The sequence below is a fragment of the Pinus tabuliformis genome, chromosome 4_2, assembly GCF_031772625.1.
Source record: "Pinus tabuliformis cultivar Carrire ecotype Pingquan chromosome 4_2, CPIR1, whole genome shotgun sequence".
Classification (NCBI taxonomy): domain Eukaryota; kingdom Viridiplantae; phylum Streptophyta; class Pinopsida; order Pinales; family Pinaceae; genus Pinus; species Pinus tabuliformis.
This window is the reverse complement of record NC_142304.1, coordinates 251,364,192-251,436,280: the sequence shown is the minus strand read 5'-3', so window position 1 is coordinate 251,436,280 and position 72,089 is coordinate 251,364,192. Positions and strand designations below refer to the sequence as shown.

Here is a 72,089-nt window from a genome sequence, read left to right as displayed (position 1 = left end):
TTTGTTATATTTGCATGTTTAGCTTAAATCTGATCCTAAGCTATTTATGAATGTAAATCTATGTCTTTGTGTAGTTTCTCTCTTCTGTGATCTTGTAGGAACTTGGTGAAGCTGGGCCAGTAAGGAAGCAGGTAGTTGGAAGCTGACAAAGAGGAGAGCGATTGGATCAACAAAATAGCGCAAGACACAAGTTAGTTTATCCTTCCTCTTCGTTTGCATTTCATAAAGAAGAATACAAAAGTAGTTTTCTTTGTTTGTTGCTAAGGCACTGTCACACCTTAGAGTGGGATAGGGGCGTTCTGAATAGATACTTTTCCCAACAACAAAATGGCGACTCCGCTGGGGATCGTGTCTAGTTAGTTTATTTGTGTTTCTCTTGTTGTTTGCTTCATAAACACAGAAGTAGCAATCGAACTGCATTTTCCATTATCAAATGCAAAGTAGCTGCTACTTCAATCCACCCACTGGATTTGTTTATGATTTGAACAGCTGATCCACAAATGCTCTAATTGCCCTTTGTGATAGCTCTTAGTCCTCCTTTAAATCATCCCTCTAATTGTACCTTACTGATTGCTTTTACTCGTCCAAAATCCATAGATTAAACTGCAAACCGTGACCCAAAACCCGGATAGAAGTCTCGTTTCTGCCCCAGCGCAGGCTCTGTGAAGAGGTTCTGCATTTCAACGCAGGTCCCGAGAGGGCTACCTGCGCTGCAATTCAGTTTCTCTGTGCAACAGGTGCGCTGATCAGCCTTTGCCCTGTGCAGCTGAGGTTCTTTGCTTCATTTTGTTCAGTTTTATCTTTGATTTTTGCAGCCTGTTATCAGTGTGGGTACCTGTCTCAAAACCCCTTTTCTTTGCCTTAATTCCGCCTCCTTTGTACACAAAGACTGTAGATGTTCTTTGTGTGTTTGTTACATCATTTACAGTTTTCCATTGAAAAGTAAAATAGTCATACTGTCGTCCTTAGATTTAGATCTGTCGTAAGTGTCGATTTTGATCTTAGGAGAAAGTTTGTTTGCTGTTGACAGTTGATTATACTGTTTACTTTTGCTTTGGTTTGAATTTGTTTCTTTCTAGTGTCGAAACGAGTGTTTATTTCAAAATCATAAAGTGTCGTAATCTTCTCTACCCTTTTGATTTCGAAAAAGATGCTTGTTTGTGTTTTTCACTTGAAAGCAAATTCAAATTTGTACATCAACTTTCTTTTTAGGCATCAATATTAAGAAAGTGAAAACAAATACATGCATTTGTGCATTTGCATATTGATAGTTTGTATGGTTTGATTTAGGAAAAGTTCATCTACAGTGTGCTCTTTGCTCTTTGAGAAAAGATTGTGTCTTTCTTTTCCCCTTGTAGCTAGGATTTTCATTGTTGAAAAGAGATAAAAGCTTGCTTATCATCTTTAGATTGCATTTAGGAATTACATCTACATCTCATGGTGATCCAAAAAGGCAAACTTCTAAAAAAGATCAACTTAAAATAAATTGAATGAATCTAACAATGCTTTGGAACTTAACGCACAACATAGAGGTCTAGGCTAGAGACGTGTTCCGGCGTCGTAAATCCTGGTAACTGTTGTCCTCACTGATGGTTGGGTGATTCCTCCACTGTGAGACGATAAGTGCCAATACGGATTGTGCTCCCATGTACCGTCGAGTATATATTGGGAGACCCCTATAGGCTTAAAACCTTTTATCCATAGGAAGTCGTGTCGGCCGCCCTACTGATCGAAATGCACCGAACACAGCATTCGGGAAGATTGACTGTCGTACCGTAAAACATATTCTGCAGTTTTGTGATTGGTTTGGCACACCCTCTACCTAGATCTCCAGAGCAGTCCCTTTCGTTCCTTTTCAGACTCTTTAACAGAAAAGGTCCATCTGAGCACTTGTCACTTCAGGCTCATTAAAAATCGAAGGAGACTAGACTCATCTTTTGTTTTTTCTCAACTCTTTAAAATTGAAAAAACAAGTTGTGTCCAAGCGTCGTAAAATTTATTTTAAACGGAATATTCATCCCCTTTTCCTACGTTGATCTTAAGTTGAGAAAATGGAGTCTACCAACCAAGGAATTCCCCTTGGTGGAAATCCTAGTCCCTTCTCCTCTTGGGGAGATGTTGGTGCACCCCATATGGCCACATTGTCGCTTCCAGGACTGACAATTGGCTTGCCGGTCTGGCTCTTCTCAACCAATGTCATTCAGAACACCACTATTCCTGAACAATCGAATCAGCAGTTAGACCAATCCAGAGTTACCCACCAACCTTCTACTTCCTCTAATTCTTCCTCTTCTCCTTCCTCTTCACTTGATGGGGCTGGCAAAGCCAAGAGTCAAGTTCCTAAGGAGAAGAAGGAAAAGAAGAAGAAAGAGAAAAAGAAGAAGGAACCAAAAGCGAATGGGGGCAAACGAGTGTCGTCTAACGGAAATCCACACACTCCACTGACCAGGCCTAAATCGCCATGTGTCATTTGCAAGGGAGACCACTTTCACAGAGATTGTCCCTGCATCCCTCGGATACTAAGGGACTGGTCTCCCCGTTTGCACAATCCGGTGTCGTCAACCTCTGATTGCCATGTTGAAAGCACACCGTCAACTAGCGAAAGTGAAGTCCCAGGACAAAAAGGGAGAGCTAGATCTCCCTGTAAATTGTGCGAAGGCAATCATGCCATCCACCGTTGTCCCTTCTTAGACAAAGCTAAAAGAGTTTTGGATGATCGTCCGGTTTCACCGTCACAACTTCCTCCTGGATATAAAAAACTCTTGCCAAGTCCTTCGTTAGTTGAGAATCCAGCTGGCCCACTCGAGTGGTCGGCTGAAGCGCCTGTCATTGAAAATAAACCAGCTGAATCCATACCCGACAAAAGTCAAAAGGTCGAGGCGGCAGTTGACCCGGTCTTGCCTTCAGAGGTTTTATCTTCGAATGACACAGTCACTGGAGAGAACAAGGATGACACCATCCAAATTCTCTTCATCAACACAGACTCCGACGAACACGGGGGCAACCTACCCATTCCTTTACCGCAGGGAGGAAGTTCGTCAGAGCCATACCCGTCCATCTACTCGGTCCCACCTCCAAGCAACCTAGTTGTCTCCTTCGACTGGAATCAACTAGGCAGACCCCGTTTACCAGCAAGCATACCATTCAGAATTATCGTCCAAATATATAGAATGGTCATGGCTGGTACCATCATAGATGAGGAGGCTTCTGTGAGTATCCTTTCCTCTACTGCTTGGAAAGTGCTTGGTTCGCCATCGCTTTTGCCTGAAATGAGAAATCTGACAAGCTTTGATAAAGGAACCAGTCGACCTTTAGGGATCCTCCCCAATGTGCCCATAACATTGAAAGGGAAGACAGTTCAAATGAACGTAATGGTCGTTCAAGGACCCTTGGATTATAACCTACTCCTTGGACGAGACTATATTTATTGCATGGGAGCCATCGTCTCCTCACTCTTTAGAGTAATGTGTTTTCCGCACGAATGAAGAGTGTTCAAGCTCGTGGAACAGCTTTCATTTCCCAGATCACGCATCACAAATAGTCATATACCATCCCTAAATGGTCTCTTCACGCAAGAAATGTCTCAACCCACGGTCCATCCCCCCGATAAGCGCGAGTAATTCGGAGGGATATGACTGGAACCCAGGGGGCATGCGTCCCGGTCTGCTTCGGCAAGAAAACTTCGGGTATAGGGTAGGTTTCCGAGGGAGAATAGGACTAGTCTGTACCCCGTCCGTCAGTGGAAGAGGGGTTATTCTAGAAAAATATTCTCTTGTCAAATTTATGTGAGTGGCGCTCGTCTCTGCTCACCTTTGCTTATTTCGGTAGACATCGCCGAGGAAATGTTTCATTTGTAACGCGAATGAAACAATCTTTGGGTGACCTGAAAGAGGTAGGCCTTTCCTGATAGAACAAATGTTTTGTCTGCAAATTGAGGGGTAACCTTGAAATCGTATTTTATACCTGGGGGCATGCAAACCTTTTGGAGTGTAAGCAAGGGGCGGCTATTTATTTTTTAAATTTTTAGGTCCTCCCTTTAAACCTGTAGGCTAACCCTTTAAACTCGTAGGATTAGTCGTTTCCGAACTTGCATAATGAAATGATGCGGGGCAAAGCTTTGTAAGGTGCAAGCTCCATAAAAATGGCATCTTATATGAGACATTCTTATCATATGACTGGATTATCGAGCAGTTTTAGCACATATTTCATGCTCGTTAAAAAATAAACATAAGACCGAGCAAGTGTTTCAATCCGCGTTTAAGCTCGTTAAAAAATGAACTATCCTCCGGTAAATAACCACCGTGAATGAAGATTTCAGCCATTAAAGCCTTGGTCGTGTTTGCACCGTCACCTCCACTTTTCCATTGGCCGATCATTCACCTCCATTTGATTGTTTACCCATTTTGAGGAACAGCTGCGAAGAGTGATTTCACTAGCCATCCTTGTGACACTGCCGTGCTTGGAAAATTCCAACCCTTACCTAGAATGAGCTACTACCCATTCTATCACTCGTTCCTCAAAAGACGAGTCTTCTTTAAGCTCTTTTCATCTGACTCGTAAAATATGAAAATATTGCCGAGTTTTGGCCTTCCAGCTCGTTAAAGCGACCGTAAGTGCTATCCCTCCTCTAGATTTTAATCTTTTTGGACCTGAGGGATTATTGCACAAAAAGATCGAGCGCTTGTTTTGTTCGGCTCGTTAAAACTATCGAAAATTCATCCCTTCTGTATTATTTTATACTTTTTCAGACTTAAGGGATTAGATGACGAAAAATGAATTTCGGAGTTAACTTTACGTACCTTTTCAGACTCTCTAAAAATGAAAAGGACCGAGTTATCTTTGTCGTTAGACTCGTTAAAAAGATTAATAGCGACAAACTTGTCTTTAGACGAGAACGAGTTTCACTATCGCTAGGCTCGTTAAAACATAGCGATGGGTTTGCCCGAAGGGCAAATTATAGAACAAGCATATGTTATCCTCCTCAAGCTTGACAAAAATAAAGAGGTACTGGTCAGCAATGACTGGGGAAAAATTGGGAAGAAACTCAAAGAATCTTTATTGGTAGCAAGTCGCTCTTGAACATGACACTTCCACTCCGTGCCTGAGTCGGGTTGGGTTGTTTCATTCACGGGTCACATCACCATGGTCTCGCCATACCATCCACATTTGGGGTAAATGCTACCGATCCATCACATAAGTGTCGCCGACATGTTCAAGAGAAGTCATCCAGAAAAGTCACCCGTGTCCCATCCACTACCATACATTATACTTCATTCCTTCATGACCGCCATCCTGAACCATATATCATCAGATTGTTTTCACCTCCATCAAAATCATTTTCTCCGTTCCGTGTCACTGATGTGGGATTCATCAAGGCCCTCCTTTAACGGATCGCTTCTTGTCGACATCAACTCATTATCCAAGAAGTTGATCTAGGAACACCCCATTCAGTACTTTGAAGCTTGCATGCCTCAATGGCAAGTTTCTCACTTCCGGCGACAGGTATACATCAATGACCTTCGACCGAAAGATTTTGCGTGGTGTTCGATGCCAAGTCCTTTATTCACACCACGTGAATTGTACTGCAGTACCTTGAGGGTCATCATCCTTATCGGTGATTCCTCTCGCACTTGTTAACAGTTTACATCATTGACTGGTAATCAAGCGATGTCTTTCCATGTTCGACTTCAAAACATTTTTCACATGGATCGACTTGTACTTCGAGTAAAGATCGGACGAGATTGAAGACCCCGGATCTAGTTTCATCCATCCGGGCTGCGATATATATTCAAGAAAAATAAAGACATTGACATGTACAGCATTGCAGCACAGATAATCATCCTACCAAAAGGATGATGACTTCATCAAAATCATCAGTCTACCATTAGACGATTGTCTGTCCTGTGTACATAAAAATGAATTTATAAAGCTGAGCATGGGAATGCCCGCCTCAGCTAGATCATGAAAACAGTATGAAAATAATGTATTGTATTGTATCTTATTACAGGTCTCCTCCCAGCATGGAAAGAACTTCGGATCCTCCTAATAAAGCATTTCACCCGATAAACGGCCTCATACTTTAGGGGGCAACTGTTATAGACATTTTTGTGCCTTACAGCTCTAAGCATGAAATGTCCATAATCCAAGGGATCCAAAGTCCCTAAAAGTGTTGTTCCTACCCCTAGAGGAACAAGGTCAACCAATGACAGCTTCTCCCAGAAGTTCTCCACCAAAAACTACTCAGAACTAGTCAAATCAGGATCAATTGAGATGCTCCACTAGCTGGCTGCGTTGCAAAGCACCCAAATACACTGGCTAGGTGCATTGCAACGCACTTGAATGCACTACCCAGGTGCGTTGAGTGGGAAATGACAAGTGGCAGAGTCATTCAACGAGGTGGAGAGACAATGGAAGCTTCCAGAATCTTCTCCAATGACACTTGCCTCACTGAATTCGACCAGTGATGAGTAAGAGGCTCTCAGTCTCCAAGTGGAAGCAAGAACTGACAGAGAGAAGCCACAAGTCAAAACATAAGCTGACTCATCCTCTCTGCTTACATCTATATATGGATCCCTCATCCCAGAGATCCGGAGGCTGGAATTTTGTACTTTGCAGAGAATTGTTGTTGGTTTTGAGATTGAGATTAGTGCATTGGGTGATTTATGCTTTGTTGGAGGTGAGGAAGGGATTCCTTTGCTGGGAGGTAGATGCTGGATTGGGACTCACTTGGTTGTATCTCCTCCTGGATCTTCTTATTTTATCAATAAAACTATTTGAGTTTCTCCTACATGCTTGTGTATGAGTGATGTTTTGTTATATTTGCATGTTTAGCTTAAATCTGATCCTAAGCTATTTATGAATGTAAATCTATGTCTTTGTGTAGTTTCTCTCTTCTATGATCTTGCAGGAACTTGGTGAAGTTGGGCCAGTAAGGAAGCAGGTAGCTGGAAGCTGACAAAGAGGAGAGCGATTGGATCAACAAACTAGCGCAAGACACAGGTTAGTTTATCCTTCCTCTTCATTTACATTTCATAAAGAAGAATACAAAAGTAGTTTTCTTTGTTTGTTGCTAAGGCACTGTCACACCTTAGAGTGGGATAGGGGTGTTTTGAATAGATACTTTTCCCAACAACAAGGGGGCACTCCGTCAAGAAAATTGATTTGATTCCGTGATGTATGTAGGTATCCATTGTGAAACCAACATAGATAATAGAGACAACTGCAAAGAGTTATCACAACATCCTTGGTTGTCCAAAACTGCGGCCCAATTCCAGATCCTTATCGATTTGCCAACACCCTCTTGCATGAGTTCTTTAAATGGAAGCATTGAGGGCCTGTCGATTTACCTTCCCGGCCAAAAGCTTTACCTCTTGCCAGTTGAGAGTGGCAGGATCATGGCAGGCCCAAAATATATCCAACAAGTTTAGATAGGGCTATTATGTGCTATTATACATGCTATAGGACTGTCCAAAAACCCATTCTGCTCTACCCAAAAATGCCAAAACTTCCTCTTACATCGGCCAGCAATGACTCATCCACTAGCAGTGTAGGGAGTCAAGTAAAACCTGCATACATACCAGTAGAGAGGTTTGCTTATTTGTTATTTTTCTTTGAATCTATCTTTGTGCTTTGTAGCTCTTCTTTGGTCAGTGAAACTCATCAGATCCTGAAGCAAAGCCGTGAAAGACTAGGAGCTGAGCTAGTTGAAAATTTCGTTTTACAAAACCGTGACAACTTCCAGTTCCATAGAAAATGACAAATCATTAACGATATGGTTGGAAATTTCATTTTAGGATACCTTGGCAAGTGACAGTGTCGTAGAGAATGACACCTCTGAATGACGTTTCTCATGCCTATTCTTTCACAATCTTGGATGTTTAAATGAACATCAAAAAAAAAAAAATTGTTTTGTTTTATTTTATAGAGTGATTTATCCCATTGGAATCCATTGTACCCATTGTCAATACCATCAACTGAGGAATATAGAGGTCCATGCTCACCGGTTAATTTAATCCAATTTGAGTTGGAGAATCTCACACGTTGAGGAGCCTGAATGTCTGTTGATACTTGTCTGTTCCAGGGCAGGGACGACACCATTTTTTTGATTTGGAACTCAAAAATTAATGAATTGATTTTTTATTAATAATAAAATTATTTCTCATTAATTCATTTTGGAGAGAAGAATATTAAATTAAAACAAATCTAAATGTTCCAAGTTTTAACCCTTTTCTAAAGATTTTTTAAATTTATTAACTTTAATCTTATATATTTTTTTTTTATTTTTAAATTTTACATTTAAAAACTTATTTAAATAACCAAAATTTATAATATTACCCTGAAATTCCAAGAAAAAAACTATACCAATTCTTCACAGGGTTATTATTGAGGTATTGTCATGGCATGCATCACATCATATGCACATGAGAGCCAATAATGATTAAAAGTAATAACCCAACATCATCGGCACTTGACTTTATAACGTTTCCCATTTCCATAAATGAAGGGCACCACAGATAACATTTTTTTTTCACTTCAGAGCGCAGTGGTATATAGTATTTGTTCTACATTATATACTTATTTCTGTGTCTTTCAGCATGTCTGTGTGGAGATTGAGGGAGGAGGTGGCCAATTCTATGGCACGCCGAGCACCTGGAGAAAAAAGTTGGTGAAGCATTTGCAAGTGATCATCTGGGACAGACTCTCAACGTTGACCCTTTCTGGGGAACATTTAATCCTAAATCTCTGCTCCCTCCAAGAAAACATAAATCCAATGATAGATCTTCAAGTTTTTTGCATTCTCATTCGCTTTCTGCTGGACCACATGGGTGGGTTAATGCACCCGATGAATGCCACCCTCGATCTGCTTTTACTCCCAAGCATTCTCTTCAACCATACAATGACCCGCCTTCTCCTCAACTGGGTTTCCCTCTTCCTCCCCCTCCTCCCAAACCATCCCCGGATGTAGCCATTACCCTCCCCCAGCTGATCGACAAACCATCCTCGGCCGGCCCATCCCACTCCATTCTATATATATCATCGTCTCCTCAATCCCCTATCATTAAACCCTCTCTCCCCACTGGGATTCCTTCTCCTCTTGAGACCCATAGAGTAGATTCCAAAGGGAAGGTTGTATGTGAGTCATTCACTCCATACAACTCTCCACAATCCTCTGATATTAATTCCTTTGACTGTGATATAGATCTGCTGCTACAAAAGGCTTCATTAAATCTGAAACCCCTCGCTATCCATAAACCTGATCGCTCCCCTTCCCCTGTGATTAGCCCAAACTCGGCCGGGAACATTACGGTCCATCGCAAAGAAAAGCGGGGAAGTAGACACTTCCGCGGGAGAAAGGGTAGGAAGGACATGTCTTCCAGGGATCTACAATTGATTGATATCCCTATATCAGAAATTGCTGAGGACGATTTCTTTGCAAGAGGGCCTCTTAGAGCAAGCCAGCCATCTGATGTTTGCAATGTATAACATCTTGTCCATGAACATACGGGGCTTAGGAGCAGGCCCAAAACATATGGCTCTGAAGGACCTCTTTCGCTCCACAAAGTCCAGAATGCTTTTGATTCAGGAAACAATGCATAATTGTTCACAAACCATCTCTTATTTCAGAAGGATGTTTCCTTCTTCGCACATGGTGGCTACTGATGCTGTAGGAATGTCTGGAGGTTTAGCTGTAATATGGGACCCTAAATGGATTAAAGTTGCCGCCTTTCAATGTTTTGCTGGCATTCTCATTTTAGCCTATTTTCGTGATTGTCATGAACCGGTGCATATTTTAAATATATACGCCCCATATAGACATCGCTTTCCATTTTGGGAAAAGTTTCTATCTTCTGAATTCCTTGATATCGATTCCTTAATGATAGGGGGCAATTTTAATTGCACATTATGTAATGATGAGACTTGGGGCAATGGCAGGAAAATTGATCCGATCGGCCGCATGATCCGGAATGCAATCATCCAAAATAATTTCATTGATATACAGCCAGATTGCCGTGCACCTACTTGGGATAATGGGCGGTCAAATGACTCATTCTTGGCCAAAATATTAGACAGATATATCCTCCACGGAAAGCTGATTGATAGATTTGGTCCCCCTTTCATGAAAATTATCCCTGCGCATATATCTAATCACCACCCAATTTATATTCAATGGAATGATATTGGATGCAAATTCCGTTACCCATTCAAATTCAACCGAACGTGGTTCTCTGATGAACAATTCAATTAGTTCATAAAGGAGACGTGGTAGCAACACATAGTTCTGGTTCAACATCAGACACAAGATTTTATTAACCGTATGGCACACCCCGCAGCAATGTAAAAAATGGCAGTGGGAAAAAGCAGAATCAAATAGAATAGAACTGAAAGAAATATACAAAGAATTGCAATTCTTATCCACACGTTTTAAAAGTGATTCCTTATCTTCATATATTCGGAAACAAATATGGGACCTTGGGAAAAAGAAACAAAAAATATTAGTGTTGAGCCTCAACCTTGCACTCATTTACCTATCCTCCCAACAGCTTTTCCCTATTCACTTCTCTCTTTTGACATCATTCCCTCCATCAACTTGTTCAATTCATTGCATTATATGTCCTTTTAACATGATTTATTGACTGCGCTAATGATTGACTGTTGGTTTAGAATTTTGGTACATATACAGCAATTCCGCAGCTGTTCTGCAATTCCGCAGCTATTCAGCAATTCCGCAGCTGTTCAGAGATTCCGCAGCCTTTTTGTTGTTTGCTATACTCCACGTGTCTTCTCAAGGAACGGGCCACATGGGCACGTTGGTATGGATGTATACATGGTTCGTATGCTATTAGTTGGGCCAAATCGGTCACATATACCCCCGGTCAACGCAGGTGCACCCACGGTCAAACAACAAAGTTCCAGACGGTGGCACGGCTCTGCGTGAGCAACTGAGACACGGAACCACAGCTGGCACTTCCTCCACGCCACGAAGACAGCAAGGGATAAGATCTAACCATAGATTTACTCCCCATGATGACCGTTTCCTCCAAACGTGCACGGTTGCCTGCGTGTTGCTGCGTAGTTAATTAGTCAAGACTGTAGTTGCTTAGTTTACGCAGAGGACAGTTTGTCCCTGTGCCTATAAATAAAGCGTTTGCCAACGCTTAGAGATTAGCTTTTTGATATTGTAATTGCTGTAATTACTTTGGTTATCAAACTCTATTTTAAAGATTGTTTTTACAGCACTTTTTCACTGTATTTTGACATGCTGATTTAATATAAGAAGACTGTTCCTGTTCATCTCTACGTAGCTGATCTTTAGCTGGTTGAGTGGATGGAGGGCCCCCATCTACCGCAACCTATGTACAGTAGCATTTAACTTTATTTTCCTGCCTTTCTTTGTTTTCATTTTCACATGTACAATAATGTATAGTTTGATTTCTGCAGTTTTTCATTTCTTTGAACATGTATAATAATGTACAGTTTGATTTCATGCCTTTACATTTCCAGCACTTTTCAGAACTAATCAGTTTGTTTATGCAGGTGTGTTAAGAGCCCGGGATAGTGTGTTTTTATTTCTTTTTATCACTGATGGTATTTGAAGTTGTCTTGTCTTAGCTGCTGATTTTTACCTTGCTTACTTAGTTTCATTGCTAGTTTACTTTATCAAGTTTTTGACAAGTTGCTTACTAACCTTTTGATGGTCTTCTCATCATAATTGACTAACCTTTATTGGACCAAAATATCATTGAGTGGCAGCTTGGTTTGATTAGCTTTTGGACTCATATTATTGATTCCTTCTTAACTATTTTTCACATGAACAATTTCAGCTAGAGGCAGAGTGTTAAGAAAGAATGAAGTGTTATGATTTGTCATTTAAGTTTTGCAGTTAAAGTAGTGTTTTTCACTTTCCATTGAGTTAACATAGATGCTATTTTTGTTCTTATCAGCAGCATAGATAGTGGACTAGTGCCATTAGTCACTTTATTTAATTCTTTGCTTTCATTTGAAGTTTCAATTCCATTGCAAGTCACTTTTCAAGCTTTCTCTTTAAAAAGTTCTAGAAGCATTTAGAAACCACCATATGCACACACACGCACTCATTTTTTTATAAATCAATCACTCCATCTTAAGAAGTTAAATCAACCACAAACATCATCCAAAAACGACAAAAAGAACTAGGAAAGGTTGCTTAAGTACATACTGTACACTTCACTTCATCAGCTTACGAGCCCCGGGTTGACAATTAATGATAGCAATTTAGACAACACTAAATTGACCAAACATTTTGGCGCCGTTGCCGGGGAAGTGAAATTAGGTAACCAATTCTAAAAAAAAATTAAGAAAATTTCAAGAAAGGGAAATTGATAACCTCTCAAAGTATGCTCTCCTCTTGCACCTAGAGTGATCTGGAAGATCAGAAAAGAGAAAGTTATTGGTTTAATAGTTTCTTAAGTATGCTCTCTTCTTGCACCTAGAGTGACCTGGAAGATCAGAAAGAGAATTATTAGCCTGACTTGAAGAAAAAATAAAAAATGACATGCATAGAGCTAGAGATTCTAGGGGAAGGTTTTTAGCTAGAGCCAAGAGTTCGATTTTTACAAGTCCATCTACTTCAAGGGATAGACAAGAGACACCTCCCTTATCTCCAACTGACACTCCTAGCCCTAGGATTCCCAGAATTCAAGAAGCAGGAGTCGACTCTCCCATACCTTCCATCGAGTCTGAATTAGAAAGAGATCCTTTCCTTCTTTCTCCAGAAAGGCAAATTATAATTGAAGAAGTAGAAACACCTGAAGAAGAAGGAGGGAATCCTTCTCATACACCCTTAGTAGAAGAACCAGAAGACTCTGAAGTCTCTGGGGAAACTACCATGGCAGAGGAAGGAGCACCTGGATTTGGTAGAGGTAGAGGTAGAGGAGGAGGAGGAAACAATGGAGGAGGTAGAGGTAATATTGGAGGAAATAGGGATGGGGATAACTCATTCGGGTTCCCTATAGTCGATGAGGATTCCCGAGCCACCATGAAGAACATCTCACCATCTGTCCTCCCGAACTTTCATGGATCAAGGAATGAGGACCCTGAAACATTTTTATTTGAGTTTGAAGTCGTATGTAGAACTTATGACTATTTGGATGACACTCAAAAACTCAAATTGTTCCCTTCCACATTGAAAGGACAAGCTTTGAAATGGTTCATGGGGTTAGTCACTCAGTCCATTAGGTCTTGGAATGATATGAAACAGACATTTTTGGATAGGTACCTGGACTATTGTATGCCCACCAATCACAAGGATGAGGTATTTAAAATGGTACAAGGAGAAGATGAGAACTTGGAGGAATTGATTGAAAGATTTCAATATAATTTGAAAAGAGCAAAAATGAGTAACTTGGATGAAGAGACCTTGAAAGCCCTATTACTAAAAGCCATTAGAGATGAATGGATAGATCTTTTGAATATGATGGGGAAGGGAGATATATCTCAGCTTCCACTTTCTGATATAGCAGAATTATGTGTCCATCTCTCAAGGGGCAAATCAAAAACTCAAAAAGGGCCTAGAGATCCTTCTCTCCTCAGGGCAAATAAATCTGCAACTGGATCAGTAAGTAGGGCTGAGATCGGCAATATGCTTGATGAATTCAAAACTGACATCTTAGGGAGTCTTAGTGAACAATTAGACACCCTTAAGATCCATAATAAACAGAAAGTAGTAGCCGAGGCCTTGGCCATCTTTTGCCCGAAATGTAGGAAGAAACATGCTTTAAGGGAATGTCCCTTGGAAGCACAAGTTGTGGAAACATGTGTAATTTGCTCAGAAAACCATGAGACCAAGGATTTTCCTTCAATCCCTGGGCTCAAAGCAGTCTTTCAAGAAGATCCAAATACACTTGAATCTCTCTGTTTTGTTGCAAGGAGACCTTGGCAGGGACAACAAAATCAAGGGTTTAACAACTCTATGAATTTTCAACCCCAACCAAATTGGAATCCTTGGCAACAACCTTGGCCTCAACCTCAAAATCCTTTTCAATCATGGATGCAAAGCATGCAAAATCCTTATGGGAGATTTGCTCAATTCTATCAATATCCTCCATCTTTTCAGAACCAGCAAGCTCCACAACTTCCAAATCAAAGTCAACAACTATCATTGCCATTCCCTCAACAACAACAACCTTCTCCACAAAATCAAAATTCTCAACTCTTGCTCCAATCCCAACAGAAGTCAAATCAACTTCCTTCTCAGCCATTGCCAAACCCCAATAATAGGAACCCTCAAAATGCTTACATGATGGAAGGTCAACCATTCCCTACCTATATGATTGTTCCTCTCAATGAAGTACAACTCAGATCAGGTAGAATCCTAGATCAACCTTCTATAAATGTTCAACAACCAAGCATTTCTGAGGAAGAATCTCTTAGAGCTAATAAGGGTTCTGAAGCATCCCTTCAAAACCCAAACACTCAAAAAGAAAAAGAAAAAGAAATGACCCCCACAACTCCCATAGTTGAGCAACCTACATCTTCATCCACACCTCCTTTTCCTGAAAGGTTACAAATCGACAAAGGAGTGGAAAAGCAAATTTGGTTGCCTGACTATAATTTTCTAGATGAATTGAAGAATGTCTGTATCAAGATTCCCTTGTTACAAGCCATTAAAGAGATTCCCATTCTAGCAAAAACAATAAAGGAGTTGAGCCTTAAAAGACCAGGAAGGAAACCAAGAGATACCAGAAGGATCCACCTGGTAGGAAAAATTGCAGACATTATGATGGGAAAGATTACCATGCAGAAATATGTAGATCCCGGTAGTCCAATTGTCAAAACACATATCAATGGGGTAGAAATACCAAATACTTTGATTGATTTAGGGGCTGCTATCAACATTATGAGTAGACAGACCATGGACCAGTTAAAACTTCCTAACCTTCTCTTTACACCTACTTTACTGCAACTTGCAGATAGATCAATCATTAAACCTGATGGTGTATTGGAAGACATTCCAGTCTCCCTAGACTCTTGGGAATATCCAGTTGATTTTATGATTTTAACTCCCAAGAACAATCTAGGAGGACATCCTCTTATTTTAGGAAGACCTTGGCTGGCCACAGCTGATGCTTTCATAAGTTGTAGGTCTGGGGATATGTATATTTCTGATGGCAATTCAACAAAGAAGTTCAATCTGTATCCTCCAGCGAAAGCAATTACAGAAATAGGAGATAATGAGTGGGTTGATGATGAAGATACTATACAACCTGTCTTTACCATTTCTGAGATCAGTGAAGATAGTCAAATTCTGAATACATTAGAAAATTTTGAACCATCTTCAGAATATGACTCTACACAATTTCAGTTGGATTCTGATATAGAGTGTCTATCATCTAGACAAATGTCTCTTTTCTCTATGGAAGAATTTGGTAGTTCTGCCATTGAGATCTTTCCAGGAAAAACATTAAACATTAACAAAAACTTGGAAAAATCCCAACAGGAAGATCTAACCAAAGTCTTGCAAAGACATTCTACTGCTTTTGCATGGGAGTATACCAACATGAAAGGTATTGAACCTAAGACTTGCATTCATCACATCTATATTGAGGAAAACAGTAGACCAATCAGACAACCTCAAAGAAGGATGAATCCAAATCTTAGGGAGATAGTGAAAGAAGAGCTCCAGAAGTTACTCAATGTAAACTTCATTTACCCTATTTCAGATAGCCAATGGGTTTCTCCCTTGGTTATAGTACCTAAAAAGAATGGTAAATGGAGGGTTTGCATTGATTACAGAGAATTGAACAAAGCAACCTTGAAGGATCACTTTCCTTTGCCCTTTATTGATCAAGTATTAGATACTTTAGCAGGTAAAAAGTTTTTCTCATTTTTGGATGGTTTTAGTGGTTACAATCAAATTCAGGTAGCACCTGAAGATCAAGACAAAACCAAATTTACTTGTCCTTGGGGAACTTTTGCTTACCGAGTACTTCCTTTTGGATTATGCAATGCACCCGCTACATTTCAAAGGGCTGTACTAGGAATCTTTTCAGATCTAATTCATGATTGTGTAGAGGTCTACATGGATGATTTCACAGTTTATGGTAACACATTTGAAGAAGCATTAGAAAATTTGGAAAAAGTCCTAATTAGATGTAAAGAAACAAATATTTCATTAAGTCATGAAAAATGTTTTATGATGTTTACTGAAGGGATTGTTTTAGGACATCATATTTCAGGAGATGGAATTAAAGTTGATAGATCCAAAGTGGAAGTCATCTCCAAGTTACCTGTTCCAAATTGCCAAAAAGATGTTAGAAGTTTTCTTGGGTTTACCGGGTATTATAGAAGATTTATTGAAAACTTCACCAAGATAGCATCTCCTCTTTTCAAATTACTTACCAAAGACTGTGAATTCAAATGGGATCCTGAATGTCAGTCTGCATTTGAAACTTTAAAGACTAGAATATCTGAAGCACCCATTTTGAGAGGGCCAAATTGGAAACTCCCTTTCCACATTTCTATTGATGCTTCAGATACAGCTCTAGGAGCTGTCTTGGGACAAAAGGATTTGGTCCCTTATGCCATTTATTACACCAGTAAAAATTTGACTCCTACTGAGTTAAATTACACTGTGACTGAAAAAGAATTCTTAGCCGTTGTTCATGCAATCAACAAGTTTAGACATTATATAATCGGCTATGAAACTTTTGTCCATACTGATCACTCTGCAATTAGATATCTTATGAACAAACCTGTTACTAATGGCAGAGTTACAAGATGGCTTTTACTTTTACAAGAATTCAACATTACTGTGTTAGATAGACCAGGGAAACAAAACACAGTAGCTGATTTCTTGTCTAGAATCCAAAACACTAACGAAGCTTCTCCTGTAGAGGATAAGTTTCCGGATGAATACTTGTTTGCAGTAACTACCAAGACTCCTTGGTATGCAGATATTGCTAATTATCTAGTTACAGGGAAGCTACCTCCACACTTATTTCCTAATGAGAAAAGGAAAATCATTCAGGAGAGTTTACATTATTCTTGGATTTCTAATGAATTGTTCAAAACAGGGCCAGATTGTATGATTAGAAAATGTGTTCGGGAAGATGAAATGCCTGACATCCTTAAGGCATGTCATGATGAGCCGTGCGGCGGACACTTTGCTGACAAGAGGACAGCCTATAAAATCCTTTCTTTAGGATATTATTGGCCTTCTCTCTTTAAAGATGCAAAGCAGTATGTTAGAAGGTGTGACAGCTGCCAAAGAGTTGGGAGACCAACTCCTTCAAATGAAATGCCACTACAGCCACAGGTATGCATCGAACCCTTTGAGAAATGGGCTCTAGATTTCGTTGGACCTATTAATCCACCATCTAAGCAAAATAAGTATATATTGGTTTGCACTGATTATGTTACTAAGTGGGTAGAAGCCAAGGCATTTCCTTCTGCCACTGAAAATTCAGTTGTTCAATTTCTTTTTGAGGATATTTTTACTCGTTTTGGTGTCCCAAGAGAAATTGTGACAGATCAGGGAAGTCAATTTACATCTAAATTGATGGAGAAGCTAATGGAGGAATACAAAATCAAGCACAGAACATCTACTCCATATCATCCACAAGCAAATGGTCAAGTGGAATCTACAAATAAAGTTCTTGGAAGCATCATCACCAAGACTGTTCATCTTCATAGAAGAGATTGGGCAGAAAGGCTTCCTGAAGCCTTATGGGCCTATAAAACTACATGGAGGAACACAACAGGACATTCTCCCTATGAACTTGTTTATGGGAAAGAAGTCCTGCTCCCCATTGAGTTCCAAATCAAGACCTTCAAGATGGCAGTTCAATTGGGGATGAGCCTATCAGAAGCCCAAAAGCATAGAATGGACCAGCTAAATGAGCTAGATGAAATAAGACAAGATGCAATTCTAAGGACCGATCTAGTTCAGCACCAAAGAACTAAGTGGCATGATCGACACATCAAAGAAAGAAAGTTTCAGAAGGGAGATTGGGCACTAATGTTTGATTCCAAGTTTAAGGACTTCAAAGGAAAATTTCAAACTCATTGGCTTGGGCCATATGAGATTGATGAAGTCTTTAACAATGGAGCAGTTCGAGTGAAGACCATTGACGAGCTTCAGACTCCTCTCATTGTGAATGGCCATAGATTGAAAGTCTACCACAAGCCACTCTCAAGGGAGGAATTTGTTAAAATGTTCCAAGAAGATTCTGCAATGAGGCTAGTGGAGAAGAATTCTTCTCCTCCATCAGCCTAACCTTTGTTTCTTTCAGTTGAAAAAAAAAATAATAAGAAAAAAAATCTCTTGTATAAGCCTGAAAACCAATCTTGGATTGGCGGTCTTATGCAGAAAATATGAAGTGAAAATCAGGGTCACCTGACACTTTATATTTTCCAAAAAAAAAAAAAAATCTCTCTCTTTCTCTGTCCATCTCATCCATCTCATCATTTTCATTCCACTTCATTTTCTTCCAGTCCATTCATTCCATCTCATTTTCACCAAATAAAGTCCCTCTCAGGACTATTCCATTCAGTAAAGTTGTTTTAATCCTCTTTGTGCAGGCAGAAAAGTGTTGCTGCAATTTCCACAGCTAGGAGCCAATTCCGCAGCTGATATCAAGATTCCGCAACTAATACACTCTGTTCCTGCAACAAAAACAAACTCTGTTTTAAAAAGAAAAATCTGCAGTCAAAAGCACCAGCATCATTAAAGAGCAAGGACACATAGCATATACAAAGGCAGCAATAAATCAAAGGTTAGCATCATAATTAGCAAAGGGATCAAAATGCAAATACATGAAGGTATGTTCTAAATTTCTAACTAACAGTTATATCATTTATGTATGGTTTTCAGATTATGGTATGAGGCACTTAATGTAATGATTGACAAGATCCCCGTCCACTCCTCATCCATTATTCTGCGTAATCCACCTCACCACTTTCCTAACGGTCCCTAATTGCTGATGATTCAAACTTAATACGAGCTGCTCTCTCTCATTAATTCTTCGTACCAGAGTGACGTGTACTGTTGTACCACGGCTCTCCAATTGATCATTCCGCAGCCAGGTGTACACAGCCACCCGACGTCCATGGGATTCGGCCGTTTCATCCTCTACTCATAACACCCTTCTACGCATGCATAACTCCATTTCTATTGTTGTTCACGCCCTCATTCCACCGTTTTTCACTCTCGGTTTCATTCACTACTCTGTTTCACCATAAACATACGCTGCTCTATTTTCCTCACCTCTCCACTCAAAACCCTGACCACCAGTCTCGTAATTGCATCACGGCCATTCTGCTGTAGCCGTAATACCCACTGCTGAGCACTGTTTTCCCGTATAGCTCTCTATCCAGTATTCAAACAGCGTTGTCAGAGCAGCAAGAGAGCTGGTAACCGAAATGGGCAATTTATTAAGAGCAGAGCCAGAAGGTTCTAAGTTTCTAGACGGTTACCCACAAACGAAGAATGCCCTGCAGAAGGCCAAGTGGTTAAAATTTATTCAGAAGTTCAAAGGATATCACAAAGAAGTTACCAAGACCTTTGCTCGGTCGTTTGATGGAAAAACAAATACTGTGGAGATTGGAAAACTACAATTCACTGTCACAGAGAGCAGCTTGGCTCAAGCAACTGCTTTGCCTCGTACTGGGGAACGTTGGTTCAAAAATCGAACTGTTGAAGGCCAAGAATGGAAGAACATGTTGAAAAATCCAGGTATGGATACCACTATCTTCACCAAAGGAATACCTGTAAGTGTCATTAAAAAGGAATGGACTGCCTTACTTTTGCTAGTTCAAAATTTTTTTACATGTGAAGGCAGATTTGGTGTAATGTCTGTTTATCATACAAAGATAATGATGCATTTTATGGGTGAACATACCATCAATCTCCCTTATTTCTTGCTAGCTAGTCTAAGGAAAATGAGTGCCACTGTTCAGAAACACGTGGGAAACATTGAGCCCCACTTATATCACCATGGACTCATTAAAATCTTGATTGAGGAGCAGTTAAAAATTAGAAAGGATACATGGGAGAAATTCCTTGTTAGAAACCATTTTCAAGAGGCAGTTGAAGCCTCTAGTAGCTCTCCTAGGGTACCAAAAAGAAGTAGAAGAAAAGGGAAATAAATGGTTACCCAAGAAGAGACTGCTGCCCAAGACACTGCTGTAGAAGTTGAAGAAACTGCCCAAGAAATTGTTGCAAAAACTCTTCAAGAAATTGCCCAAGAAACTGTTCAAGAAACTATTCAAAAGGAAAAGAAAAAGGGAAGCAGAACAAAAAGACAAAAGGGGGATAAAGGGAAAGCCATTTTGCAAGAGTCATACCCTTCACCTGAACCCTCAAGTGAAGAAGATACCCAAACAATAGCTCATAGGCTTGCTCAGCTTCATGAAACTACCATCTTCAAAAAGAAACAAAAGCAAAAATAGCAAAAGCCAAAGAGTACTAGCCTGCAAGTAAGAAGAAGCAGTAGACTTATAAGGAAGAAGAATGTGACTAAAGAGAAACAATCCCATTTCATTGATTTGGGCACACCTGAGAAGACCCCAATTCAGCTAGATATTGAGCTAAGTCCTCCAAGAGAGGAAAGTCCTTTCCAGCAAGAGAGAGAAAGCAGTTTTCAAGGATTTGAATTTAAGCCAAGACAAATACCTGACATTGACCCTGTCCAGCAGGAGGCATATGATTATTTAGAAACATTAGAGCAATTTGTTGCTGGTCCTAGTACTGTCTTGCCCCTTGAACATCAGGTTCAATGTCTGAAGCAAGAAGTATTTGAGCTAGAGGTCCTGAATCGCCACATCAAACAGGAAAACGAAGCATTGAAACAACAGAGCAACGTGGACAAAATGGTCCACAACAACACAATGCTTCATTTGGGTCTTTGGCAAAAAAAGAACAGGAAATTGAGGAGGAAATGCAAGAAATTAAGCAGGGCCTTGGTTAACTTGAAATTCAGGTGCTTGGTTAGGAAACCAAGAACAAATTTGACAACAGGGAGAAAAAGGAGAAGGTTGGATGTCTTGGTAGAGGCATCTGAACATGTGGACTGAAATATTATGACAAAGTTTTGGTTGCATGAGGACATGCAACACCCTCGCAGTGGGGGTATGTTGAGCCTCAACCTTGCACTCATTTACCTATCCTCCCAACAGATTTTCCCTATTCACTTCTCTCTTCTGACATCATTCCCTCCATCAACTTGTTCAATTCATTGCATTATATGTCTTTTTAACATGATTTGTTGACTGTGCTAATGATTGACTGTTGGTTTAGAATTTTGGTACATGTACAGCAATTCCGCAGCTGTTCTGCAATTCCGCAGCTATTCAGCAATTCCGCAGTTGTTCAGAGATTCCGCAACCTTTTTGTTGTTTGCTATACTCCACGTGTCTTCTCAAGGAACGGGCCACATGGGCACGTTGGTATGGATGTATACATGGTTCGTATGCTATTAGTTGGGCCAAATCGGTCACATATACCCCCGGTCAACGCAGGTGCACCCACGGTCAAACAGCAAAGTTCCAGACGGTGGCATGGCTCTGCGTGAGCAACTGAGACAAGGAACCACAACTGGCACTTCCTCCACGCCACGAAGACAGCAAGGGACAGGATCTAACCATAGATTTACTCCCCATGATGATCGTTTCCTCCAAACGTGCACGGAGTTGCCTGCGTGTTGTTGCGTAGTTAATTAGTCAAGACTGTAGTTGCTTAGTTTACGCAGAGGACAGTTTGTCCCTGTGCCTATAAATAAAGTGTTTGCCAACGCTTAGAGATTAGCTTTTTGATATTGTAATTGCTGTAATTACTTTGGTTATCAAACTCTGTTTTAAAGACTGTTTTTACAGCACTTTTTCACTGTATTTTGACATGCTGATTTAATATAAGAAGACTGTTCCTGTTCATCTCTACGTAGCTGATCTTTAGCTGGTTGAGTGGATGGAGGGCCCCCATCTACCACAACCTATGTACAGTAGCATTTAACTTTATTTTCCTGCCTTTCTTTGTTTTCATTTTCACATGTACAATAATGTATAGTTTGATTTCTGCAGTTTTTCATTTCTTTGAACATGTATAATAATGTACAGTTTGATTTCATGCCTTTACATTTCCAGCACTTTTCAGAACTGATCAGTTTGTTTATGCAGGTGTGTTAAGAGCCCGGGATAGTGTGTTTTTATTTCTTTTTATCACTGATGGTATTTGAAGTTGTCTTGTCTTAGCTGCCGATTCTTTTACCTTGCTTACTTAGTTTCATTGCTAGTTTACTTTATCAAGTTTTTGACAAGTTTCTTACTAACCTTTTGATGGTCTTCTCATCATAATTGACTAACCTTTATTGGACCAAAATATCATTGAGTGGCAGCTTGGTTTGATTAGCTTTTGGACTCATATTACTGATTCCTTCTTAACTATTTTTCACATGAACAATTTCAGCTAGAGGCAGAGTGTTAAGAAAGAATGAAGTGTTATGATTTGTCATTTAAGTTTTGCAGTTAAAGTAGTGTTTTTCACTTTCCATTGAGTTAACATAGATGCTATTTTTGTTCTTATCAGCAGCATAGATAGTGGACTAGTGCCATTAGTCACTTTATTTAATGCTTTGCTTTCATTTGAAGTTTCAATTCCATTGCAAGTCACTTTTCAAGCTTTCTCTTTAAAAAGTTCTAGAAGCATTTAGAAGAAGGCAGGTAAACAGGATTTGGGAAATAAAGGATGAAGCTAGTAAATCCTTTTTTACCCAGGAGGATATAACTCGTGAAGCTGTAAAATACTTCAAAAAGGCATATAGCAGAGATATTGGCAGTCGCATTGAAGATATCCTTTGGGGCATTGATCTATACCCCACTATGTTTGACAAAAATCAAAATGCTGCCCTTTTCTCTGAAGTCATGGAGGATGAAATATTGGCCACGATGAAATCATTCCAGAAAGATAAATGCCCAGGCCCGGACGGTTGGTCTATCGACTTCTTCATCCATTTCTTTGACTTGTTTAAGGATGACATTCTAAATATGGTTGAGAAATCAAGATTAAATGGCTATATCAATCATCGAATAACCTCCACATATATTGCTCTGATTCCTAAAAAGACACTTTCTTCATCGTTTTCAGATTATCAACCAATTTCTTTATGCAATGTACTATACAAGACAATTTCAAAAATCATTGCATTTCGAGTGAGAAATGTGTTATCAATGCATCTATCTCTAGAGCAGCACGGCTTTCTCAAGGACAGAAATATTATGGACGCAGTGGCACTCACACAAGAATCACTTCATTCAATTCATTCTAGGAAACTGGATGCTGCTTTATTAAAGATAGATCTAAAAAAGGCGTATGACAGTGTGGACTGGGGCTTTATTCGATGTCTTCTAGCCAGGATTGGTCTTAATTACAGGTGCTCCAGGTGGATCATGGCGTGCGTGGAGGAGGTAAATTATGCAGTATTGATCAACGGACATCCCTCTCCATTTTTTAAAGCTGCCAGGGGGCTTAGGCAAGGATGCTCCTTGTCTCCACTCTTATTCATTTTAGTGATGGACTCTCTCAGCCTCCATATCAAGAAGGCGATCCAGCAAAATATATGTCCTCCCCTTCCTATTTGTAGAGGGATATATACATCCCACAGCTTTTTTGTCGATGACATTCTCATTACTGCAATTTTGTGCAGAGCATCTTAGATTTGTCTACACGAAATATTGGGAAGATTCCAATGCGCTACAGGCATGACTATTAATGAAGGGAATTCTTCCTTTCATGTTGAAGGCACTAATGGGAATCTAATCCAATTCCTTACTCAGCTCTTTAACATCCAAGCTATTCCACTATGGGAAAGGCTCAAGTACTTGGGATTTAAACTGAAAACAACAGGTTATCGGGTGGTGGATTGGTCTTGGATTGTAGATAGATTTTACAAGAAGATTGCAGCATGGGAGTATTTGTGCTTATCCAAAGGAGGACGAATGATCTTGACACAAGCTGTTCTTGTTCAAACAATGGTCTATTGGGCGCACCTGTACTATATCCCATCCGCTATTATTAAAAATTTGAACAGGATGATTGCCAATTTTATTTGGGGATGCAATAAAGATCAATTTAAATTTCATTTAACCAAACTATCTGTGCTAGCGCACCCAAAACATATGGGAGGATGGGGCATATTAGATTTGGCACATTTCAGAAAAGCTCTTTTGTGCAAATCTATGTGGAAGGCTATTATGGGCGACTCATTGTGGAGTTCGGCAGTTCGCGCAAAATACATGTATAACAGGGACATGTCATACTGGATCAGGGAAAACCATATTGGGTCCCCATTTGGATCGGCTATCTAGAGAGGATTCAGGAAATTGGAACCCTATTTCAGACAGAATCTTATTTGGAAATTTTAGACAGGTACTCAGATTTTGATTGGAAGGGACGAATTTGCTGGAGGGGCTGGGAAAATACAAGTATCCCCTCGGCTGTTGAGAGCGCTCCATAACAGGGGGATTTTCTTTTGGGCCAGTGCCATTCGGAATTGGGAAGGAGCAATTCCCACATGGAAAAATTCAAATGAATTGCAACTCAGCGAAGAAATGAAGGTTCAATGGGAAACAATTTTATCCTCGTTGCGGCCATGGGATTTATCGATCTGCAGACAGAGACCTTCTCATATGGAAAGGTATGGATGGTTCCTCGACTGTGAAGGTAAAACATATTTATATGCAGCTTCTAATTCTGAGGCCGACATCTCCGGAGATATATTTCCTCCTTCATTTTGGAAAACGGGTTGCCCCACCAAGATCATCATCTTTGCTTGGCTGGTATTTCACAATAGGAACCTCACGTGGGAAAATTTACAAAAACGCAATTGGCACGGGCCTGCCATTTGTCCACTTTGCAGAGAAAGCTCTGAATATAATTTTCATCTATTCCTCAATTGCCAAAAGGTGCGGCCCATCTGGTAGAATCTTGCTGCTCTCTATGGTTTCACCCTCTGTTCCTTCCCATCCATTTCTGAAGCATTCAAAAGATGGAGCACCATGAAGAAAGAATGGAGGGCCATCCCCTTATTGGCCATTTGGGGTATATGGAAATGGAGAAATGGCAGGATCTTCAGCTCAAAAGTGGAAACAAGCTCTTCTGTAGCTGCATCCATAATATCCCTATACAGCGCCCTCGAAATATCTGGGAAGAACAGCATCAGTTATGGAAGGATCCATATGACAACAATCAACAGGAACGGGAATGGAAGAAGAACCTCGGAAATGACTTCCACTGCATCACCATGTGCATATTTCGACAGAGTTGCACAACACGGAATATGTGCATGTGGTGTATACATCAGAACAACAAATGAACAGGCTATTGAAATCTATTGGAATGCTGGTCTGGGGTCAAACAACAGAGCTGAAGCGGTGGCTTTAGCGGGTCTTCTCTCTTTTTGCATTTTTCTTGATATTCCGAATTTGAAAATCTATGGAGACTCGAAGGTAATAACTGATCATGTTTTGTCAAAGCACTACATAAAAAACATTCATCTTGCTGGATGGTTGGACAGGATTGCAGCGTTATGGAACAACAGGAGGGACTATTCTATTTCTCATATTGACAGGAACAAAAACAAAAAGGTTGATGCATTATCTAAAATGGGTCTAACTTTGCCCCAAGGTATATGGAGAATGCAGATCAAAGCGGACAGCACCATCTTCCAGATCCAGGATTTTTGTTTTAAGGGTATATAGCTTTAAGAATGGTAAATAATTCTGGTATGTTTTTACTTTTCATATCCACACATGGCAGATCTCACAGGGAAGGTAGTCTCATCCTTATTTTGTAGTCATATTTTTCACTTTTGTAAATCTCTTTGATTTCTATATCTTTTAATCTCCTCCCAATTTTCGTGTACGTATTCTGGACATCCTTCAATAGTTTTTTGTCATTCTCAAAGATGTTGTATGATCCACTCTACAATCTTTGCATCAAGCATTATATCTTTGACATGTATGCCTATAAGTTTTCAAATTATGAATATAATATAAATATATAGATTTTTTCGTGCTAAAAAAAAATATAGTCTTTGTTCTGGATTGTACAACAAGACGTCTGGGGATTAAATATTTCCATTTAACAATTCAACCACATTTTATGGACTTGTAATTACCTCAATAAATTTGGCTTTACCATTCAGGCAGTTGCATAAGGATAGGAAGTTATGTAAAGTTTGTATTTTGAATGATGTTTCTCAAGCAATCTCATGTATTGTTGTAGAGTAATTTTTTGACTTTGAATAATAATAATTTCAATTTTTTGCTGATAAAAATTTCTTTGACACATTAAGGTTTACCCAATATAATCCTTTTTTATTGGTGTCATTTTTTGACTTAGACAATCTTACTTTGTCATTTTATATGTTGAGTTATTGGCGGGGTGTCTATTTCTGTAGCAGCCTATATATATTTGAAAAATAAAGGTGGAACTACTACAAATTGATTAAATACTAAAATTTTAGAATTTGGAATTGGTGATAGAACTTATTTTCATATTGTTTGTATCTTCCTATACTCTAGTACAAAAATCTCTGAATAGATAGCCAGCTTATAAAGGAGATCATATAAAAATCTAGACTTTAGAAACACCACTGGCATGGAACTAGAATGCTAACGTCTCATGTGCTCTCTCCATGATGGTATAACATAAATTCCTTCTCTCATAGTTTTTGCTTAATATAATTTTATTTAAAGCAATTAGAAGTAAAAAAATATGAATAAAATATTTAAACTTTATATTTTTCAAAAATCAAAATTAATAAAAAAATATAATAATATAAAAATGAAATTATCATTTAAATAACTAACATTATAATCAATCTTCCTAGAGAATTCAAAATTGACTTTAAAATTATTCTTTGATTAAAAAAAAAAAAATTTATAAATCAACTTTAATATAAATATTTATAATTCTCCACGGTTCAATTAAAAACAAATTTTCAAAGCATTTTCTAAAATTTCGAATATTTTATTGAAAGATGAATTAGCGGGACACAATGGGTAGGGGAGAGGTCATTCTAATAAGAAAAGAGTCATATGATTGCACTCACATCCCTAGGAGTAACTTCCATGACTATAAAACCTATATCTCACCATCGTTGAGCAGCAACTCTAAAGTTTGAAATTTATTAAAATTTATATGCAAGAGGAGGATAAATATCTATTATGGGGACATGTCAAATTCACTTCTTTCCAACTTATTATTTAAATTATTTTGATAGGACATTTTAGTTAAATAAGAATCACTAGGTTCCATTTTCATTTTTTTTATTACTTTTATTTCGTTTACTATTACACTATCAATTATTTTTTGTTTTCTTTGGTTTGAAGTTTAACAATTTTATTTTTATTTTTTAAAGATAGATTGTGTAACAACTTCAAAAATAAATTATGAAACTAATTATATCAATTATGTGATTTACAATCAACACATCTCTATTCAATTAATTAGCATAGATTTTTTAAGAAAGAAGAACAAAGACAACTTACTTGTCGCAATGATATTCCTTGTCATTTCGGAGTTGAATGTTATTTGAATAGTGCTAACTGCAACAAAGTTTTGGGGATGACTCTCCCCCCAACTGTAGCCTCAGTTGCACATAATATTTCTACAGCGGACCACCCCCGAGCCCTCAATCAACACACTACTCCCAGTGAATACTTTGTCTCACAACACTTTTCTCCTCAAATAATGGGGGAAGGAATGATGATCCTCATCTTCCTCATCATCTATTAAATAGACAAAACAATGGTAAGGGGTCTACAATGGAAATGGTTCTACATGCACACATTCCATGTGTCAACATGCAACTTTTATTTCTTTATTTTAAGTTTTACTTAGTTTAATATTTCTCTTCATTTAATTCTTTCTTATTTTATTTTGCTTTTTGTTCACATGATTTTTATAGTTTATTTTTATATATATTTATTTAGAACTTATTGTTTTCATTATTTATTATTATTATATTCTCTTCATTATTTATTATTTATTTACTATTATTATATTTTCTTTAATTTTCTATCACTTATTTATCATTATTATATTTTTTATTATTTATCATTTATTTGCTTATATTTTAATATTATATTATTTTATTTATTATTATATTTTTATTATGGGACATTACAGATTTAAAGAGCTTAGTTATTATAAAAAAGTTGGGTTCCTTCTCAAAACATAAATGATAGTTGATGAAATTTAAAATATATTTAACTTAATTGTTGGTGGGTTTTTAATTTAATTGTTAGACACAAAAATCCATCAACTATAAGAACCATTCCAAATTTCATATCTTTATGCAATTCAATTTTAAGATTTCCATAAGGGTGAAATGATAAGATTAGTGATTTAAATATTTTATTACTTTCACTTTCGTATAGATGGAATGAGCTTAGTTTGTATAAAAGATATGGGTTCCTTCTCAAATCATAAATGATAGTTGATGAAATTTAAAATATATTTAATTTAAGTGTTGGAAAAAAAACCCACCAATTATGAGTACCATTCCAAATTCCATACCTGTATGCAATTTGAGTTTAAGACTTCCACAAGGGTGAAATTATGAGATTAGTGATTTAAATGTGGGTTTTAGCTCCTAATTACAACTTTGCAATGCTCCCTTCCTATGATGCCCAAAATAGTACAACCTCCATATTGTCTTGTCTTACTCTTCCATAAGAAAAAAAAAATTAACACTCTCATTTTCCTATTATGTGGAAACTAATAATCTCTCAAATCACCCTTCTTCTACCATTGACTAATTCTTTGAAAACATCAATCATGTATTGTAAAAGTCTTATGATAACATATGATATTGAATATGCTTAGGTAAGTATATAGGACAAATTTCAAAATCACTTATTTTGGAATGAAACCAACATACAAAATTATGTTCAACATAAGCTACAAATATGCATTTCTAGTGTTTACAAAACCACCGAATATTAAGAGTTTGAAAATCATATTGTAGACGAAGGAGTGAAACAGTAGATTGTTGTAATGATATCACTTTTCTCTATATTCATTAACTAAGTAATTGATGGGAAATAAAAACAATGTATGTAATACAAAATAGTGACTCCCTTTTAGATATTTAAGAAGCATCATAAAAAATGTGCATGTCACCAATTGATCCATAAAGCAAGGAAGAAAAGATAAGTAATCGTCAACATGCAATCTAACATGTACCAAAAACCCCCCCATAAGCATAACCAAGGTGATTATGTGACAATAGAGACGGTTATTGGCAAATGTGAAGCCATATTAGGCTCCAATTTTAAAAAGGGAAATCCCTCTAAAAGAAAGAGAGAGTAAAACCTAGTGGGTGAAAAAAACCTCTAGAAAATAGAATGAGAAGACTATGCAGTATGCTTTGAAGAAGAAGCCACTTGCACTCCTATAAAAACTCATAAATGAAGAAACATGTTCTCTATGAAAGGTTTACTGAAGATGTCACAAATTTTCTTAATTGTTGGAAAAGTATCTAAAATCAATCACCTACCCATGAATAAGATCTCAAATTAAGAGCATATGAATTTCAATGTGCTTGGTCCACTATTGGTGAACTAGATCTCATGAGATCTAAATGGTACTTTGATTATCAAAAAACATAATAGATAGGTGATAGTACTACATACAAAACATAGTGAGAGGGTGATGAAATTGGATGACTTTAGTAGTTTCATTGATAACTCCCTGAGATTCTACCTCTATGGTAGATAGAGAAATTACTGACTACTTCTTTCTAGACCAATAAATCAAACCATAACCAAGGGAGAAGAGTTATCTAAAAGTAGATTTGTGATCCATAAAATGTTGTAAGAGCTACAACAACCCCAAAATTTAACTCATTTCAAAATTTTGGAGCTCCCTTATACTAGACCTTCTTTCAATCTTTGCCTATGGTCTCTTAGGGTTTCAAGATCCCTTTACATCTTCACGATCTCTTTGGGACTTAGAAAAATCCTACCTTGAAAAGCCTAAAACAAGGTTTCTCTATAAGTCGCTAGTCACATTGGTGAGATTCCATCTAATCCCTAGACATGTGACTTGCAACCTTCCCTCTCGTCCAATTATTAAAGTCACAAAGTCACATTTGATGAGCCTATTTGCAACTTAGTCCATCAGTCATTGTTGTGAATTGTGACCCCTACATTTGTTAGTCATATGTGATCTCTTATTGTACACTAATTGGCCCTATTAGTCACATAGTCGGATTTGAGTTGTCATTAATGTGTGACCCGGTTTTGGTGCGACGTTGCGACACCTCAGTGATAAGTCGCATGCGACCACTCTTTGGTGCACCCTTAACTTGTGGCATCCTTCAAGTAGGTCACACATGACCTTCTTCTCGACATAAACACTTTTTGCAATCTCCGGCTAAATTTGGTTGCATGCAACCTTATCCACACGCACTCTCCTTTTGCAACCCCTCTCTCCACACGTGCATGCTTTATAAAATCATTTCCCCTCTCCTCTATTTCATTATCACTCTACAGCTAATTGAGTGGATTCCTCCATGGAATTACTACCTTGAAACCCCAATATGTAAGATTCTCCTCATCTTCCCTTCTAATCAATAGTTTTGACACTTGTCTCATTCTTCGGCTTCTTGACTCTACAATTTCCTTCTAGAACCTTCGTATTCCTTCCCTAACTGTAAATAAAACTGACCTTGCCCACTTTGTTGCCGTAGCTCCCCACCACATAATTGTGCATATTAATCTCCCTGCTTCGCACCAAGAAGTTGATTCTTGTGCCCTTATGACCCTCATTCATTCACCGTCCATTTATCTCTACTTCATAGCCTCCATTTATTCCTATGACACCTCCCTTAAGTGACACTCCCCAAATCATGTTGCACCTTCCTAAGTCCAAACCCCAACTCATATAGGTTCATGTGGTTCCTTTCTGCTTATTCTGCTAGGATTTTAGGGTTTGAGTCCAAGCGATTGGGAAAAATCTCTGTGAAGCTGCCTAAACCTTGAACCCAACTTAACCAAAGTTTACAATGCTCATAACTCAAGATGTAATCTGATCACAATCATAAGTCACAACCATTACCAAATTACAAATTCACTGATAGGTTTACCTTTCTTTCTTACGACCTATGAACATATATTTCATCACTTCTTAGTCGTAAGTCATCATTTATGAGGAAAACAATCATGTGATCTGTTCCATCGCGTGACCATGAAAGTCATCCTCTCTTGTCCTTAGATGCATAGTCGTAGGTCACATTAGAGAGGGTCAACTACAAATTCGACCTAATTTTCCACACAACTTGCAACTTTCTCCTTTTTCAATTCACTCAGGCTGCCCCTAAACGCACAGTTGCATATGTGCACTCATGAGATTCAATCTCTTTTGTGAGTTTCTCTCTAGTGCAACCTGGTGACCTACTAATTCTTATTACAACATGTCCTTTTAAGATTCTATGGAACCTATCTGTTGTGGGGAAAAGTATCCGACTCGGAATGACCCTATCCCTACTCTAAGGGTGATAGTTCCTTAGCAACAACTGAAAGTAAAGCTTTGATATTTTTCCTTTATGAAAGTACAGAGAAGGAAGAAAAGATTGACCAACCGATGTCTTTCGCTTTTGTCGATCATGTCTTCTCTCTTTGCCTCTTGTTCCCAACTCCTTGCTCCTTTTGCCGGCCCAGCTACACAAAGATCCTGCAAAAACAAGAGAGGGAAACTACAAAAAACATGTACTCATAACTGATGCATGGATTAGAATGAATCAAATATACAGATAAAAACAATACATCATTGCAATACAAGTATATAGGAGAACATCAAAGCTTTATTGATAGAAGAAAAAGGTTCTGAGAAGGTTACAACCATAAATGGCTCCAATCCAGCAGCACCTCCCCAGCAGCAAGAAATATCCTCTTCCCCTCTATAAAAGCAATCACCCAATAGCTCTAACTGTAAACCAACAGCACTTCCTTGCTTTGCACAAAATTCCGGCCTCCCTAGACCTCATAGAAGAGCTCTATATATAGGAGATTTGGAGAAAGGATGAGTCAGCTTGAGACTGACCTAAAGCTGCCTTGTGTCCTCTCCCTCTTCAGTTAAACTTTAGTTCTTGAGTCCACTTGGAGATCCTTGCTTCCACATGGAGATCAAGTACCTCTTACTCATCATAGGGCGAATTCCTTGAACCAAGTGTCAGTTTGGAAGCTTCCTGGGCAGTTGACACCTTGCAGAATGACTGTGCCACTTGGCCAATCTCGCCCAGCGCAGGTAGCCTTCATTGGTTTTGACTTTCAGCACAGGTACAAGGAGGAGCAGTTGACATTCAGCGCAGATGCTCAGTGGAGCAGCTGACATGATCCAAAAATAGCCTGTTTTTGAGTGTTTTCAGGTGGAGAACTGATAGGAAGTGCTGTGGTTTGCTGACCTTGTTCCTCTAGGGGTAAGAACAACATGTTTAGGGACTGAGGATCCCTGTAATTATTGACATTTCATGCTCCATGCTGCGAGGCACAAAAATGTCTATAACAGTTGCCCCCTAAAGTATGAGGCCGTTTATCGGGTGAAATGCTTTATCCAGAGGGTCCGAAGTTCATTCAAGTGCTGAGAGGTGCCCTGTAATACAATACAATACAATACATTATTTTTCATTCTGTTTTCATGATCTAGCTGAGGCGGGCATTCCCATGCTCAGCTTTATAAATACATTTTGGTACATAGAACAGATGATCGTCTGATGGTAGACTGATAATTCTCTGCTGAAATTATCATCCTTTGAGTAGGATGATCATCTGCTGTAATGATGTACATGACAAATGCTTTTATATTTCCTGGATATGTATCGCAGCCCGGATGGATGAAACTAGATCCGGGGTCTTCAAACTCGTTCGATCTTCACTCTAAGTACAAGTCGATCCATGTGAGAATTTCGCTGAAGTCGAACATGGAAAGACATCTCTTGATTACCGGTCAATGATGAAAACCGTTAACAAGCGCGAGAGGAATCACCGATAATGATAATGACCCTCAAGGTACTGCAGTACAATTCACGTGGCGTGAATAAAGGACTTGGCGTCGAACGCCACGCAAAATCTTCTGGTCGAAGGTCATTGATGTATACCTGTCGCCGGAAGTGAGAAACTTGCCATTGAGGCATGCAAGCTTCAAAGTACTGATGGGGTTGTTCCTAGATCAACTTCTTGGATAATGAGCTGAAGTCGACAAGAAGCGATCCGTCAAAGGAGGGCCTTAATGAATCCCACATCAATGACTCGGAACGGAGCTAATGATTTTAGTGGAGGTGAAAACAAACTGTGACATATGATTCAGGGTGGCGATCATGAATGGATGAAGGATAATGTATGGAAGTGGATGGGACACGGTTGACACTTTCAGAATGACCTCTCTTGAACATATAACGACACTGATGCGATGGATCGGTAGCATTACCCCAAAATGTGGATGGTTTGGCGAAGACCATGGTGATGAGACCGGTGAATGAAACAACCCAACCCGATGTGGTACGGAAGAAAAGTGTCATGTTCAAGAGCGACTTGCTACCATTAAGCTTTGATGTTCTCCCAATTTTTCCCCAGTCATTTCTGACCAGTACCTCTTTATTTTTGTCAAGCTTGAGGAGGATAACATATGCTTGTTCTATAACCTGCCCTTCGGGCAAGCCCATCGCTATGATTTAACGAGCTTAGCGATAGGGAAACTCGTTCTCGTCTAAAGACAAGTTTGTCGCTATTTAATCATTTTAACGAGTCTAACGACAAGGAAAACTCGGTCCTTTTCATTTTTAGAGAGTCTGAAAAGGTACAGAAAGTTAACTCCATAATTCCTTTTTCGTCATCTAATCCCTTAAGCCCGAAAAAGTATAAAACAATACAGAAGGGATGGGTGTTCGGTACTTTTAACGAGCCGAACAAGACAAGCGCTCGATCTTTTTGTGTAATAATCCCTCAGGTCCAAAAAGATTAAAGTCTAAAAGAGGGATAGCTCTTCCGGTCCCTTTAACGAGCTGGAAGGCCAGAACTCGGCAAACTTTTCATATTTTACGAGTCAGAAAAGAGCTCAAAGATGACTCGTCTTTTGAGGAACGAGTGATAAACAGGGATAGCAACTGATTCCAGGTACAAATTGGAATTTTCCAATCACGGCAGTGTCACAAGGATGGCTAGGTGAAATCACTCTTCGCAGATGTTCCTCAAAATGGGTAAACACACAAATGGAAGTGAATGATCGGCCAAATGACGGTGGAGGTGACGGTGCACAAACACGACCAAGGCTTTTATGGCTGATGAATTTACGATCTCAGAAGGTTATTTACCGGGATAGGTTCTTTTTTTAGATAAAAATGAGCTTAAACTCTGGAGGGAACATTGCTCACTGCTTTTATTTATTTTTTAACGAGCATGAAGACCGCGTTAAAACTGCTCGGATCTTGCGTTTATTTTTTAACGAGCATGAACCATGTGCTAAAACTGCTCGATGATTGCTTTTATTTTTTAACGAGCATGAACATTGCTAAAACTGCTCGATTATTTGCATGCCCCCAACATCATAATGACGCATGTCAAAGGAGGGTGCCCCCCAAGCTTCATTGCATTCAACTTGGTGGTTGGAATGAAGGTTTACCTTTGAATTTTAAAAAGGGGATTTGTTTCATTTTTTAATGAGGTTGACATAGTAAAAGAACTATCCTCATGACTCCTTGTTTCATTTTTTAACGAGGTTGACACGAGATTAGAACCGTCCTCGGACTTTTAGATCCGCTAGAAACAGAAGGTCTCATATTCCATTGGGGTCATTTCCGCCAGATTCCTTGAAGGCGGCGATGCGGAAGTACCCATTAAAGCAGGGTCTTTTAGGAAAATGACTCCGATATTTTGGAGAGAGTGATTCCTCCCCTGGATCATAGGAATGCTTCCCGTAGTAAATGGTGGCACAACTTTTGTCGAAGTTGTCGTCGAACTGCTTGGTTGATCATTTCCTTTACCGTTCGACGACTGCGGATTCCCGCAGTTTTTGCACTTTGTCGAAATCAAAGCATCATTTTGCTGTTCAGAGGTCGACACCATTAGCACCTGGCACCGGGAAGTATCTCCACTATCAACCAGATTTTGACTTGGATCGGGAAACGGATCAGTCAATACAGCCGGGGTTTGTGAATTCTTTAAGAATCTTTTAAACTCGGCTTTATATGGACAATCTCTTGTCCAATGATCCTCATCACATATCTGACACCCAGAAGGTGGTTTCCCTTTCCCAGGAGAGTTTGAAGAATTTTTCTTAGGGGATGACCCACCTTGTTTATTCTTCCTCCCTTTGTTTTGATTCTTCTTGCTTCCTGGTTGATTGGTTTCTTTGCCCCTATCTGTTGATACGGCATTTACTTCCGAAGCAAGAACTTCTTCATGCGCATTTTGATTCGAATCCTTACGGGCCTTCTTTTGATTGGTCCTTTTCGGATTCGTGTTTGCCATGCCAATCACGCCATCGCCGGCATGAGAGTCACTGTTTGATTTAGGAGGAGGAGGGATTGAAAACTCTGGTCTAGGGGCGTCTGGTATTTTTTCATAGAGCGTGCCGGACTGAGTATATACTAAATCCAAGTATTGTGCACGAGCGATAACTTGCTCTTCTGTTACGACGCCTCCCTTGGCCACATCTTCTGTTATAGCAGGAAGAAGCGACTTTATAAACCACTCAGCTAATAGCTGATCTGGAACATAGGTCTTTACCATTCTGCGACGACGACGCCACTCATGTATATGATCTGATATATGTGTGGCCGTTGTCTGCTTGAAATTGGTCAAGATCTCTGTTCCAGTTTCGTACCTTATAGGTAACTGAAAGTGTGTTAAGAAAGTCGTGGCTAGGGAACTAAAATTGTCGAAAGAGGCTCTAGGTAATTCAATATACCATTTAGCCGCCGGACCAGTCAATGTCCTCTGGAAAAGGCGAAGCCTTATCGAATCATCATTCAAGGTATTCGACGAACACCACAGATGGAATGTCATCACATGATTCGATGGGTCTTCGCCAGGATTTCCATTGAATTTAGGAATGTCCGAAGGAAGTTTGTGAGGAATCGCTGGCCACCAATGGGCATAGGCGATTGGATCGTTCGTCAATCGATGTAAATCTGGTAATTCTAGAGTTGCCACGAATGGCAACTGCTGATTCAGGTTTGGCGAGGCGTACCCAGGATACGATGGAATCGCCTGAGCAGTAGGCCTTTGCATGCCAGCATAATGCAACTGATGTTGATATGACTGATATGGCTGGTGGGCTTGGCCACTGTAAAGTGGTTGATTTAACCCATTCTGAATATAGGGTTGCCCACTATTCGCAAAGATCTGTTGTTCAGATCCCTGGTACACCTGTTGAAACTGAGGTTGTTGGTATTGCACCATCCATGGTTGCGAAGCCATGTTTTGCTGTGCGATACTAACCGACGGACCAAGATGCGGGGTTATGGTTCCCGTTTGTGTCTGTGTCGTCCCGGCAGTTGGCGATTGTGGTTGTGTTACAGGTTCAATGGGTTGTTGCATTACAACTTGGGGTTGACATACAACAAGCATCGATTGAACTTGCGACACGGTTACAATTGCTGGCGTCGTCGGGATACTAGACATAGGTACACACTATTGCATGGAATATACAACTCTTGGTTGTTGGGGTAACATAGGTACCCAACCACTCGTCGTTACTTCAGTCAAACCTGAATGTTGTTGAAAACTTCCGTATGGGTATCCCCCCGGAAGGGGAAGTGAAAGGGCATATTGCCCCCCATATGGTAACAATCCGGAACTCAAGGGTATAGATTGCCTTTGAGGACTGGATGGCCCAAACTGATTTCCAAAGGGATCAATTTGTCTAGTTTCAACATAATAATTACCGGGTATTATACCGGAAGAACAAACTGGAACAGACCAAGTTGTCGTAATAGTCCCTGGGTGGACTCCTTCTAGCTGATGAGAGCTAGTCGGGACAGCTGGTATGCCGGCAAACATCGTTGGAGTGACAACAGGAGTTTCTGCTGTCGCTGTGTCATTTGGCACAGTCCTAGATGTCGACGGTTGCTCAGACATTTTAAGTCTATCCAATAAACTGCCTAACGATTCTACAGGAACTTCCAGTGGCGATGGACAAACTTCTGATGCAGAAGGAAAAAGAGTGGCGCCTACTCCAAAATGAGTTGGAGTATTTGCTTCCTGGTCCTCTACGATTTCCTCTATTGCAATCAGACCAGGAGGAAGAGGAAGACCGTCAGGTCCGTAAAAGATTTCTGGTGCCGAAGAAGGGGTTGCTTCGACAGCGACAGTTGTTTGAGCAACAAGACTCTGTGGACCGGTTTCAGATGGAACTGGTTCAGTTATGCAAGTACTTGTCCTCAGACTAGGATCAGCACAACTGTCCCTCTGTTGCTGTTGAACTTCTTCAATAGAGGCAGGGATTCCAGAAATATTAGGAGTGACCAGAATCTCAGATGTTGTCGGAACTGTTGTTCTAACTTTAATGGGAGATTTTGACCCGGTCAAGCGAGTTCGCTTCGTCCGTACTACTCTCGATTCCGGAGACAAAGACGGTTGACTCGCGAGTCTCCTCGAACGACGGAGTTTTAATTGACTTTCCTCCACGGTTGCGGATTACTTGATCAACTAAAATACAAAAAGGGGAATTATGTTTCCGTATTGAATGAATTTTATTAGACGCTTTTAGACACAACTTTGCTTTTTCATGTTTTAAGAGTCGAGAAAAAGCTAAAGATGACTCTAGTCGCCTTCGATGTATTAACGAGCCCGAAGTGACAAATGCTCGGTTGGACTTTTTCAGTTATAGAGTTTGAAAAAGGCCAAAAGAAACTGCTCTGGAGATCTAGGCAGAGGGTGTGCCAAACCTTTCGCGAAACCACAGAATACGTTTTACGGTACGGGTGGTCGATCTTCGTGAATGCTGTGTTCACTGCATCGCGATCAGTAGGGCGGCCGACACGGCTTCCTAAGGATAAAGGATAAATGCCTATAGCGGTCTCCCAATATACGCGACGGTACGCGGGAGCACAAGTCCGTATTAGTGCTATCGTCCCTCAGGAGGAATCACCCACCTTCGTAGAGATCGACAGTCACTACGTTTAACGACGCCGGAACACGTCTCTACCTAGACCTCTATTGTGAGCATTATGTTACAAAGCATTTTTAGATTCATTCAATATATTTTAAGTTGATCTTGTTTAGCAGTTTGTCTTTCAGGATCACCACGAGATGTATTGGTACAAATTCCTAAATGCAGCTAAAATGATAAGCAAGCTTTACAATCTTTTTAGCTTTGAAAATCCTAACTACTGAGGGGAGAGAAAAACATTATCTTTCCACACAGAGCACAAAGCACAAACTAATGCACTTTCCCCTAGATCAATCACGCAAACTTATCAAAAAATGCAAATGCAAGATGCATGTATTTCTTTTCTTTTCCCTTAATGTTGATGTAGACAAAAGGAAACTGTCGTATAATTTTCGAATTCAATTTGAAGCGTAAACAAACAAGTTTTGTCTAAAATCAAAAGACGCCTTACAGGTACTTGTTTCGACACTAAAAATGTATGAATTCAAACCATAAAATGAAAAACAAACAAACTCAAACAGCCATGAACAGTAATAAAACTAGCTCTTAAGATCACAAAGACACTTTTACAGTTCAGGATCTAAGAGGCCACAGCTACACTGGTTTGCTTTTCACAATGGGAAACTGTAACTGAAACAAGAAATACTGAAAGAACAATCACAGTTTCATCACACAACTGAGGCGGAATAATGTCAAGGAAAGTTGGTTTACAGCAAGTACAAATGACAAGCAATCAGCAGCAAAATAACAGTGAAAACAGGGCCAAGACTCAGTGGGAAACCTCAGGAAGACATAGCCTAACTGGTTCAGCGCAGGCTCTGGTATGTCAAACTGACTCTTAGCACAGTTCCCGAAGGGAGTACCTGCGCTGAAATGCAGACTGCCTTTGGACAGCCTGCACTGAGACACGAGAGTTGCGTTTACAAGGGTTTCCGGGTCATAAAAAGCTCAAAAATTCACTGTTTTTGCTGAAATAAAAAGCTATAGGTCAAGTACAAGCTAAGGGATGATCAAGAGGATGAAAAGCTATCACAAAGAGCACAAGAGTCCTTGTGGATCAGCTCTTCAAATCATAAACTTGCTCAAAAACTGAGCCAGAGCAGCTGCCCTCTACTTTGCAATTGAAGGACTCAATTGCAGTTCGATTTGGTGCTCTCCTTGTTTATGAGATGAATAGCAAGAAACACAATAAACCAACAAGATACTTCGATCCCCAGCGGAGTCGCCAGTTTGTTGTGGGGAAAAGTATCCGACTCGGAATGACCCTATCCCTACTCTAAGGGTGATAGTTCCTTAGCAACAACTGAAAGTAAAGCTTTGATATTTTTCCTTTATGAAAGTACAGAGAAGGAAGAAAAGATTGACCAACCGATGTCTTTCGCTTTTGTCGATCCTGTCTTCTCTCTTTGCCTCTTGTTCCCAACTCCTTGCTCCTTTTGCCGGCCCAGCTACACAAAGATCCTGCAAAAACAAGAGAGGGAAACTACAAGAAACATGTACTCATAACTGATGCATGGATTAGAATGAATCAAATATATAGATAAAAACAATACATCATTGCAATACAAGTATATAGGAGAACATCAAAGCTTTATTGATAGAAGAAAAAGGTTCTGAGAAGGTTACAACCATAAATGGCTCCAATCCAGCAGCACCTCCCCAGCAGCAAGAAATCTCCTCTTCCCCTCTATAAAAGCAATCACCCAATAGCTCTAACTGTAAACCAACAGCACTTCCTTGCTTTGCACAAAATTCCGGCCTCCCTAGACCTCATAGAAGAGCTCTATATATAGGAGATTTGGAGAAAGGATGAGTCAGCTTGAGACTGACCTAAAGCTGCCTTGTGTCCTCTCCCTCTTCAGTTAAACTTCAGTTCTTGAGTCCACTTGGAGATCCTTGCTTCCACATGGAGATCAAGTACCTCTTACTCATCATAGGGCGAATTCCTTGAACCAAGTGTCAGTTTGGAAGCTTCCTGGGCAGTTGACACCTTGCAGAATGACTGTGCCACTTGGCCAATCTCGCCCAGCGCAGGTAGCCTTCATTGGTTTTGACTTTCAGCGCAGGTACAAGGAGGAGCAGTTGACATTCAGCGCAGATGCTCAGTGGAGCAGCTGACATGATCCAAAAATAGCCTGTTTTTGAGTGTTTTCAGGTGGAGAACTGATAGGAAGTGCTGTGGTTTGCTGACCTTGTTCCTCTAGGGGTAAGAACAACATGTTTAGGGACTGAGGATCCCTGTAATTATTGACATTTCATGCTCCATGCTGCGAGGCACAAAAATGTCTATAACACTATCTCACCAATTGAGATTGTAACCTTCTTACCTATCCAAATTGCGTCCAAGTGATCCACCTATATTTTATGCCTGTGACCCGACAATCATATTTTATATGTGTTTGGTGTTAATTTTATTCACGTTAACATCGTCATCTTGGGATCACATTTTTGAAATGATAGGAGGCATCGATAAGGATTGAATCAACATTTCATCCTTCTCCAAAGAGATGACACCATCGATGGAAAAAAGGTCTTGCAAAGGTTTTGGAACGAGTTTTTCTAGAGTAGGAAGTAGAATAAAAGGATTTGTATACAACCCACATGCTCTTCCAGTTTATGGAGACACAACTTGCAATATTAACAAGAAGACGAAGCTAACCTGGTGGGAAATTTACTTAGAGTTTGCCAACCAATACATCCCTCAAGATAGAGAATACTTCAACGTATATATCAATATCAGAGTATCTCAGTTACATAAAGTAGTTGGACACCCACCAATGTTTTTTTGTGCCAAGACCATAGATTGGTTATTGCAACGTGAAAATGAGGATCATTGGGCAATCAGGAGGCATGATGGAGAAATTTTGGCATCCTTCAATATAGTTAACATTACTACTTACTACAAGCTACCTGAACAAGAAGAATCTTTCAACACTAGATGGTTGACAAAGACACCAAAGACATTTTGAAATCATGGTGGAAGGAACCCACTAAGTTTAGGGTTAGGGAAAACCAAATCTATAATATGGATGGCCTTAGAAAGGTGTATCAATTGATGGTAGCCATTTGAAAATATTGTACGGGAGAGTAGATATAGATACTTTCCTTGGGTCATGGGTACCTATGATGCACATAATAGCCGCTAAAGGAACCATATTCAATTGGGCGAGTCTCCTGACATCTACACTCAAGATAAATATTCAAATAGCTAAGAATCCAAAGAAAAGTGAATCATCAGAATTTTACATGGCATCTTATCTTCTTGATTCAGTTTCCACAAAATGTCATTTCAAAGGGTGGGGTTTCAAATGGACCCCAAAGGTACTTGAGCCAGTACATATTTACTATAAGATGTTTTGGAACCCAGGTTACAAATCTTCATTAGAAACCACTGTACAATCTTTTATTTCTCCTATATATCATGAGGTCTTCGGTCATGACTGACCTTGTATGTCAGAGAAGGCTAAAAATACCCTCACCGAGGTGGAATATTGGTTCTCGATAAGGGAAGAAATGTACATCAAGGTTTTTGGCACATACATAACTCTTCATTCTTTATCGACAATAGTGACAAATAGAATGCTCATGCAAGAATTTTGCTAGCAATTAACCACTGGGTTGTCTAAGACACTAGAAAAGGTTAAAAAGGGACAGTGGCTTGTGTTCCCTTTAACAATTGGAGCATACTCTCTTGAAAATTTCAAAGAAGCTAGAGAAAAAGCCAAGGAAATAAAAGGTTTCTATCTTGTTGATTTGAGTCTCCAGAAGTATGATCCAAAAGGTGTTGTAACAATGAATTGTAAAGAAGTTGGCGTTGGCTAGTCTTATAGACATTATAAAGGAGATGAAGAACATAAACTCAAGAACTTATATAATGCTTCTAGCGAATTTGGTCCGAATGACCAACAAGAAGAAGAGGAAGAGAAATGAGATGATGAAACCAGGGAAAGCATGAGTCTCGAGTGTTGGAAATACTAAGAGGGGGGGTGAATCAATATTTCTTTTTCAATTATTAATTTTATCAATTAAAAACATTTATATTTGGAACATAGAAATAGATAATAGGAATAGATGCCTTTATTATTGTGATCATATATATATATATATATATATATATATATATATATATATATGATTTCAATCAGTTGCCAATCACCAACTTGGACTCTTTGTGAGGCCCCAACCTCCAAAGCACCAAATCTGTCTTGTCAAGGCACCAACCTCAAGGGCTCCAACCCTCTGCTGTAAACTTTCTGGATCTGTTTGGTTGTAATTCTTTGCTCCCAACTGCTAGGGCTATGACTTACTTTTGTCCTCCTGTTCCTTCCATTTTTGCCAAAGCTTCGACTTCCTTTATTTTCTTACAGTTTTTCAGTGACCCTAAACTTTCCTTGTTCTCTATTTTATATTCTTGATACCCTTGACCTCTGGCTTCCTTTCTCCGTTGGCTCTTCGGCTTCCTTAATGCTCGCTTGATCTTTCAGCTTCCTCAGCACTCACTCTTCGGCTTCCTCTGTCTCTTCAAATCCATCAATACATATAGGACACGTTAATGTGAAAGAGAGGTCGAATTACAATAGTGTTGCATATTAAAAAATATCAGAGAGGCCCTTTTTAATATTCATACAATATACATTAAATTTTCACGGAAACCATATAAGAGAGACTATGGCCATATAGAGGTCCCACATGCCACGTCATCCTTTTATTGCAATCACCACTTCTGGAGGTTCGCACATAACATAACCAATTCCCAACTGCCGACGAAGCAGATGTGATATGGTATTAAACAACTATTACTAAGTCAATTGGGTCCATACCCTTATCACAATCCTTGTATTGACATTCCTTTGTACATTTTGATTACCACGGATACAACATTTGATTACGTCGTGCTATAATGGTGTAGTCAGGGCTGCAATTATATCGCAATTAGCGGATTTCAATGTGGCAAAACTTTAACAAGGCTTGCGATATTGCGATGGACGTGATATTACAATAGGAAATGTTATAACGTTGAAGCGGGTCCACATACGTATCGTAATCGGCATTTTAATGTGGCAAGGCTTTAAAGAGGCTTGTGATATGGCAGAGGCGATGTAACTTTAAAGTGTATTACAATGGAATCCTCGGGGTATCACATCTATATAATATATATATACTCCTTCGTTCTTAACTTTGGTAAATGTGGACTTAACCCATAACCCTTTATCCCCTTTAATTCTATTATAACCGTCGTATAATGGGAATATACATAAACACATGGGAACTTGCATTTTCCGCTTTTCCATAGCCTTGGCACGTTTATCGATGCTTACGTTTATCAGGCTCATTCTCCACCATAGATTAACTCACGCTAGATCCAACAACTATCAGAGATTTCAGGTGGACAAATAGCATAGAGAATACCCGCTTGATAAAGTGGTTTTCTCTCTCCACCCTCGTGCTACGTGTGGCTCAGTTAATGGAATCAGGCACTTTCCTCTAAATACCACTTACCGCCTAGCGTCCTCCCAAAAAACCACCCCCACTATTACAAACCCACCAGTATTGATTTCTCTGATGCACTTATGATCTTTAAATATTTTCACGGTTTATAACTATTAACTCCTCCGTTATACTCTTGGCATATGTGACACTCCCAATAGTTCTTCCTTTGGCTTCCGATAGCTCTACTCCTCCACTCTTACACTTACTTAGTTGCATATGTGATACTCTCGATAGTTCTTCCTTTGGCTTCTGATAGCTCTACTCCTCCACTCTTACACTTACTTGGCTTTCCTGTGACTTCCGATACCACTCCAATACCTCTTCTCTCCTTTGATAGCTCCTATGACTTCTGATATTCTCTCCAATGGCTTGACTGTCTTGGCTTTCCTCTGGTTTCTCCTCATGGCTTCTTGCTCCTGTTTCTTCACAGATCTGCTCTACTTCTCCTTGGCCTCACATCATTGTTTACTCATCCAGAATATTTCCATATTCACATCAATGACAATCTAGGTCAACAGTCTCCCCCTTTGTTATTGATGGCAATATTCTTCTTCTCTCCCCCTTTGAAATCAATGGCAAAGGAGTGCTCAGGGACTTCCCCTATCGAGCTGCTCCCCCTGTCCTGCAACATCTTTATGAATCAACTTAAATGATGCTAAAGAGATAACTCCCATCTTTTGACGAAGATGTTCAAATGCTTCTCGAGGAAGAGGATTTGTGAAAGTATCAGCTATCTACTCCTTAGTATTGATATATTCCAAGATGATGTTTTTTTCAGCTACTTGTTCACGAAGGAAATGATACTTGATTGGTATATGTTTGGTTTTTGAGTGCATCACTAGATTTTTGCTGAGGTTGATTGCACTTGTGTTATCACAATAGATGGTAGTTGGTTGATTTGTACCTATATTGACCTCTTTTGGAGCTTCCTTCATCCATAGTATTTGAGTACAACAATATGTTGCAGTTATATACTCGGCTTTAGTTGTAGATAGTGATATGGATGTTTGTTTTTTGTTGAGCCAAGATACTAAACAATCTCCTAGGAAGAATGCATTTCCACTAGTACTTTTCCGATCATCGACACTTCTGGCCCAATTAGCATCGGTGTATGCAGTCAAAGTAAGAGTTGAGATCTTAGGGTACCAGAGACTGAAATTAGGAGTTCCTTTCAGGTATCTGAGAATTCTTTTTACAGCCAACAAATGGGATTGTTTAGGAGCTGATTGAAATCTTCCCACCATTCCTACTGCTTGCATAATGTCAGGTCTCGTAGAAGTTAAGTACAAAAGGGCTCCAATTATTGACCTGTAATGAGTTGCATCTACAGGAGGGGAGTCATCATTTTTGCTCAATTTGCAACTTGTGATCATAGGTGTGCTCATGGGTGCACAGTCTTCCATTCCACATCTTTTAAGCATGTCTTTAAGATATTTTGGCTTGAGATATAAACATGTCTGCCATGGTTTGAGATACTTGTAGTCCAATGAAGTGAGATAACTCTCCTATCATTAACATCTCGAACTCTTTTGACATATTCTGAGAAAACTCATGGCTCATCTCATCATTATTACTAGTAAAAATTAGATCATCAACATAAACAAGTGTGACTAGTAACTTATCCTCATTTGTCTTTATGTAGAGATTACTTCCTGCCACCCCCTTCTTGAACCCTTGTTGTTGTAGATAGTGATCCAATCTTGCATACCAAGCTCTAGGAGCTTGTTTCAACCCATATAATGCCTTTTTCAACTTACAAACAAATTATTTTCCTTCTGTTAGATTAAACCCTTCTGGTTGCTCCATGTAGACTTCTTCCTTGAGTTCCCCATTCAGAAATGTTGGTTTTATGTCCATTTGATAGATTTTGAATCATTTTGATCAAGCAAATTCCAAGAACATCGGGATAGCTTCCACACGAGCTACTAGTGAAAATGTTTCTTCAAAGTCAATTCCTTCAATCTGTGAATAGCCTTTACAAACAAACCTTGCCTTGTTTTTGATGATTTTCCATCTTCATTCATTTTGTTCTTAAACACCCACTTGGTTCCTATTATGTTTTTGTCCTTTGGACGAGGTACCAGCTCCCATGTATCATTCTTCTCAATTTGAGACATTTCTTCTTCCACGACTTTTACCCAATGAGGATCCTTACTTGCTTGAGTAAATGTTTCTGGTTCTATCATGGATAGAAGAGCAATATCATTTTTCTTTGGTGTATTTGTCATCTTTCTTCGGGTTTGCATCCCTTCATCTATATTTCCAATAATCTGCTCTTCTGGGTGATATTTTTGGAGAAGTTTCATCTTTGAAGGAGTTTGAGATGGTTCTTTTTCCTTGGGTATTTCTTGATTTTTTCCTTCTTCTTTGGGTTCTTCTTCTTCAATGAGAGGATCAACTTCATGTTCTTCAATTTCTTTCTCTGTAAGGTCTTCATCAATCTTCACATCAATGCTTTCCGCTATTTTCCGTAGTCAATTATTATAGCACTTGTAGGCTTTGATTCATGTAGAATATCCAAGGAAGATCCCTTCATCAACCCGAGAATCAAACTTTCCTGGTGAGCCATCATTGATTTTTATGAAGCACTTGCTTCCAAAAATCTTGAAGTATTTTACTGAAGCAGGTCTTCCTTTCCATAATTCATAAGGAGTCTTTTCATTATTTGGTCTTAATTGAGTTCGATTCAGAGTATAGATAGTTGTCCTAACTGCTTCTCTCCAGAATTTTGGCTGCAAGTCAGCTGCTATTAACACTGTTCTAGCCATTTCTTAAACTGTTCGGTTTCTTCTTTCAACTACCCCATTTTGCTTGGGTGTTCTAGCAGCAGAGAGTTATCTTTTAATTCCATGTATTTTATAGAATTCATTAAATTCTTTTGATGTGAATTATCCCCCTCTATTTGTTCTAAGGCACTTAATCTTTGAGTCCTTTTCATTTTCTACAAGAGCTTTAAGATTCTTAAAACACTCAAATGCTTCGGATTTATATTTTATAAAATATATCCACATCATTATAGTATAGTCATCAACAAATAAAGAAAATTACCTTTCTCCTTGGAGTGTCGGAGTTCTAGTTGGTCCACATAAATCAACATGGATGATCTCCAAAGGATTTGATGTAGAAAACTCCTTGGTCTTGTGGTTGGTTCTAGTTTGTTTTCCATGTTGACATGGACCACATATTCCTTGATTCAGTTTGAATAACTTTGGAATGTCTCATACTGCTTTAATCTTACTGATATTGATCCAGTTATCGAAGCTTGTATGTCCAAGTCACTTGTGCTACAACCAACTTTCATCTGTTTGACTTAAGTAGCATTTATCTTCTTGAATCTTGTTCAAAATGTAGATGTTGTCTAGTGTTCTAACCCGTTTCGCCACAAGTTCCCCTGAGGAAGAGTTCCTTATTTCACAGTCTTAGGTGCTATAGACAACATTATATCCTTGATCGCAGATTTGGCTAACACTCAGGAGGTTGTGTTTGAGCCCGTTTACTAGCAAAGAATTTTTAGCTTTTCCTTTTCCATTAATAAGAGTAACAGTTCCTTTTCCAGCAATTTTGATAGATCCACTTCCAAAGGATACATTTCCTTCCTTTTTGTTCAATGAGACAAACTTCCTTTTCTCCCCTGTCATGTGTCTGGAGCACCCACTATCCACAAACCAATTATTTTCATCATTTTGAGCACATAGAGCTAGGCCACATTTATCCATATTGGGATTCTCACTTCTTGCTTTTCCTCTTTTGAGTGGGCAATTTTGTTCATTGTGTCCATTATTGTTACATAATGAGAAAATCAAATCAAATTTGGCCAAGGGATCAAAAGAATTGTAGGTTTTGATTTGTCCTTGCCCTTTGGGGCCATATGGTTTGTTTATTTGATCCTTCAATTTTGGTGTGTCATTCTTACCTGCCATGCAATGTCTAGCTTGATGACCAAAATTTTTACAATGAAAACAATGCCCAAAAAAGATAGTTTTGTACCTGTTTTAATGGCCATGATTTGAATCAACATTCTTCCTTGGAGTTACTCCCGCTTTATTATTTGGATTTGAGATGGGCCTTTGATGAAATATTGTTTTGTATATGTTGTAACATCCATGATTTGAATCAACATTCTTCCTTGGAGTTACTCCCTCTTCATTCTTTGGATCTGGGATGAGCCTTTGATGAAACAATATTTCTTCTTTTGGGTTGCTGGAAAGTACATCAGCATATCTTTTTGCATTATTCTTAGCACTTGATGATCCTCCTTTAAAACCTATTCCAGATTTTTCATGTTGAGGTTTTTGATTATTTAGGATAGTGTCAAGTGTTTGAGAGCTTTTCCAACCCTTTTTAACTTTCTCCAATTCCTTCCTCAGAGATACTGTTTTGGCTTCACGTTCTTCGTAAGCTTCTTCTTTTTCTTTTAGCTTATTTTTCAAGAGATCTTCCCTTCTTTTTATTTCCTCATTTTCTACCTTGAGAGAAATTATTTTATTCCGTAATTTCTCATTTTCTTCAATGGCACTTATTAACAATTCATCTACATTTCGATCTAGCCTTGAGTCATCATCATTTGTGAATGCCATGAATAATACTTCTTGGCTTCCAACATGGTCATTTTCTTCATCTGATTCTTCATTACCTCCTTTGTGATGAGGGAACTGGTTAGTTGATTTCATTTTGATGACTACAAATTCTTCATCAGACTCTCTTGCTTAGAGAGGAAATTCTTCTTATTGAACCCTTCCTTTTTGTATACCATCCTTTTAGATTTTTCTTCATCATCACTATCATGCTTATGAGGACATTTTGCAGCATAATGACCTATTTGTCCACATTTGAAACAAATAAGAGGGTATTTACCTTTTAACTTAGATCCTTTCTTCAGTCTTCGTACAAATTGTGCCAATTCGGATTCAACATCAGAGTCATCACTAATGACATTCCTTTCTTTCCTCTTTTTTTATTTTGAGGCCTTGAATGATGCATCTTTGGAACTTGGGCAACCTTTTCTCATCTCATAGGCAATGAGGATTCCATGGATTTCATCCATCTTGAGAGTATCTAGATCCTTCACTTCTTCTATGGCACTTACTTTAGAGTCAAATCTGTCTGGGAGGGATCTTAAGACCTTTTGAACAATGGTGCTTTCTTCAATGTTTTCATCCAATCCATTAAGAGATATGACCACTTCAACTACTCAGAGAAAGTATGATGCAATATCTTCTTCATCATCCATTTTTAGACTTTCAAATTGCCTTCTAGGAGTTTGAAGCTTTGCCTTCTTGACTTTGGAGTCCCCGTCGTATAAGATAATTAGCTTATCCCATACTTCCTTGGCAGAGTTACAATTCATGACTTTTGTAAATTTAGAATCAATGATTCCACTAGTGATGGAGTTTAAGGCTTTTGCATTTTCAACGTAGACTTTCCTCTCGTCTTGATCTGTTGGAAGAGTGGAAGGAACTATGTCCTTGTTTAAGACCGAATGCCAAACTTTAGGTCCAAGGAACATTAAGTAGTAGGACATTCGCTTTTTCCAGAAACCAAAATTTGTGCCATCGAACAGAGGAGGTCTTCCTGACACTTCTTGATTTCTCATCATGACTAAGAATCCTTCTTCAAGTTGTTAGGCTAATATGAAGAAGCTTGCTCTGAGACCAATTGTTGGAAATACCTAGGGGGTTGTGTGAATCAGTATTTCTTTTTCAATTATTAATTTTATTAGTTAAAAACATTTATATTTGAAACAAAGAAATAGATAACAAGAATAGATGCCTTTATTAATGTAGGTTTTAACCCCGTACAGAAATTACCTGCATATGAATTCTAAAACACAGAAAAATAAACAATGAGAGAGCATAACACATAAAACACATATACACAGATATTTTCCCACTGGATCCCAAAACGGGACTACCAGCTTGATTTTTCATTATATTCCTTTCAATGTTACAATACATATTTATACATGTCGAAGCATCCAATACCATGGACCGAAAACCATCACGTCCAAAAACCATGGACCAAAAACCATCACGTCCAAAAACATGTGCGAAAATCATGCACAAAACCATAGGTGGGTCCACGCAACCTAACATAGGGTCCAAAACAAAATATTTCAGGGGCATTGCCCCAAACCCCATAAAGTGGGGTTATGGGTACCCCTCAAACCCCTTGTTAACTGCATGGAAAGAATATAACACAACTCAACATTCTCCCACTTGTTGTTTTCTTTCCACAGGGGGCCACAAGAGAGCTTAGTCATTTTTCCAGCACCAGGAGAACTTCTCAGAGCTCACAGATTTTGTCAACGCATCTGCAGTATTCTTCAAAGTGTCCACCTTTACCAGCAACACCTTTTTGTCTTCTATCATATCCCTCACAAAGTGATACTGAACATCAATGTGCTTTGTCTTTGAATGATAAGCAGGGTTCTTTGCCAAGAAAATTACACTTTGGCTATCATAGTCTATCCTTATAGCTCCCTGTACTAACCCCATACTTGAACACAATCTCTGTAACCAAACTGCTTCCTTTCTTGCATGAGTGGCTGCCATGTATTCTTCCTCTGTAGTTGATAGTGCCATTACAGATTGTTTCTTACTCATCCAACTGACTGCACCTCCAAATAGGTTAAACACATACCCAATTGTAAATCTTCTCTGATCCAAATCTCCAGCCCAATCTGCATCAACAAAGCCATGGATATCCAAAACTCTGTCCAATCCTAGTCTTCCTTGGTAGCACAATCCATAATTACTAGTGCCATGCAAATACCTGAAAACCCACTTCACTGTTGTCCAATGATCCTTCCCTGGTTTTGACATAAACCTGCTCAATACTCCCACTGCATGTGCAATGTCTGGTCTAGTACAAACCATTGCATACATCAGGCTACCGACTACACTTGCATATGGAACACGAGACATATCCTCTTCCTCTTCTTGTGTCTTGGGACACTGTTCAGCAGATAACTTTACACCTACAGAAATAGGAACCTTCACCAGTTTACTATCCTGCATATTAAACCTCTGCAGTATTGTCTCGACACACTTCCTTTGGTTTAACCAGAGGTTCCTCTTTTCCTTATCTCTTTTAATTTCCATGCCAAAAATATAGTTTGCAGCACCAAGATCTTTCATGTCGAATTTGGAGGACAATTGGGTCTTCATATCCTAGATAATTTCTTTGTCATTTCCAACGAGCAACATATCATCCACATACAAGACCAAATAAATAACACAGTCACCAATTAATTTAAAATACACACAATGATCTGCTTTGCTTCTAGTGAAGCCAAGTCCCCATATAAATGTATCAAATTTCTGAAACCACATCCTTGGTAACTATTTTAACCCATACAAAGACTTCTTTAACTTGCATACCATTTCTTTCTTACCCTTCACAGCAAAGCCTTCAGGTTGCTTCATGTAGATCTCCTCTTCTAGATCCCCATGAAGAAATGTTGTCTTCACATCCATCTGTTCTACCTCAAAATCAAAAGCAACAACAACATATAAAAGTAATCTAATAGAAGTTACCTTGGCAACAGGAGAAAAAATATCACCAAAATCAATTCCCAGCACCTGGGAATAACCTTTTGCTACCAACTGAGCTTTGTATTTCTCCACCTTTACTTCCACATTTGTCTTCTTCTTGAACACCCATTTGCTGCCAATGGGTTTCCTTCCAGCTGGCAACTCCACCAGATCCCAAGCCTCATTTTGGTGCAAAGATGCCATTTCATCAACCATGGCCTCTTTCCAGAGTTTTCCATCCTCTGAATCCACTGTTTCCTTCACTGTTCTAGGATCATCATCAGTAATAGATAAAGCAAAATTTGAACAAAAAGCAGATGGATTATACCTTTCTGGCTACCTTCTTTCTCGAACTGATCTTCTTACACACGGAGTTTGTGGCTCTTCATCTTCTGATTCCTCCTCTACTGTAGAGTCTGACTCTTCCTCCTTTAGCTCAAACTCTATCTTCTCAGGTTCCTTTGGTTGGACTTCATGTTTAATAACATCTTTCACCTCTCTGAACACCACATCTTGACTGTACACAACCTTTCTTGTTACTGGGTTCCAAAGCTTATAACCCTTCAAACCATCCTTATACCCAATAAAGATGCATTTTTAAGATTTACTATCCAACTTGGTTCATTTCTCCTTTGGAACATGTACATTTGCATCACATCCAAATACCCTCAGATGTGAAAGAGAGGGTTTCTTGCCAATCCATACCTCTTGTGGAGTTTTATCCTCCAACACTGATGAAGGTGATCTGTTGACCAGGTAACATGTTGTCTCCACCACCTCTCCCCAGAATTCTTGTTCTAACCCAGCACCACTGAGCATGCTTCTTGCCCTTTCCATCAATGTCTTGTTCTTTCTTTCTACAACTTCATTTTGCTGAGGTGTATATGGAGTAGTCTTCTGTCATGCTATACCACACTTCTTACAGAATTCTTCAAATTCCTTACTGCAAAACTCTCCACCATTATCTATCCTCAACACCTTTATCTTCTTCTCTGTCTAGTTTTCCACCAGAGCCTTGAATTCTTTAAACCTGGAGGGAATACTTGGAGTGAAATCATTTTATCATTCAAAAAGTCATGATGATGGATCCCAGTTGGGATTTGAAACGTTGACGGAAAAATCTTTAAACCTGTCAAAGACTTCAGATTTCTTCTTAAGCTAATATATCCATGCATTCCTTGAGAAGTCATCTATAAATGATACATAGTACACAGACTTACCCAGTGATGGAACCTTCACAGGTCCAAACACATCACTGTGCACAAGCTATAATATCTGTTTCACCCTCTTACTTCCAGAGGGGAAACTCACCCGATTCTGCTTCCCATATATGCAATTTTCATAGAAATCAAAATCCAGAGAGCTATTACTCATACCTTCTACCATACCTTTACCGTGAAGTATTCAAAGGCCCTTCTCTCCAATATGTCCAAGCCTTTGATGCCACAACATGGTCCTCTCTACAGAGACCACTAGATTTTCTGCTCCGCTTTCAGGAACCACAAATTTTTTGCACCCATCAACAATAGTGCTACCTTGTATCTTGTACAGAGTTCCAGTCTAAACTCCCCGCATCAATACCATTGCTTCCCAAACCATCTTGCAGGTATCCTTCTCGAATAATGTTTTTACACCTGCATCATCTAGCTTGCTTACAACTAGCATTTGCACCTAGTGTTGCAAAGGAAACGCCGTAAGGCATAGTGTGTGGAAGAATATTGAAACGTGAATAGGCTTTTGCGGGCTTTTTTGGAAGCAAGGGTCGATGAATTCGAGCTTTTATTTGAGGGAGCGATGCCGAAAACCGTTGAAATGGAATGCAAGCAGCCATAAATATGCATTGAACCTGTTTAGAGACCTTTGTTTGTTGTTGGAAAAAACTGTGGAGTTAAAGGTGAAGATAAATGAATGAATCCATGCGAACAACAACCGGGCAACCATATTGATTTGGAAAGGGCTATTTAAGAAATCATTATTCAAATGGGAAATTAAATTAATATGCGAACAACAACCGGGCAACCATATTGATTTGGAAAGGGCTATTTAAGAAACCATTACTGAAATTGAAAATTAAACTAGGGTTAGGCAGAAGGGTAGAGTACCGTATCTACCTGCTGGCTGTTGTACCAAGCACTCCATTCTTCTTTTATCTTAAGCCCAAGGGCATTTAAGCTATACCATGTTGAAGTTACAGGAACTCGACCGTCGGTGTCACCACTACAAAAAATAAAACGGTATTCAATTGGAATTATAGACTGTGTTCACTGAAGTCGAACAACAACGTTTAAGATCTTAGATTAGCAATATTTCTTTCCAAATCTTTGGATGCAGTTCTGCAACTTTTTAGATGTCCAGATCAATCTCTGGGCTGCATAAGGAATGGTACCAAAGCACTAAGAATTGGGGAATAACAAAGACTGACTTGCCTGATAAACTGCTGGCTATTTGAAAGTTATGATTGAACGCAACGGAAAGGATTTGACGTATTGAAGGTAATGGAGAAGATTTAGCACACAGATAATGAGAGGATTTGAAAATTTTATGAATGCAAGATTAAGCATCATATATACTGGACAGCGTTATCATCATCTGCATTAGAAAATCTCATAGAAGACTAATAAAATGTCGGTTAAGTTTGCATCATTTAGAAGAGAAAATAGGAAGAAAATATCTCCCATAGAAGACAGATAAAAAGTCAGTTTAAATTCAATTTGATTACTTAATCAGAATAGGAAGACTTAGGACCAGGAGAAGATTTACAGTCTCTATGCATAATAACAAAGTAGAGAACGAGATAAAGAAGATGGAAGGCATCCCATGCTCTACTATTCAAACCATGAGCAGCTACAGATAAAAAAGTACTCAATTAGTAAGGTAAGATGTGAAATATATACAGGTCTTGTAATTTCAGAGAATTAGTTTTAAATATGAAATAGAAAATATAGCTCTGGGTGCCTTGAGAGATTTGCATTACAAAGATCACGGCAATCCATTCTATTTTATATCCAATATGTAAACGGATCGCCCTGTAGGATTTCGAAGGGAAAAATATTCAAACAGCTGGATGGAATCCAGAGTAGTTAACTTAAAAAATTTCTCTCCCTTGAGTCAATTCAACTGTTGCATTTTCAGAAAGCTCCAAGGACAAACTTCCGTACCTGTATACCCATATTCTTAAACCGCCCTTGATGAGCTTTCTGAAAATGGGTAGAACGGTGGTGGGAGAATCGTTCCAGGAGATCACTTCGCTGTATACAGAAAAGACATTTCCATTAATAAGGTAAGAAAGCCATAAAAACAAGAGATCCCTAGAACGAGCGAGAGTTGTACAATTCTGCCCGTACCTGCACAGTGTCCAGGGATAAGAAATTTTGGTCTTGTTTGCATGTAGTGCTTTCTGCACATCAGCTCTGTTGAAATATGCTTCTGCATAATCTTCCACGCAAGGATCATAACCAGAAGGTAATTTATGCCACAGGTCCTACACGTTTAAGAGAACGGACCTTACAATGAGAAAATAACCATGGACAAGAAAGAACTAGATACTTATACGGAAGGGAGTAAGTAGTGTTAAATACATGTTTTGACAGGGATTTGGCGGATGCCGCAAGGCGTGATGTAGTTTTATCGAGCCGGTGCACACAAACGGGCGTGTACAAACTGTAAATGTCGATATCCGCGTACATTTGAATAAAGTTTCTGGTGGCACTATCACACAGGGGTGATGACTCGTTATTCGACTTGGAATCGCAGGAGTCCTTGAAACTGTGATAATCTTCGTCTGAAATAACTGCGTGGCTCCATGCATAATCTATCATACCATTCAGATCATGATCATCATCCATCACTGCATTTCCCACCTTCAATAGGGAAATAACACAAAGAATTGATCCAAAGGGAAGTTTCAACAAACAAATCAATTAAAGAGTCTGGATTAAGAACAGTAAAACGTGGATTACTCTTTCAAGGAATGTAAGTTTATATCAGGTAAGAAATGTGCAAAGATTCTTGTTTATGAATGGAACGTGCAGGGTAAAAGTTAAGGTCATTACCATGAAGCCTTTGAGATTAATGACATTATCCTTGGTTGAACGGTTGTTGCGATCAAATATCACCTCTGAAAGCTGTGGCCCATAATGTCCTGAGACACACAATCGAAACTTCAAGTTTCATTATTCAGAATCCGTCCTCATCTTGCATTCTTTAGAAGATCAACCGAAAGTGTAGCTTTCATAGTCTTAACTCTAATTCATTTTAAAATTTAGTTGACAATCAGACAAAAATGAGCTTATCGATGTGCCTTGAGGCTTGAACCTCTCCCTGTGATGATTAAGTTAAATATGTAAAACCTGTGACGCACCTATGAATAAGATGAACTTCAAGAGCAACCCTGGATCCTAATGCTTAGTCCATTACCTGCATAGCTTTCTCCAGCTATGTAAAACTCACGAGATTTGTACTGTGGAAACCTTTTGAACCAATTTAACAGGAATGTGTACGAATCCTCAGCTGCAAATTCAAGCGGAATAGCGTTTTATTCATTGCTTTTCCTCTCTAGGCATAAGGGTTTAAGTATTAACATAACGCAAAGCCACAGAGAAAGAAAATCAGACTGTGAATAGTACTACACCTGTAATTCTGTCACCTAGTTCATTCAAATCCAAGGATCTATTTGTGTAAGAGAAGCCAACTCCAACAGGTGCCTCCAAGAATAAAATATTTGCCACTAAAATACAGTAAAAAAGATAATAAAATAAAGACCGGAGACTCTGGCTTTAAAGCAAAAATACTAACAGTTAAAATGTTGCAATAAACATAACACGCTCATTCAGATGGTAGCAAGTGGTAGAGATGTGAAAGTCCGGAACGTCATTAAATTTGTATTTCTAGTCCATGATGAGTAAGTGCAAGCGGGAAAGGGAGCAGAGAAATACACCGATAAAAATGAAAATAAACTATCACTGTACATCCAGGTCTCAGTCCAAAGTGTTCCATAAAAGCAAATGTAGAAAGAAAAGGGTGAATAACCTTTATTCCAAGAAAATTTGTTTAAGCGAAGGTGTGGTGCGTTCTTCTCCACCAGAAACGGCCCTAATTCCAAAGCCGCTCCGTAGCCGACGGATGAGCAACCTGGTCCTGAATTTACGCATTGCAGATATGTCACTTACTCATCTGGCCGTTACCCTAGTTTACTTCATTGCTATGCTATGAAGTTGTGGATTCACACATACCACAATGAAAAGGTATGGAGTGGAAGCAGGTAAGGCAAGGTTAGGCAAAAATAAGGTAAGGTACCTCCATTTAACCAGAGAACAAGAGGTTTCTGTGATGCATTTTCAGCAGCTTCAAAGAACCAGTAAAACAGAGCCTTGCCGCTCTCTTTATTTAGATTGACATATCCCGAATAATGAGCGAAATCGACCGGTGGCTGACCGGGAAGATTGACAACTCTGTCGGCTTCTGCTTTCGTGAGTCTGCCATGATCACCCGCACATTGCCAGAATAGCAAAACCAGAGCCAAAATGCATATCCACTCAGGGGCACATGATGAAGAAACGGCCAACGCCATGACTCCACAACCGACACCAAAAATAAGACGCAAAGCACTCCACAGTCGCACGCAGATGAGAGTAAGTGGGGATGGGAACTGAGGTAGATTTATAACGCCAAGGAGACAAGATACCAGTGCCCGTTGTAGCAGCTTGAGTTCCACAATGCTTGCATCCAGCTGGACCTGCAATTTCTACGAGTGGGGACCACAAACTGCCCTATAATCGTGACTTCCTTACTAACTTAGCCGCCTTACCTGACCAAGCCTTCATTCCTCGCCCTTCTTGTAACGGATGGAAAACTCTGTACCTGCCTGTGTTTAACCTTTTGTTGGCACAGTGGCATGTTCAGTGCCCCTTCGGTTTTTACAAGTTGATGGTGGTGACGAAGTTTAAACCACGTAATACTAATGCTGACGTGGCACTCTATGCGAAGGCAGCAGAAGAGTCTTATCGCATAGTCTCTTTGACAGCAAGCAGTCTATGCGAAGGCCCATTACCATGGGAAAATACTATATTTTTTTATAAATAAAATAGATTAAACGAACGGTAGAAAAACACTCCAATCATCTAACACACAAAATCAATGGCTCACGATCGCACATGTCACATTTTAGGGATGTCTCTCTCAGAGGGAACGCCTTACGGCGTAAAAATCAAATTTCTGTCCAATGCAGGAATATGTAGAACAGCCGGAAGTGTTCTAACCCTTCCACCTTGCAACTTCAACTTTACTTTTCCATGACCAATGATTCTAGCCTTCCTATCATCCCCCAAGAAGACATCACCACCATCATATTTCTCACACTTGAAAAACCACTCTTTATGGGGAGTGAAGTGAAAGGATGCACTTGAGTCAATCAACCGTGCGTCATGATCTACATGTGTACTTGAAGAAGCCAAGTACACATCTCCACCTTCATCTGAGGTGGTTTTTGCCTCTGTAGAAGGAGCATCATCAGATCCCTTTCCTTTATCAGGAGCTTTAGATTTACAGTCCCTTTTGAAGTGCCTTTCCTTTCCACATTTCCAGCACACCACCTTTACAGGATTTCCTGGAGATTTAGATCTCCCACTCGATGACTTATTTTTGTTTCTGTTCTGGGACCATCCTCGTATAGACAAGGCATCACCATTCTAGCTCTCCCAGACTATCCCATGAATTTGGTAGAGAACACCAACATAACATAGGGTCCAAAACCAAAATTTTCTGGGGCGCTGCCCCGGACCCCATAAAGTGGGGTTATGGGTACCCCTCAAACCCCCTGTTAATTACGTGGAAAGAATATAACAAAACCCAACAATTAATGTGATCTTTGCAGTAAATCAAGTACAATATATATATATATATATATATATATATATATATATATATATATATATATATATATATATATATATATATATATATATATATATATATATAATTTAAATTAGTTTCCAAGCACCAACTTGGACTCTTTATGAGGTTCCAACCTCTAGAGCACCAACTTTGTCTTGTCAAGGCATCAACCTTGAATTTAGGAGCACCAACTCCCAGGACACCAATCCTTTCAGTGCTGAGGAACCAACCTCAAGGGCTCCAACCCTCTGCTGTAAATTTTCTGGATTTGTTTGGTTGTAATTCTTTGCTCCCAATTGTTGGGCCTATCACTTACTTTTGTCCTCCTGTTCCTTCCATTTCTACCAGAGCTTCGACTTCCTTTATTTTCTTACAGTTTTCCAGTGACCCTAAACTTTCCTTGTTCTCTATTTTATATTCCTGATAACCCTGACCTTTGGCTTCCTTTCTCTGCTGGCTCTTTGGCTTCCTCAACGCTCGCTTAATCTTTCAGCTTCCTCTATGATCACTCTTTGACTTCCTCTGTCTCTTCAAATCCTTTAATACACACAGGACACGTTAATGTGGAAGAGAGGCCGAATTACAATAGTGTTGCATATTAAAAAATATCAGAGAGGCCCTTTTTAATATTCATACAATATACATTAATTGTTCATCGAAACCATATAAGAGAGACTATATCCATATAGAGGTCCCACATGCCACGTCATCCTTTTATCGCAATCGCCGCTTCCAGAGGTTCTCACATAACATAGCTGATTCCCAACTGCCGACGGAGCCGATGTGATATGGCATTAAACAACTAATAATAAGTCCGTTGGGTCTACAATTATATCGCAATCGGTGGATTTCAATGTGGCAAAACTTTAACAAGGCTTGTGATATTTCGATGGACGCGATATTACAATAGGACATGCTATAACATTGCAACGAGTCTGCATACATATCGCAATCGTAATTTTAATGTGGCAAGGCTTTAAAGAGGCTTGCGATATGGCGGATGCGATGTAACTTTAAAGTGTATTACAATGGAATCATTAGGTCCGTGTATTGTATCACATCTATATAATATATATATACTCCTCCGCTCTTAACTTTGGTAAATGCGGACTTAACCCATAACCCTTTATCCCCTTTAATTCTATTATAACCCTCGTATAATGGGAAAATACACAAACACATGGGGACTTGCATTTTCTGCTTTTCCATTGCCTTGGCGTGTTTATCGATGCTTACCTTTATCAGGCTCATTCTCCACCGTAGATTAACTCGCGCTAGATCCAACAGCTATCAGAGATTTCGGGTGGACAAATAGAACGGAGAATACCCGCCCAATAAAGCGGTTTTCTCTCTCCATCCTCGTGCTACGTGTCGCTCGGTTAATGGAATTGGGCGCTCTCCTCTAAATACCACTTATCGTTTAGTGTCTACCCGAAAAACCATTGCCACTATTACAAACCTGTCGGTATTGATTTCTTTGATGCACTTATGATCTTTAAAGATTTTTCACGGTTTATAGTTGTTAACTCCTCTGTTATACTCTTGGCATATACGATACTCCTGATAGGTCTTCATTTGGCTTCCGATAGCTCTACTCCTCCACTCTTACACTTACTTGGCTGCATATGCGATACTCCTGATAGTTCTTCCATTGGCTTCCAATAGCTCTACTCCTCCACTCTTACACTCACTTGGATTTCCTGTGGCTTCTGATACCGCTCCAATACCTCTTCTCTACTTTGATAGGTCTGCTCTAATAGCTCCTATGACTTCCAATATTCTCTTCAATGGCTTAACTGTCTTGGATTTCCTCTGGTTTCTCCTCATGGCTTCTTGCTCCTGTTTCTTCACGGGCTTGCTTTACTTCTCCTTGGCCTCACATCTTTGTTTACTCATCTAGAATATTCCCATATTGGCATCAATGACAATCTAGGTCAACATCGGGGACAGGAGAGATTTCCTTAAAAGGAAAAATGGACATTAAAACAAGAATGGAAAACAAAAGAAGCAAAAGGGCGACCAACAACAAGATACTAATTAAGAGTAAAAAAAGGGAGGTGAAAGCGATGGAGAGGAAAACCTAGAACAAAGTAATGTAGAAATATCTCAAATAAAACAAGAAATGAAAAGGAAAATAGAAGAGGAGCAATGCAAACAATGAAAGAAAAATCAGAGGAGACAAGAGGAAGATTTTTTGAAGAAACATCAAGATGAAGAACATAGAAAGAAGTTAGGAGAAGATAAACAAAGGAAAGAAGAGGAAGAGCAAAGAGAAGATGAAGTAGAATGAAAGATGAAATAGGACAAGGAAGAGACAAGAACAAGAGGAATTAAAAAGAAAAGTTGAGGAGGAACAAAGAAGAAGTAGAAGAAGACAAGAAGCAGAGAGAAGAAGAGGAAGCAAAAGAAAATAGTAGGCTTTTGCTAAAAAAATTGAACAAGATCTCCTCAAAGTGAAACAAAGAAAAACAATATATGACCAGAAGTCACTAGGGTCTGAGATGTTGTTAGATTTTCCTCCATTTGATTTTTCATCTTCCACTCCAATAATTGGTGGGAATTTTCCATTACAAGAATTAGGCATCCCACAGGAGGAAGAATAAAAAGTGTTAGATATCATTAGACTCACTTTCGATCAAATCCAATGTAAGATAAGGAAATAAAGACAAAAGTGTTATGTGAAGAACCCAACTAAGTGCATATAGGTAGTTATGGAGAAGGAGATTATCATAAATACCACCATGAAGCCAAAAAATATTTCTTCATCTGGAACTACCTTCTTGACAACAACAGAGATGAATGTAAATAGATTGAACAAACATGTTTTTTATCTTCAGACCAAGCTTGCTACTTCTGAACAAAGAGTCAGACAAGTAAAAAATGAAAATCAAGCTTTGTGTGTGACTCATTTAAGAAAAAAAGAGTTACAATCATCTATTCAAGGAGAAGTGACAATATTAGAAGATGTCATGAACCTAGTCTACCAAGAAATGATGAAGCTACATTAAGTTATATCAACATTCCCAACTATGCGGGGAAAAACAAAGGAAGGGGAGCAATGCTCAAGCTAGCCACAACAAAATTCGATAACATACATCACTGAACCACTCAATATATAAATGCACCCATGAAGAACTCCTAAGAAAGGAAGGGATAAATACATAATTTGATAAAGTTTCAATTCACATCAAGGTCCATTCACATGACAATCTAACAAAGGATTTGGAAAAGGTGTTAGCTTCATATAAGCATCTTCTCAATGTGATGGAATCTCTTATTCGGGTGCATAAAGTCCCTTCTATTGGTTTAGTGGGTGAGGTGAGGTCGTAAGAAGAAGCCCAACAAGAAATTCAATCATTTCTTAATCCTTTAAAACAAGTTGTTACTACGGAATATTTACAGGTTACAAAGGAAACAATTGCCCAATATGTGGTGTAACCTGTAAAGATCTACACTAAGATCATGACCCTATCAAATCAGGTACAGGCAAAGAAGTACACTTAGTTACCAGATTCCCTAGGATGTCTTCACAAGCATGGAGATGAGCTACAACATAAGGTTGTTAGTATTGCAAAGCAATACAAGCTTTAGCGTACATACCTAGTACAAGAATTGCATATGGATGTCCCAGACATCTCTATCACTAGATTAGTAGATTAAGAGCATTTTATTTATATCATGTAATATGTTGTTAACATGATAGAGTAGAGTAGAGAGTCATGTAGTAATATGAAAAGTCATGAGATAACACAAGAGTCATAGGGGTAGATGAAAGGTCACCCTATTTTCTATAAATATGTCCTCATGGCACATTGTAAAGGACTTTTAGTTTTGGAATCATTTTTGCATATTGTTTGATAACTAATAGATATTTTGGTAAATGCAAGAAGTGATTTTATATTTCCACTCATGGATTTGATCGAATTCTCATGTGATGGTGTTATGGATATTTTAGCTTAATGCTGCAAGCTTTATATGCCTTAACGTGCAGTTATTTCATTTGTCGTTGAGCATTGTGGTATTTCTCTTGCGGTGAATGAATGGTATATGGTGTGTTTAATTTTTTTTTATGTCAATATACTGTTGTATTGATTTTAGCATTACATAATTATAGGATTGTGTGCTTACTTATGCTTTCATGGTGTTATTGATCAAAAATTTATTCATGATTGATAAAATTATCTTTTGTAACATGAATGGGTTTGATTTGAAGCCTTTCTAACACTTCTTCTCTTGAGATTCATGTATTAATATTACGTTGTTTCCATTCATATTGTATCACGTGTTGACTTTATAAGTTTCTTACTTGCATTTGTTAAAGCATTATTTGTTCTCTAACGTTAGTACCTCTTTCATCCAAAGAGAATCTCAACCAATGTGATGGCAGGCAGGCCTACATAATGAATGGGATTCCTAAACCAAATATTGCAGAGTCTAATTTGGATTCTACACTAGGGAGATTCCCTTATTGTTGGCGGAACGTTCCAACCTATCAACAGATTTTTGGCACTAGAAGGAGGGCCCCTCTTATCCAATACCTGGCATGAATACTTTTCCCTGTACCGAACCCTCTCAAAAAGACAAAAATCAACCTCCTCCTATTACTCCCTTACCTCCTCATCATCCCTCTCAAGGACCACTTTTCGGTGACACTTCCTCTATTGATACTCAACCACCCCCACTTGAAGACACCCCAATTGATGAAACTCAACTTTTATATGAAGTCACATATGAGCGACTGAGATCTGTATGCCCTCTTACTCATCAATTTTCTAAGAGCCTTGGATGTTTCTTTGCTGCAACTTCCATTCCTCATATAGGTTCAACAAATCCTCACCATAATCGTAAGGGATTCCTAGTAAGCTCAATAGAATATTTGATTAATATGACCTTGGATGACTATGTAGACATTGTTGAAAGACATTTAATCTTGTGTTTAGAAAACCCATCCATTTCAAAATAGAAAGGTCATGGGGGAGAGAAATTAGAAGGTGGGAACTATCGCTAACGTGAGAATGTTGAGAATATTCAAGAACCGCACACTGAAGGGAATAATAGGAACCAAGTAAACTTATAGAACTAGGAAGACCCCTCGAATGAAATAAATATTAGAATTTAGAGAAATTTAAGAAAGTTAAGTAACCTAAAAAATCTCATAAATATGAGAAATCTTAGGGTACCTAGATATTTAAGGGTGTTGGGACGGGATTCCCCGGGGCCAAATTTTGTAAAGTTTTGTTAATATTGTAAATTGTTCACATTTTGAGGAGTGGAGTGCAAGTAACGTCGGTCTATAGGAGTCAAAGGGACTTTAGGAAGGTCAAAGCCCCTTAGTTTGTTGAGATGAGATATAACAATATACTCCACATCATCTTTGAACAAGTGGTACTTGTTTTCATGGTGATAAAAGATTGCTTTTCTATCATAGAGGTAAGGAATACCCAAAACAATTCATAAAATATCGAGCGGTCCAACACCTAATTCAACTTCTTCAATGAACTTTGCTGTGATTCTAAACCGAAGAATACATTTTCTTGTAACCTGTAAGTTTGTTTCCTTGCATATCCAACCCAATGGATATAGCTTGGGATGTGGAATGGTTTCAAGGTTAAGTTTCTTGACTAGATATTCAGATATCAAGTTGGCTTGAGACCCACTATCAAATTGTGTGTTGATTGTTGTATGTTTTATAATATTCCTCACATGAAATAATTCAATCCTTGTTTCTTCATTTGGGGTACTAGTGTGACAATTAGAAGTATTAGTGCTAGCAATGGATTCTTTTCCTTTTATACCCAGATCATATTGAATGATTGTAGTTGTATTTTCTTTTCGTTTGTTGTTGAGTTTCTCAGGCCTCATCTCTGGATGAAGCTTCCTATAATGGTCTTCATCATGACCCTCTTTGGAACAATGTTTACATATTGTTTTCTCTCCTTCCTTTTTAATGGATGCATTTTTCTTTCCTTTGAAACCCTTTTCTTTTTTCTTTACCCTTAAATGGAATTTTACTACCATCTTCTGGAGTATTTTTCCCTCTTGCCTCAAGATGAGTGGTTTGCACACAAACCTCATCTAGACAATTCAGATTAAACATAAGGATAGTATGCCTAAGGTAACTGCATAAACCCCCTATATACTTCAACAACGTGTCTTGTGATTGCAAATATACACCTAACATTAGATACCTTCTTCTAAATTCTTGGCTGTAATCTTGCACAATTTGACATTTAAGTTATCTAAGTTCTGCGAATTCATGATGGCTTACTACATATATGCTAGAGGATAAAACCCCTTTTAATTGCAACAATGAAATCATACCAAGAAATTGAGATCTTACCATGCTTTTTTATCTCTTCTTGTGTCTTAACTTTCCACCATATTAGTGTTGCACCCTCCAGTATCAAGGAAGTTAGTTGAATCTTTGTATCATCATCTTGAAGGTTTTGAATTCTGCAATAGACTTCCAACTGATGAAAACAATTTTCAAGCTTCTCTGCATTCACTTCACCATTATACATGGGCAATTCAAATTTAATATCAAGTTTTAACAGGGGTGTTTTACCAATTCCTTTTGAGGTATGTTGATGAGTATGAATAAAGATTGTATTAGTGGAAGAGGATGAAGATGCCTATGAAGTTGAAGATGAAGATGATGGTGGAGATGGTGGAGGTTTACCTCCATTTCCATTACCTCCTCCTCTTGAAGAACCTTCTCCTTTTGGAGGCTTGGAACTTTCACCTTGTAGTCTTGTATTCCTCTCTTCATAGAGGACTTTCACCAATGATCTCTATCATGTCAAAGAAATCATTCCTAAAAACCTTCACATCCTTAGAAATATTTGTAGACTCTCCTCCATGTGACCTGCTTACTGAAGCTTCAACTGCAATTTGAGGTAGAACTGATGGTGGAGATTGTGGCAATCTTGCACTCCTTCTCCTTGACCCAACTTCAAGACCTTCAACTAGCTTCCCTTCTCCTCTCTTGAGCTTCAACCTTGTAAGAATCACATTCACTTGCAAACAGTTAAATCTCCTTACACAAAGAAACCCAAGAGCTCTGGCACCAAACTTAATCTAAAGGGAGAAATTAGTTTCGTTGCACTAAATTCCTCTTCAGAATATGTAAAAGTGCTTAAGGATTCACGAGGTTAATTACAAGTTTTAACATGAGTTTTTGAATGTTTTTATGTAAATTTCATGTACAAATTAACATAAAGAAATGACTAGACAAAAACATATAATAAACATGAACATCACCAAAGTAATGTCACAACAACACATGATGAAGGAGTTCACCCCACTTGGGCTATGTCTCCTTGGTCCAGCTTCCAATGGCTTGGCCTCCTCTATTATGCTCAAAAGTGTGAATACATCAGTTGACAATGCTAAAGCAACTCTGAAACCTGTTTCAATGGCTCCAAAATGCACAAAAAAGAATGTCTAGCCTCTTCCTTCTTCTGAAAAGACCAAAATCTGAAGAAGTTATGGCTTCCCCAAGTCTCTATGGTAATTGCACCTCAATTTCCCCAAAATACAACACTATCCTACAAATTTCCCTCAAATTCCGCTAACCGAGCACCAATTTCGCCTAATTTCGGGTGAAATTTTCAGACATATTAAATGCCCAATGAGGCTTTAATCCCAAAAAATTGGGTGACATGGAGGTCCACATGCCTGGGGCTAAGGCCAAAGGCCTGCTCCCACTGGCCAGGACCCCTCTCTGCTCCGCCTGTAGTCGTGTCGAATGTATGTGCCCAGGGGTTGGCCCCTTTTCTAGATGGCACATAACGTAGAGTTTAAATATATGTCGAACACAATATATATTAGGAAATAAACATATGACGTGTTGGCAGGAGGCTTTGCACTTGTTTCAAGAGGTTGTCGGTTTGAGCCTCGCTATTGCTACTCGTATCTTAACAAATTTTGGTGGCCCTGGGGTTGCCACGTGGCGGCCCGTAGCTGGGCCACGTGGAAGCAAGTGGTTGACAACCAACCAATCAATGAAATTTGTTGAAATCTGCACCAATGAAATCTTGCCACTTGGGACCATCTAATTCACGAGAGGAAGCAATCATATGCAAAATCACTCTGCCACGTAGGCATGCCCAGTCAGCGCCACATTAGCAGTATGAATTGTTCACTGGGTTGTATGCATTTTTATTTTATTTTTAAATTCACCTATTTAGGAAAGCTAACAGAACATGTTTCTGGGAGAATACAGAGTCTGTTTCGCGCGAAACAAGTTGTGCCGAATTCAGGATGTCAAGCACTACACGGTTGTTCAGGTTCCACACCAATTCAACAATTTTGAATTTTGAGCAAATTTTTGAGCACCTGATCAACACCACCATGTAGTCTTAAATTCAAGATAATTGTAGAGTTCGTTTGAATACCATAGTCTTTGAAATGGATCACATCCTGCAACACTTTTCCTGAAAAAATCAGGCTTTGTAATGAACCGGGAATACTTGTCATATTTTGGGCACTCTACTTCAAATCTGTCACTAGATCCCTTCCTCGAACCATTAGCAGGATCAATTTTCCCATAAGGGTTCTGATAAAACCGGAAACAACTCCTCAGAATCTGGGTATGTGCATTTTGATCTCCCTTTTGCTTGTCTCGCGTTTGGATCTAGAACAAAACGATAGATTTGGGATTTTTTATGAGAGAAGAGGGCACTCCGTCAAGTAAACAGATTTGATTCCCTTATGCATGTAGGTATCCAGTGTGAAACCACCATAGATAATAAAGACAACTGCAAAGGGTTGTCACAATAGCCTTCATTGTCCAAAACTACGGCCCAATACCAGACCCCTATTGATCTACCAACACCCTCTTGCATGAGTTCTTTAATGGAAGCATCCAGGGCATGTTGATTTGCCTTCCCAGCGAAAAGCTTTAGCTCCTTCCGGTTGAGAGTGGCGGGAGCATGGTGAGCCCAAAATATATCCAACAAGTTCAGATAGGAACATTTCTTAGGGTCGTATTGAACCCTCATGACCTTAGAATACATAGTGTTCCCGCTCTTCTACCTCTCTTAAACTAGTACATTTTTTTATATAGTTGGGTTTCCCCAATGACTAGCCAATCTAAAATCTTCAACACTCTGATGTAACATCTTATTTAAAAAGTAATATAACCATTTATTCCAAAAAAAAATTGTTTCTAAATATTTTTAAAAATAATTAATTTAATTTAAAATTTTAATAATACTCTATAATGTATATATTTCATAGGTCAAGGCTTCTAACAATATTATCATTCTTTAATAGAATTTCAAATTGGATTAAGAAATTATTCAATAAAAAATGTTCTTATTAGTCCATGCTTTTGCTAGGTGTTATAGCTTTGGGGTAGCCTTAAAAAAGTGTTGACCCTTATTAATTTCAGCCATTTTGATGTTAATAACCATGTTTTCACAATTTCTCTATTATATTTTACTTGAATTATTAAAACATTTTTTTACATTTAGAAAAAATAATTTCTCATTTTTAAAAAGTGTTGACCCTTATTAATTTCAGCCATTTTGATGTTAATAACCATGTTTTCACATTTTACTTGAATTATTAAAACATTTTTTTACATTTAGAAAAAATAATTTCTCATTTTTTTATTGGCATACAACACTTTTATTGGATTTAATAGCCTTAGTGATGTGCATTTTTATTTTGGATTTAATAGCCTTAGTGATGTGCATTTTTATTTTCCATTTTTATTTTCCGATTGGTTAGTGTTTAACAAAAACATTTTAAAATGAAAAAAAAAACTAATTTTGTAAATTGCCACTCTGTACTATTATACCTGCTACAGATCTACCCAAGATAGCCTACTGCTCTATCCAAACATGCCAGAACCTCCTCCATACATGTGCCCGCAATAGCTCATCCACTGGAAATGTAGCTAGTCAAATAGAACGAACTTACATACATACAAGTAGAGAAGTTTACTTATTTGTTGTTATGCGTCTTTGCATCTCTGTGTTTTCTAGCTCCTCTTTGGCCAGTGAAACTCCATTTTACAATACCTTGGCAGTGCCAGTGCCAGTGCCGTAGAGAATGACATATCTGAATGACGTTTCTCATGCCTATTCTTTGACAATCTTGTTTGTTTAAGTGAACACCAACAAGAATTTTGTTTTGTTTTATTTTATATAGTGATTTATCCAATTATACCCATTGTCAATACCATCAACCGAGGAATATAGCGGTCCATGCTCACTGTTTTAATTAATCCAATTTGAGTTGGAGAATCTCACACGCTGAGGAGACTCCATAAAAATAATGTGATACTAAAATTTATATGATTGCAGTAGTATATTTGTGTTTGGAGGCTACCACCCAAAAAAAGGGCCTGCATGGGGACACCATTTTTTTGATTGGGAACTCAGAAATGAAGGAATTGATTTTTTATTAATAATAATTATTTTTCATTAATTTATTTTGAAGTGAAGAATATTAGATAAAACAAATCTAAATGTCAGAGGTTTTAACTTTTTTAAACATTTTCCTTATAAAGATTTTTTTAATTATTAGCTTTAGTTTATAATAATTTTTTTATTTTTATTTTTTTTAAATTCAAAATTTTATTTTAAATAACTAAAATTTATAATATTACCAAAAACAAAAATTATACCATGAAATTCCAATTAAATGAACATGAAAAAAACTATATCAATTTTTCAAACCTGTGGAAAGGTTATTATTGAGGTATTGTCATGGCATGAGAGTAAGTCAGAGCATCGCATCATCGGCACATAATAACCCAACACTTATCAAATCGTAAAATAAAACATTGACAATTAATTCGTGTATGTTAGTGTTCAGAATAGCTCAATTGACTTTATAACGTTTCCATTTCCGTAAATGAAGGGTGCGGCAGATCAATTGAGAACAATTTTTTTTAGACAGAGTTATGTGGTCTTGTTCTGGATTTGGACAACAAAACTTGTCGGCATTAATTTTTTTTTTTATTTAACCATTTAACACATTTTATAGATTTGTAATTACTTAGTAATTCTAGGATTTGGATGCCAACTCACTTCCTTTTAGCATGAGATGCCGCCGAATTGAGCTAGAAAGGAAAAACAAAATTCAATGAAGTAGGAAGAAGTCTCATGGAGACTAAAGAGCAGGGCAATTTGGCTCAAAGACAGTGACAGAAACACTAAATTTTTCCATAAGTATGCAAATGCCAGGCGCGAGAGGAACACCATATGGAAAATAAGTGATGGTCAGGGAGGCTTTCTCTTCTCACAACAAGAAATCTCAAAGGAAGCTGTGAGACATTTTAAAAACCAATATAAAAGAAGGGAAAATTGCAGTTTTCAAGATATCTTATGGGGTATAGATCTGGTCCCTCAAATGTTCGATGATGATAAAAATGATCGCCTGTTCCAGCCCATAACAGAGGAAGAGCTTCTAGGAGTTATGAAGGCCTTCAAGAAGGACAAATGCCCCGGCCCGGATGGCTGGACAATAGAATTCTTTATACACTTCTTTGATATCATCAAACTAGATTTGTTGAGGATGGTTGAGGCAGCAAGAATCTCAGGTAGCATTCATCAGATTACATCTTCCACGCAGATAGCTCTTATCCCAAAGAAATTGGAAGCGGACTCCTTTAAAGATTTCAGGCTGATCTCATTATGCAATATAACTTTCAAAATCATCACAAAAATTATTGCTGAAAGGATCAAGGCGACCTTAGCCAGCTCTTTAACAAAGGATCAACATGCTTTTTTAAAGGGGAGGAATATATTGGATGCAGTTGCCAACACTCAAGAAAGCCTGTTTACCATGCTCTCAAATAAATCTGAAGCTGCCATTCTGAAAATTGATTTACAAAAAGCTTTTGATTGTTTAGATTGGGGGTTCATTAGATGCTTATTAGCTAAGATCGGCCTAAAATCAAATGTCATAAACTGGCTCATGGCGTGTGTAGAGAACGTGAACTATGTTGTCATCATAAATGGGATTCCTTCTCCTTATTTCCCAGCAGAGAGGGGGTTGCGTCAAGGATGCCCTCTCTCTCCTCTGTTGTTCATTCTAGCAATGAACTCTCTAAGCCTTCATATTAATAAGGCAGTTTCTGAAAATAGATGCAGGCCAGTGAAGATTTGCCGCAACAACTACATCTCGCACAACTTATTTGTCGACGATGTGCTCATTTTTGCAATGCTATGCAGGATCTCATGGATATGTCTCAATGACATTCTAAATAGGTTCCAGAGTGCTACTGGTTTACAAATTAACAAATCTAAATCCATTCTCTTCCACAATGACGCCAATATGGAAACAGTGGAATGGATTTCTGTGCTGTTTGGGGTAGAGACGAGGTCTATCAAGGAAGGATTAAAATATTTGGGTTTTCAGCTAAAGGCCAAGGGTTACTCTAAAGAAGATTGGCAATGGTTAATAGATAGATACTATAAAAAGATCTCTTCCTGGGAATACAAGTGTCTATCTTTGGCAGGAAGAATTGTTCTAACTCAAGCAGTTCTAACTCAACTTGCTATATATTGGGCACACATTTTCTTTCTCCCTGCAAGTATCATCCAGAAAATGAACAAGATAACTGCAAACTTTATATGGGGCGGCAAGTCGGAATAGGGAAAATATCATCTTACTAAAATGGAAAAAATCTCTATGCCGAAGAATTCAGGAGGTTGGGGTTTATTGGATTTGAGGGTTTTCGGAAAAGCACTACTGTGCAAATCACTGTGGAGAGGCATATTCGGGGAAGGGTCGTGGAGCATTACTATAAAAAAGAAATATATGAAAGGCAAAGACATGGAATATTGGTTCAGATTAGGAAGGATTGGAGCCAAGTACGGGTCAGCTATATGGCTCAATTTTCGTAAAATAGAGCAATATTTCCTAAAGAATCTAAAATGGCGCTTACAATCTGGCAGCAGAATCCTCATTGGGATAGATCCCATCATGTGCGGGAGAGAGAGTATCTCCATCCCCGAAAGGCTTCTAATCTTCCTCCATAGCAAAGGCTTTTTTACGTGGGATAAGCTTATAGCAGGATGGCATGGCCCACTTCCTTTATGGAAAGAGGCCTGTGATCTAGGTATGTCAGAACCTATGGCAAGGCAATGGAATGTTGTCAGGGATGTCTTGAGATGTTGCGGTTTTCATCGGTCCAACTCGCATGATTATCTAATCTGGAAGGCGCAAACAGCAAATACACAGGTCTGCGTAAAGGATATCTATTCAGATCTGATTGGTTTTAAGACCATGCATTCCAATCCTAAATTCCCATCAGCTTTTTGGAAAACTGGATGCTCTCCCAAATTAATTTACTTCTCGTGGCTGGTGTTCCACAATAAAAATCTTTCCTGGGAGAATCTAAAGAAAAGGAAATGGCATGGACCGAGCAGATGTTTAATGTGCGAATCAGAAGAGGAATCCAATTTTCATATGTTCTTCCAATGCCAATCTACTCAGCAAATATGGCATGAATTGGCAATATTATATGGCTTTCCTCTTGTTTTACATGCTTCAACGCATGCAGCTTTTGAATGGTGGAATGGGCAGAGAGATTCATGGAGATCTCTCATCATTATTGTCCTATGGTGTGCATGGAGATGGAGGAACAGAAAAATTTTCAAAGAAGTGAAAGAGCCTCTCAAGGATATTTTACAACATATCATATCCATCTATGACTCCATCCCGAAAAAGCAAACCAAATCGAAAGCTGTCAACAAAAATGTGCAAGAAGATTATCTCTCTAGGACCCCAAGGGCATTTTTTGATGGCGCTGCTCAGCGAAACTCTTGTGGTTGCGGGTTACACATTATAATGGACAAGAATCTTCAATATTTTATTTCATGGCATGCAGGAAAGGGCACTAATAGCATGGCTAAGGCGCGAGCCCTTGCGTGTCTCTTGGCTTTCTATATTTTTTTATTATATACAGTCCATTTCAATTTTTGGAGACTCCAAAGATCATGGTCGATCATGTCAAAGGAAAGTGCAATATCAGGAACCCACACCTCGCAAGCTGGATGGAAAGGATTATG

At 38.8% G+C, this 72,089-nt stretch overlaps 1 protein-coding gene across 1 annotated transcript; it reads right to left on the bottom strand.

The window, feature by feature from the left end:
* Nucleotides 1-53,234: 53,234 nt before the first annotated feature.
* On the bottom strand, nucleotides 53,235-56,991 carry LOC149168955 (serine carboxypeptidase-like 35). Its single transcript, XM_089428485.1, has 9 exons — nucleotides 56,464-56,991; nucleotides 56,197-56,304; nucleotides 55,799-55,894; nucleotides 55,585-55,677; nucleotides 55,221-55,309; nucleotides 54,747-55,028; nucleotides 54,513-54,649; nucleotides 54,327-54,416; nucleotides 53,235-53,385 (listed from the first exon to the last, which is right to left on the bottom strand). The coding sequence occupies exons 1-9, from the start codon at nucleotides 56,735-56,737 to the stop codon at nucleotides 53,250-53,252; spliced, it is 1,305 nt and encodes a 434-aa protein (XP_089284611.1). The 5' UTR covers nucleotides 56,738-56,991; the 3' UTR covers nucleotides 53,235-53,249.
* Between the last annotated feature and the right edge of the window lie 15,098 nt (nucleotides 56,992-72,089).

Coding starts and splice junctions, on each gene's coding strand:
- LOC149168955 (XM_089428485.1), bottom strand. CDS start 56,737: ATGGCGTTGGCCGTTTCTTCATCATGTGCCCCTGAGTGGATATGCATT. Junction 56,305..56,463: donor TGTTCTCTGGTTAAATGGAG/GTACCTTACCTT, acceptor GCGTAAATTCAG/GACCAGGTTGCTCATCCGTC. Junction 53,386..54,326: donor TTAAGAATATGGGTATACAG/GTACGGAAGTTT, acceptor TATTTTTTGTAG/TGGTGACACCGACGGTCGAG.